The sequence below is a fragment of the Amblyomma maculatum genome, chromosome 10 (genome assembly GCF_055883805.1).
Source record: "Amblyomma maculatum isolate TAMU_Amacu chromosome 10, ASM5588380v1, whole genome shotgun sequence".
NCBI classification, from domain to species: domain Eukaryota; kingdom Metazoa; phylum Arthropoda; class Arachnida; order Ixodida; family Ixodidae; genus Amblyomma; species Amblyomma maculatum.
Window position 1 is genome coordinate 107,707,324 of NC_139353.1, and position 72,089 is coordinate 107,779,412.

Consider the following 72,089-nt stretch of genomic DNA (forward strand, 5'->3'; position numbering starts at 1 on the left):
GCGGAGCAAGAAAATTCTGGAACCATATAAGCTGGCTAGGGAAAAAAATCAAAGAAAGCAAGATCGGCAACAAGATAACGAGGGAAATTGTTTAAAGGGAGACAACGCAGTGAACTACATTACATCTGTTATTACCCCAGGTAGCACAAAGTGGGCTATGAAGGGTGGGCCCCGGTGGGCCCGATGTAGGCAATGCAGGACAGCCCCGGTGGGCTCAATGTGGGTGCTGCAAGAGGGGCCGATGTTGGCCCGAAGGGGGCGGTCGACAAAGCCCCAATGGGCCCCACTAGGGGCTGATGCAGGCAGCCCTTGCGGGCCTACCAACATTTTTCCGGCATTGTTAAAAGGGCACATCCCGCCAACTCCCCGCGAAGGTCCTACTTTGGACCGATTTGGGCAGCCGCTCTGGAGGAATATTTTTTTTTTAATTTCAGTTAGCCCCTCAGATAATGACATAGGACCAATGCGGGTTCTATAGCGCTAGCCGCACTTGGGCTTGCCCACATTATTCTCATAGGGGTCCGATGGAGGAAATTGATGGAAAGGCCTAGTCCAAGTTTTCCCAATCAATATTTATGCACATAATTAAGTAAATATTTTATACATGTCTGCACTTTTTAAACATCCACAATATTACATTTTACAATAATTCATAACATTCATCTAGCTGAAATGACTTCATGTACTTCTTGTTCAGGCTATGGAGATGTGTATTCTGAACAGTAATATTCTTCTGGGAGTTGCAGACTGTCCAAATCAACCACATAAGAGGCAACAGTTAGCAATCAGTTTGTTTTAGTATTTGGAGCGCAATTTGCATGAGCGCGAGAAGAAAAGTATGTAAATTTCTAATCGACTAAACATGGCAATAGCTGTTATGCATATCATCTATAATAGTAATTTATGGCAACATCTAATGCAAATAAAGGTTGGAAACAATGATTACGCAATTGAACGTACGCCCTCTAGCCCCATTACGGCCGATGTGGGACCTACAGCGGCTTTGTGTGGGCAGCCACAATTGGGCTGGGTGTTGGTTTTGAACCTAAAGCCCACATGCTGTTGCACGTGCCTTGAAGTTCCCCACAAGGAACCAATTTTGGTATCATGCGGGCCCTCCCGCCTTTCAGCCCCCTTACGGCACATGTGGGATATAAAGCAGTTTTATGTGGGCAGCCCCAATTGGGCTGGACGTTGTTTTTGAACCTAGAGCCCACCTGCTGTTGCACTGGCCTTCAAGGTACCCACAAAGGACCGATTTTGGTACCATGCGGGCACGCCCGCCTTCCAGCCGCATTACAGCCTATGTGGGACCTAAAGCGGTTTATCTAAGGCTGCCTCATTTGGGCTTCACGAGGGCTTGCCCAATTTGAGCCCTTATTCATATTTCACCTGCCCTCAAGTAACCAACAAGGGGCCGATTGGGGCAGCATGAGGGTATGTCCGTTTTCTTGCCCCACTACGGCCGATGTTGGTCCCACAAAGATTTAATGGGGGCGGTTTCATTTCGGATACATGAGGGCTTTCCCATAAAATGCCCACATTTAGGTTGGATTGCCCTCAAGTATCGGGCAAGGGACCCTTGTGCTCTGGATGCAGGAATGTGCTCTGCATTAGCCCAAGAAACGCCGCTATTGGACCCGTGCAGAAGGAACAGGGGCAAGCCCAAATGGGGCTTGCCCACGTTTGCCCCATCGGGGACCGATGCAGGTTTTATGATGGTTGCCCCAGCCCCACTTGCCTGTATCGGACCTACTGGGGCCACAGATTCTGTGCTACCTGGGACATTACATCTGTTACATCTGTTTAAAAGCGATGATAGGGTAATCTCCGCAAATCAGGAAGCAACCCAAGGTAGCAGAATACAAAGCAGCTTAGAACTGACCAATCTAAACTGGAAAAAGACAGAAAAAAATATTCCTAAAAATACATCTACAGGAATAGATGGAATTCCGATCAAGCTGATTAATGAACTTGGTCCAAAAAGTAACGAAATGTTGCTAAAGGCTCTGGGAACAGTCATAACGAATAAGCAAATTCTGGACCGCTGGCGGCAGAGTAAGATGAATTTGATTTATAAAGGGAAACGAGAAAGGATGCACATGAAATCCTACAGGCCGATTACCATAACATCTGTTATGTACAAGTTGGCCATGCAGGCGGTGAAATAAAAGGTGCAATCATGGGTAGAAAGTAACAAGACTCTCGGAGAACTTCAGAACGGCTTTAGAAAGGGTAGGCGCTTAGATGATAGCTTGCTCATGCTTACCCAATGCATCGGAATATCTAGAGTAGAAAACAGACCTTTGTATTCGGCCTTCCTGGACATAAACGGGGCGTACGACAACGTAAACAGGGAACTCCTGTGGAACATATTAAAGAAGAAGGTATCGGTTAGGAGATAATAGAGTTCATTTAGGAAACATACCGGGATAACACAGTAGAATTTCCATGCGAAGGGATAAGAAGTACGGTGATGTAAAAGTATGCAAAGGATTAAGACAAGGGTGTCCTCTATCACCGCTGCTGTTCATACTTTATATGATAAACCTGGAACGGAGGATACAAGACAGTAACCTAGGTTTTAACCTGTCATATCGATTAGGTGGAAAGGCGGTAGAGCAGCGCCTCCCGATTTTATGTATGCAGACGATATTGTGCTGCTAGCTGAGAGTCTGGAAGAACTCTAGTTAAGTATTGTGGAGACAAAGGGAACGCTCTAGGCTTCAGTTTTAGAGCAGTTAGGTTGGTTCTGATGATTTTCAACGGCTAAACTGATCAGGGAATTAAAATACAAGGCCATGAAATACCCAGAGTAGCAGAATATAAATATCTGGGGGTATGGGTAAACGAAGGATTGGCATACATTGGAAAGCATGAGCAATCACTTAAGGCCAAAGGACGAAGGAATGCCGGAATAATGAAGCATAGGGCATTGTGGAGATAGAAAAGGTATGAGGTTTTCAGGGGTATTTGGAAAGGAATTATGGTGCCCGGACTTACTTTCGGAATTACGGTTTTGCACCTAAATTCAGAGGTACACTCGACGTTAAAAATAAATCAGAGAGCCGTTGGACGATTAGCACTAGGTGCCCACGGCAAAACCACAAATGAGGCGGTACAGGGAGATATGGACTGGGCATCTTTCGAAGTACGGGAAGCTCAGAGTAAAATATTATATGAGGAACGCCTGAGGAAATTGGACAGTAACAGATGGGCAGCTAAAGTATTTAAATACCTGTACTTAAAAAGCGTTGACGCACAAAGGAAAAGAACTAGGAAACTAACTAGTAAGTATGCTAGTAACAAGGAGGGAGAAATAAATAGCATTAAGCAACAGGTGAAAACACTGAAGGTAAAAATTGGATAAATTCAATGGAAAAGATACAGATTGTGGGATTATACCGAAAGTGGAAAATGCAGATTAGGAAGGAAGATTTCTTTGATAACTCAAGAGGCAGTGCCCTACCTTATGAAGCTAGATCAGGGTGCCTTAGAACACCAGCTACAAAAAGAAATTTACAATGGAGATGATGCGTGTGCTGTATGTGGTAACTCCAGTGAAACAATTGACCATATTATACTCGAATGTAATGGTATCCATCCGGAAGTTGACGCAGGTGCAATCACTGTTCCTGAAGCTCTGGGGTTTAGAGACACCAGTGGCTGGGTGAATAAACCGGCGGTGGAAACTAGCAAAAAACGACTGGATGATTGGTGGCTTAAAAGCAGAGTATTTACATAATGCTAGTAATTCAGAAACAAAATTTTAATAAATTCAATGATGGTTCAGTTAACCAATCTAAATCGATAATTAAGATATAGGTAGAAAATGAGCATGATAGCTACTGCTGCCACCCCGTTTCAAAGGGGTGCTCCTACATTCCATCCATCCATCCATCCATCCATCCATCCATCCATCCATCCATCTATCCAACGAGTGACGGTATAAAAGAGGCGCGCTGCTCCTCGTGTTGTAGGGGGGCTGGGGCTGAAGGTCAACGCCGCATGCGGTAGGGGCTAGCCAACCACCGAAAATTTATCTGTTGTATAGCCGTCATTGAACCCGCCACCACTTAGGCGCACGGTGGACGATGGCTTTTGAGGCGCGCGTCTTTCCCTCCCTCTTCGTTTTCTTTCTTCCCTACTTTCTCACTTCTGTCCGCACGAGGCATCGGAGGTGGCTCAGCTACAGAGCCAGTGCAGGCCCGTGCATTTCACTTCCTTCTTTCTACAGCCACAACAACAACGTTAGACGGGTTTCGGGGGGATGGAGGAGGGTAGCTGATTCTCGCCCTGATAAGGCTTGGACAGGTAGGTCACCGCCGGTTGCGGTGGGGGCTAGCCTGCCACCGTATTTTTATCTGCTGTAGGCCGTCAATGCACCAGCCACCGCTTCGGTGGTGGACGACGGCTATTGAGGCGTGGGTCTTTATCTCCATCTTCTTTTTTTTTTCTTCTCTATTTTCTCTCCTTTCCGCACGAGGCAGCCGAGGTGTCTCAGCTACAGAGCCAGTAGCAGGCCCTTGCAATTTTTTTTTCTTCTTCCTACAGCCACAACAGAAACTGATTGATTTATAGGAAAGGAAGCGCGCGTTAACTGTCTCACTTGTTTCCTGTGGACACCTCAACCGCACCGTAAGGGAAGGAAGGAAGGTGGGAATTAAATCGGAAAGAGAGAAAGAGGAGCCGTAGTGGAGGGCTAAGGAGTATTTTCCACCACCTGGGGACCTTTAACGTGCGCAGACATCGCACAGATCTTTAACGTGCGCTGACACCACAACAGCAACATCTATAGACAGACGTTATGGAAAAGGAGAAAGAAAAAAGGAGGCGGCGCCAGGTCGCCGCCTTGCCTTCGCAACCTACCCGGCATAACCAAAACTAAGCCCCAGCAATTGTTTTCTTTGCTACAAGCCAATTTGAAACGCTGCTGATTCCTGATTTATTGCGATATGCGAGTAATAGTGCTGCAGTACTAAACTGTTATCCTTGAAAAGAAATTGGTCATGACGCATAACAAGAAATCGAAGTTGTTCGAAATATTAGCGACAGAATGCGTGATACCTGCCGATTACAGCCAACGGAGTCTGAGAGATATTAATATTAGGTCATTCAAAGTCTCCACAGCGCGGGGAGAACGCACGAGGCAGCGGAGGTGAGCGGATGCGGTTCGCAACAGCTCAGCCAATTTCTGGCTCTTCTGCCCAGCTAATCTTTCCTGTGACACGTCAAAACGATCAACGGATCCAGGAAGGTATACGGACCCTAACCGCTGCCATCTTTTGGATGTGCCCCGCGATCTTCGAGAATCATCCAGTGAAAACGCCTCTGACAGCCACGCCGCCGCACTAGGCCTCGTCTCATCGAGGCGAGCCTGTCCGGCGCGCCGCGTTCCTCAGTACCCAACAACTATGGAGGAACCAGTGGATGCAGAGATACACAACCCACAAGACTATCAGCCTGGTGAGTGGGAAACTGTCCTACGTGCTTATCGAGCTCAAACCTCAGATTCAAATGCGGCCTCAAAACACCCATCAACGGCCTCAGTTCACGTCAATTCTAACGGAAGCAACCCCGGCGCGCCGTCGGACGCTGCACCTGGAACCTCTCGAGCCCCGCTCCAGGAGACGCCGCACTTACTACGCATGACGCGCGTGGTTGTGCACAAAAGTAAACAACTTGCCGCGCTGCCGGCAGGCACGATCCGAGTCGTATTTCGGCCGAGAGGCGGGCTCTCCCTGGAAAAGCTTCCAGCTCCAAGCATCTTGCAGGCACTGCATGCAACTCCGAGCTGCTCAGTGATGGGTGAACTGCACATCAGAGTTCATCCCACAAACAATACCTTCACGGTAGCGACGGTGGCGGAGGCAACAGCTCTCGCCTTAGTGAGCATGCAGGTAATCACTATAGACGGCAAGAAATTCCCGGTAGCCGCGTATATCGCGGCACCTCCAGCGGCAGTCAAGGGTGTTATTTCTCGTGCATACTGGAACGAAGCACCAGATGAAATACTAAAGGACTTGCAGTATCGCAACCCGGAGGCCAATATCATAGCGGCTCGACGCATGGGGAAAACATCGTCAATTCTAATAACATTTGCTTCTGGTCCGGTACCCCACACCATCAAGTACATGTGTGTTGTACATCGATGCACCAAATACAAGGGCAGCCCTGAAGCTTGTACAAACTGCCGGAAACCTGGTCACAGGTACGATGTGTGCCCTCTCCCAAGAAGCGGACTCTGCCCCCGATGTGGAGAGAATCACGACAGGCAAGAAGACACTTGCACGCCGAAATGCATTCTTTGTGGTGGGAACCACCTTACCGGCACAGGCTCATGCAAAGCCAGGACCCCCCAGCCTCGACGACGGACAGCGCCGAAACCCAAAACAGCAGTCCCCACGGCAAAGGACTTTCCACCCCTAGTGCCTCGTCAGGATCGCCAGCCAGCCTGGACCAAAGCCAGCAGTACACCCCAAACATCACTGCGGGAGGAAGAGATAGCACTCCAGCGGGAAGAGGTAAGGCATTTAAGGGCAGCCGTTAGCTCTATTCTTTCCACATCCAACCAACCCCCTCAATCGCCAACACCCCAATCGTTCACACCCCCTCCCCCAAAAAAATGGCGACCAGAAGACGTTCCAGACATTCACTCCAAATTCAAAGACTTTGCCCAAAACCTAGAAGCCAAGATTCTGGCTCAGACTCAAACGTACAATGAAACCGCCATGGCTAGGCTTACAGAAACAATTATCAGACAAGTAACCACAGCCATTATGCAACAGATTCCAAAAATGATTGCTGGAATGTCTTCGCACAGCCCAGCTGACAACCCCACACCAACTTCCATCCTTCGCCCTTCTACCCTCCAGAATGGCCCTGTAGACAGGAGGCAGTAACCCCCGACTACGCATTCTGCAATGGAACTGCAGGGGGTTTCGCCGCAAACGAGACTCCCTGCAGCAACTACTCTCTGCTTCCTCCACACATCCTATATATTAGCGTTCCAGGATGCTGGAACAAATGTATCGCTGCCAGGATACGCTCTGTACCCTCTGACATCACTCCCAACCCTAGGGTTACTACGTATGTTCAACACTTAATTCCATACACTTGTCACGAAATACACTCCCCGGTGGCTCACACATATTTAGAATTAATCCCGTCTGCTCAGAAATCCTATCCCCTATTCATCCTTAACTGTTACCTCCTTCCGAGACAGCCGATCTCCGAATTAATTGCTCTCATTAAAGCTGCGTCCACAGTGGCAAAAAAGAACCCCCTCATTATTATAGACGGCTTTAACTGCGCACATGTGGACTGGGGCTACAAGCGCACCAACAAGAGAGGAGCGGAATTACACAACACCCTTCAGATGCGGGGCCTCTCTATATATAATGACCTCAGCACACCTACAAGAATCGGCAATAGTGTCACTACCGATACTAGCCCAGACCTTACATTCGGCCGAAACCTTCCAAAACTGGTATGGAGCAACTCGAATGAGACCCTGGGCAGTGACCATTATATAATAACTATAGAGCTTGACTTCGCCAAAAAAGCTAAAATCTACCGTGTCCGGCAAACTAGCTGGGATAATCTGCGTAAGCACAGAAAGGCCAGAAAAATAAAGACCCCCTTTAACCTCCACACATGGATGACACAGCTAAAGGAGGATGTCCAGGCTTTCACGCAAACTTGAGACACCACCCCCGAGACTCCCATTGCAGATAGTAGGTTAATGCACCTTCTCGAAGCACAGAGGAGTATCCTTGCACGCTGGAAAAAACATAAGCATAATCGAAAGCTTAAACTTAAACTGGCGCAAATTCAAAAGCAAGTAGAGGAGCACAGCGCCGCCCTCAGTAAACATAACTGGCACCAAATATGCGATGGGTTGCGAAGTAATATCTCCTCCTCCAGGGCCTGACATCTTCTTCGACACATGGTAGACCCCACACAAACTAAAAAGGAAACTCGGCTTACCCTCAAAAGGCTTATCCATAAACATCGATGTAGTCAGCAATCGCTCTTAGCCCAACTGCAATCAACTTATACTACTGTGGGCCAAGCAATATCCTATCCAGACTACATAGGCCCTGATCAACCCTCCCTAGATGCCGCCATTATGGAGATCGAAGTTAGATCAGCCCTCTTTAAGCTACGCAACTCAATCCCTGGAGACGACAAAATCACTAATGTCATGCTCAGAAACCTAGATGACCGTTCTATTTCCCAGCTCACTGAATACTTTAACGATTGCTGGGAAGCGGGGCAGCTGCCGGATGAATGGAAGCACGGTAAAATAATTTTCATTCCTAAACCAAACAAGCCCATAAATGCCCAAAATCTCCGTCCCATCTCCCTGAAATCATGTCTGGGGAAACTCTTTGAGCATGTCATCCTCACCCGTCTTACGCAACACATGGAATCCCATGGACTGTATCCCCATAGCATGCTAGGTTTTCGAGCTCATTTATCGGCGCAGGACGCCCTACTACAGATTTCAAATGCTATCCTCAATGATATGCCACACCACACCAGAGCAATACTGGCAGTAGACCTCACCAAAGCATTTGATAAGGTCACGCACAGTGCTATCCTGCAAGGCATTCAAGAGCTGCAACTAGGGCCTAAGGCCTATAGCTATATCAGGACCTTCCTGAACGGACGCACCGCCTGCCTGCATATAGATGATATACAGACCCCCTCTTTCACACTCGGTAACATTGGCACCCCGCAAGGCGCAGTGTTGTCGCCATTCCTTTTTAATATTACCATGATCCCGCTGGCAAAGGCTTTAAGCTGTATCCCACACTTGGGACACACCATTAACGCGGATGATATCACGGTTTGGACCACATACGGCTCGGATGGAGACAGAATCTACACTTCAAGAAGCGGCCACAGCTATATCTACCCACACGGAAAACATTGGCCTTGAATGCTCACCGACAAAGTCAGCACTCTTTCTACTCCGGCCGCGGCGTGTTCCTACCACCCCCATAACAATTTCATCATCATCATCAGCCTGATTATACCCACTGCAGGGCAAAGGCCTCTCCCATATTTCTCCACATAACCCGGTTCTGTGCTAGCTGCTTCCACTTGACCCCTGCGAACATCTTAATCTCATCCGCCCACCTAACTTTCTGCCGCCCCCTGCTACGCTTTCCTTCCCTCGGAATCCAGTTTGTTACCCTCAGCGACCATCGGGTATCCTCTCTTCGAACAGCATGTCCTGCCCATGTCCATTTCTTCTTCTTAATTTCCACTAGAATGTCAGTAACTTGAGTTATTTATCTGACCCACTCTGCACGCTTTCTATCTCTTAATGTTACCCCTACCATTTTTCGTTCCATAGCCCTCTGGGTTGTCCTCAACTTAAGTAAAACTCTCTTGGTTAGCCTCCACGTTTCAGCCCCATAGGTGAGTACAGGTAAGATGCAACTGTTGTATACTTTCCTCTTGAGCGATATCGGTAAGCTGCTAGTCATAATCTGCGAGTGCTTGCCAAATGCGCTCCATCCCAATCTTAATCTTCGTGTTATTTCCTTTTCATGGCCCGGATCTGCTGTTACTACCTGTCCTAAGTAGACATATTCGCCTACTACTTCCAGTATTTCGCTACCTAATGTAAACTGCTGTTCCTTCCCGAGGCTGTTGAACATTACCTTAGTCCTCTGCATATTGATTTTCAAGCCTACCTTTCTACTTTTACTGTCTAGGTCATCAATAATTATTTGCAGTTCATCCCCCGAGTTGCTTAGCAAGGCAATGTCATCAGCAAATCGCATATTACTGAGGTATTCTCCATCTACCCTTATCCCTAACTGCTCCCATTCCAAGTCTCTGAATACTTCCTCTAAACAAGCAGTGAATAGTACTGGGGAGATTCTGTCTCCTTGCCTAACACCTTTCTTTATGGGAATTTTGTTACTTTCTTTATGCAGAACTATGCTTGCTGTGCAGCAACTATATATATCTTCCAGCACTTTCACGTATGGCTCGTCTACCCCCTGATTTCGCAATGCCTGCATCACCGCCGAGGTTTCAACTGAGTCAAATGCTTTTTCGTAATCAATGAATGCTATGTATAAGGGCTGGTTATATTCCGAGCATTTTTCTATCACCAGAGTGATGGTATGGATATGATCGATAGTAGAGTACCGTTTCCAAAACCCTGCTTGATCCTTTGCTTGATTGCAGTCTAAGGTTGTCCTGATTCTATTAGTGATTACCTTTGTGAATACCTTATACGTAACAGACAGTAAGCTGATTGGTCTGTAATTTTTTAGGTCCTTAGAGTCCCCTTTCTTGTGAATGAGGATAATGTTTGCATTCTTCCATGGTTCCGGTGCCGTCGATGACACCAGGCACTGCGTATACAGGGTGGCCAGTTTTTCTAGCACGATATCCCCCCGTCCTTCAGTAAATCTGTAGTTATCTGATCCTCTCCAGCTGATTTCCCCCTTTTCATAGTTTCTAGTGCTTTCTTGACCTCGTCCTTCGTCACTGGAGGAACGTCTGAAAATTTTTTCCTGCCGCCAATCTCATTACGGTCCTGACTACTTTGGCTACTGTAGAGATCTGTATAGAACTCCTCGGCTACTTTGGCTATCTTGTCCATATTAGTGATGACGTTGCCCGCCTTGTCCCTTATTGCATACATCTGGTTTTTGCCTATGCCCAATTTCCTCTTTACCGCTTTAAGGCTTCCCCTTAAGGTTAGAGGCTTTAAGGTTAAAGGAACTAGACGGCATGAAATGGGATGTCATAGGGCTTAGTGAGGTTAGGAGGCCGAATGAGGCATATACTCTACTGAAGGATGGGCATGTACTGTGTTTTCGAGGTTTACCAGAGAGGCGACAACTAGGAGTAGGTTTCCTTGTCAATAAGCATATAGCGGGTAATATAGATGAATTCTATAGTATTAATGAGAGGGTTGCAGGCATCGTGATTAGGCTTAATAAGCGGTATAAACTGAAGGTTGTACAGGCCTATGCACCTACATGTAGTTATGATGACCAGACAGTTGAAAGCTTCTATGAAGATGTAGAATCGGCAATACGAAAAGTAAAGACGCAGTATAGTGTACTAACGGGCGTCTTCAATGCCAAAGTAGGGAAAAACAGGCAGGAGACAAGGCAGTAGGCGACTATGGCATTGGTTCTAGGAATAGCAGGGGGGAGTTACTAGTTGAGTTTGCAGAGCGCAATAACTTACGAATCATGAATACCTTCGTCAGCAAACGGAAGAACCCTTAAATAGACATGGAAAAGCCCTAACGGAGAGACTAAAAATGAAATCGACTTCATAATGTGTTCAACCCCCGCCATTGTGCAGGATGTAGAGGTAATCGGGAAAGTGCGGTGCAGTGACCAAAGGATGGTGAGGTCGCGAATTAGCCTAAATCTGAAGAAGGAACGCAACAGATTAGTAAGAATGAAACCCATCAACGAATTAGCGGTGAGGGGGAGGGAAGAAGAGTTCAGGATCTCGCTACAGAATAGGTATTCAGCTCTAACTGAGGATGGCGACATTACCCTAGAGGCAAGGAACAATAATTTCAGAGATATCATTACTGAGTGCTCGGTAGAAGTAGGCGGTAGGATAGTTAGAGAGGATACCGGTAAGCTGTCTAAGGAGACCAAAGATTTGATTAAGAAACGCCAGAGTATGAAAGCTTCCAATCCAACGGACCAGATCGAATTGGCCGAGATATCAAAGCTAATCAATAAGCGCAAGGTGGCGGATATAAGGAAGTATAACATGGAGAAAACAGAGCATGCTGTAAAGAACGGGGGAAGACATAACAATTTATCTCCACGATACTCCCATACCACAAACCCCCAAACTCCGCATTCTTGGTCTGAACTTACAGGACACGGGGAAAAACGACCTTACCCTGAAGGCACTAAAACAGTCTACTTACTCCGTCATCCATCTTTTGAGAAGGGTTTCACACTCACGAGCCGGCCTAGATGAAGCTGACAATTTAAAGGAACTACATGCCTTTGTGCTCAGTCGCATTTTTTACACCTCTCATTAACTGAACCTCTCCTGTGTAGACAAAGATAAAATCAACGCCTTACTTAAATCGCATGGCTACCAAAGCAGCGCTCAACCTACCGAAGACCACTAGCACAGACAGGCTCTTAAAAGTAGGAATGCACAACAATATGCAAGAACTTATAGACGCACATCGGTACACACAGTACCTTCGGTTGGCTGGCACGCAAACAGGACGAACATACTGGATACTTTCGGCATTCGCATACCCGCACATGCTGAAGAGTTAAACCCTCTCCCTCAGGCCGTGCATTCAGCGCTTATCCTCAAACCTCTTCCTAAGAACGTCCACCCAGAACACCATCAATCCCGCCGCGTCGCGCGAGCCAAAGCTCTCCATATACACTATGGGACTGCAGAGGATGTCCGCTGGGTGGACGCCGCATGTGGTTCAGACCGTTCGGTAGCTGTGGCCTACAATCCAGCAGCCCCCCCCCCACTCACTCACTTCATAGACCCTCCCTGTAACTCGGAAGAAGCAGAGGAAGTGGCTATAGCCTTAGCAATCGCCCAAACAGATGCGGCTTACATACTTAGCGACTCCAAAACAGCCATACTTAACTTTGCCCGCGGACGCGTCCATCCTCCCGCGTGGCAAATATTGAGAATGTGCACCCTGAATTCTGACAGGCGTATTGAGCTTATATGGGTGCCGGCTCACTCTGGCAATCCCGGAAATGAGGCCGCCGATAACATAGCTCGAGGACTTATTAGCCGGGCAAATGGCGACCCATGCCGGGATTTCTCGAGGGATCGTGCACATACATTTTCTGAGCTCACACAGCAAACACGCCTTGCCCGACGACTCTACCCCCCTCCCCACTCCCAGCTGTCTCACTGCCAACAAATACTCTGGAGGCGTCTTCAAACCCGAACGCTTCTCACCCCTCAACGGCTATCCTACTACCGACTCGTTTCCCCTGAGTGCACTCTCTGTAGAGAGTTGCACGCCACCTTGGACCACATTCTTTTCGGCTGCCCTGCCGATCCTCCCCCGCAGGGACAGCCCGCCATCGGCTCATGGGAGAAATGGGAGGCCCTCCTTACGTCGCAGGACCTGGACATACAACTTCGCTGTGTGGACCGGGGTGCCAGTGCCATGGCCCTACGTGACCTGGACACATGCGCGTAATGTGAGGGCCGTGCGGTGGCCCTGGGCCCTTGAAAGGTCCAAACTCGCTCGTTTAATAAAGTTTTTTCCTCCTCCTCCTCCTCCACAGCGCGACAAATTGGTGACTAATATTTCTTTCGTTCTGCAAGCTGCGCTTGTGTGAAATACTTGGTGTGATTTTTCATTTGATTGCTTGCTTCAAGCTCTAATAGTGTTTCATATTTGCGACTTTATTTACGGGAGATGTTTCTAGTTTATGCTGGTAAATCGAAAGTGTATTTTCATTTTTTTTTTCATAATTGGCAATTAAAAGAACTTGTAGACGTGCTAGATGGTTTTCAGCTTCAGACGGCATCCTTAGCGAAAAAAAAAAACACACGCACACGAGAGAAACCCGTGTCCTTCCTTTTCTGTAGTGTGCGTGTGTTTATTTTTCGCTAAGAATGCAGTTTGAAGCATAATTGGCAATGCTATATAGAAATTAAGCTCTTATCTTGTCAAACAATAGGGAGTAGGCTAAGCTTCATCTGGAGAGAACACAAATGAAAAGCTCTAAAGTATTTTAAAACTGCATTTTATTTCCGGAAGACTGGAAGACGACCATCCAGACCAAACCCTTTCCCCGATACATGACGCCGGGCAAGGATGACGAGAGGCGCACCGCGCGGGCCAAAGCCATAGTCCGGCAGGTGGAAGAGAACCCCAGGGTACTCTACGCGGACGCCTCGCTCCGAAAACACAGTGACCGTGCAGCGGTGGTGATTACGTTAAAAGACAGGCTGATCGTGAGCGCGTCCATAAAGACAACCGACCCCGCAGTTGCCGAAGAAGCGGCCGTGGCCCTCGCACTCGCACAGCCGGGCGTGGACACCGTGGTCACCGATCGATTCAAAGACAGCCTACAGAAGCTTCCTCAGAGTGGTAATCCACTCAGCGGCCCGAGCCATTCTATCCAAGTGCAAGCTTCCGGGAAGAGCCATAGAGCTCGTGTGGGTCCCGGCTCACTCGCAGGTAGCAGGCAACACCACCGCAGGCTACCCTGCCCGTGAAATGTCGATCCGGGGCAGGCACGAGCCGGAAGAGCTGCCGCATCCGGTTATCAGCTTTCGGGAGATAACCCGTATGTACCGAGAGGAAAGGAGCAGACTGCCAGAACCGCACCCCAATCTCCCACCTGCGTCGAGCGCAGGCGGAATCGCTTGCCCATCCCGTACTGATGAGCCGCATGTACCCTGCGGAACACGATATTCTCTGTCCTTTTTGCAAAAAAAGAAAAAGGTACCCTGCCGCACGTTTTGGCAGAATTCACAAAACTCAAGACCCCCCCTCCTCCCCTTCCCGCTGATACCCCAATCGCCAACCCCTTGAGCGGTGGGAAACCTTGTTATCCAGCCCCGCCCTATCCATCCAGCTCTCACTGACAGACAGGGGCCATGAGCTGCTGGGAACATATGGGTCCCGGAAATCGGGAACCACCCCATCTGGTGCAAGCATGCACCTTTGAAATTATTTCGGGCACAATAAATGTTGATTCCTCCTCCCACGTTTGAAGCAAAAGCTTCAGTGTGCCATCAGTCACCTATGGTTAACCTATCAGTCCGATTTACCTTCGAAACTGTGGTATGACCTTGACCCGATGAAGTGAGGTGTCAACATTTCCGGTTGTCACAGAAAGGTATAAGGCACCGCCTTTGCCCAGAACAAAAGAAAATATTATGAATAAAATTGTGGTAGTTTAAGCATGGCTTGAAACTAGTGATGGACAAACGCTCTGCGTGTTGGAGCGACAGCCTTCAGCACCCGTTTTTCAATCTGCGGTTTCTTCATAGGGTCCACTGGAGAGAAAGAGAAAAAATTGCAGGAGGCGGCAGAATGCATTATATATTTCGCAAGAAACAGCGGCGTGGAATACTAACAGGAGATTTGGAATTTATCCGAATACGCTCAAGAGGATTTAAACCTGAAAAAACGCTAATATTGAACGGACAACCAATAAAGAAAATGAACAAACTCCGGGTCCTAAGAATGTGGCTTGCAAACTGCGGGAAAAAAAAACGACGCGATCAAAACAATAACCAAAGCACCAAACCAAATATGCGGAATAATCCGCAGGTTAACGAATAAAAGAGACGGTCTAAAGGAGGCCGACGCAATAAGGATAGTCACTTCCTTGGTGATACCACAATTGATGTCCAAACTAACGCGATTGATGCACAAACAAAACCGAGAGAAAATCAATCAAATTGACGGCCAAGTTAGCAAAGCATATAAGATCCCGCAAGGACTCCCCCCCCCCCCCCCCTCTCCTCACCAGAGCATCGACGCTAAAGCTCATAGAAATAGGAGTATTCAACACATATTGTCTTGTAGTGGTGACGAGGTCGACGACACAATTGAAGGGTCGATGATTGCACTAAAGAAACTGGTTATTTGGACTGACTTGCGCCCGCAAACGAACTAAGTAACTCGGTGGCGGCGATAGAAACAAACGTGCTCGTCGATCGTCGAACAAAGACCGCCCGTCACACTCGGCAACGCTCAATTTAAAGGCTGCACAGAACAATCTAGATAACGTCGCAAACAGCTACCAGCACGGGCTGGCACATTGTGGAAAGACACCCGAGTGGCCGGAACCTTCGAGACAGATCTCGGTGCATCTTGCGCTACAACAAAACTGATAAAGGTGTGACTGGCGACATCGAGCATTAACAGACAAAGACTACGGAACTGATACGCGGTCCAGAATTAGAGTTATAAGCCTGTATGCCGGCGGCTGTTAAAAAACAACAAATACTGTTTTGAAGGCTACGCGGCACAACGAAGCGGCCACATTCTTTTAAAAGTCATGCTAGCACAATCCAAGGTAGGAAGACATCTACTATGAATGCTTAGCCACCAAGACGCAATACGAGAAAATAAAAATTTGACTGACATACAGCAAAAGATTAGGAAAACATTCGTGGTTAGCACTATACCAAAAAAATCAGCCCCCTGCACAATACAGGGAGGAGGGAGGCTAGGGCAAGAGCTCTAGGCTGAAGCCTGGCAAAGAAATCAAACATCCTCTACGTCCTCGACTGTGCCTCGGCTAAGACAGCAGGTTCAATCCATCCTCTATTTGCACAAAATTTCGACATAACCTGAAGACGACTGGCAACAGGAATGATGTAACTGTGCTCTTTTCCGCGCGTACTAAGCTGTCAAGCGTCTGTATCGTTCTGGCCAAGAAACGTGAGCGATGTGAAAAGAAGCATAGCACTACGTTCATCGAATGCTCCTCCAATGTGTGTACAGCCTGCTTCTCACTTGTGGGTGCACGTGCATCGGACAGATGGCTAGATGCGTCGATCACCGAATAATTGAACATAAGTGGTATGTGGAAAGCTACAAAACTGGCAACCTCTATGACCATATTGTCTGTCATAAATGCAAACCTGTGTATGAGGGCACTATAAGTCTCGCACGTGGCAAAACGAAAGTGCAGAGAGAGATCAACGAAACCTTTTAATAAAAAAGTGGTGAAGAATGTATTAGCTCAACCTCTTTAACACTCCTATGTAACGAGCTAGCCTTTTAGGAGATGTGTGATCTGCTGTTTCACTTGCTGTTACACTTCAGCGTGTTTGTTGTTGATTTTTATGACTGACGTGGCTTTTGCCTAGGAAGTCGATTTTATTCACTAAGTGTTTAAAAAGTCTTTTGCCTGTTTTATTGGTTTTAGTATGCGGCAGCATGTTATACTTTGATTTTAGGCCTGGATTGGCTTTGCCATAGAAACGTTTTTGTTACGTTGTTACGTATGCTTGTCTATTTGTGTGTGTGTGTTGGTTGGTTGCGCACGCGCAATCTTGCATGTGTGTGCGCCCGCGCGCGCGCGCGTGTGTGTGTGTCTGCATTTGCTGGTTTGATCTTGCCTTCATCATTCGGCTTCTTAGTACTGCAAGCAGCATTTGGCCTCAGTGATAATTTGAGATTTAGGCAGTTTTTGTCCTGTTTGGTAGTGGATCTTGGCTGACTGCGTGAACACGTATTTAATTTAGGATCGCTGTGATATGATTTCACTTTCCTATAGATGCAGGTACTGTTTCCCAAATAAAATCAGCTGAAAGTTCGCGCTCTGTCCGGTCGTCACGCCTCTTTGTTTTTCTACATTGTGCGCAAGTTTCTTTCCTTTTGTTAATATTTACATGGCGCATTCCTCGTCATCGCTATGGGCCTTAGCGAGCACTTGGGCTGCTCGAGACGAAGTAGCCGAAGGTTTGGTATTGAGCCGCTGGCTTGTCCAGATCGCTGCCGCTGTGTCACTTCTGTTCGCGGACTTCTGCTAAGACCTGGCTTCGTGACACCTGGTTGAGGTGCTGGGTAACGCAACCCATGCTCCAGAACCCCCCAGGTAGCCAAGACTCCAGCCCCAAGGGATCTCCTAGCATCGTGATTACGTCAAAACATCAGGGTAGCTGAAAGCTTCCAGGTCTTGAGCCGGAGTTTTCCCCTCTGCAATTCCACCGGGCTGTGAGGACATCACTGCCTGCTCCTACACCACCTTCGTCGACCAAGCAATCACCCTTGATCACGCAGGCAGATACTTCTGCGCCGTCCTTCGTGTTGTAGCAGCCGCGAGAGCTACCGAGCTTCCAAGGATCCCCAGGTGACGACCCGGAGGACTGGTTGGAGAAATTTTAGCGCGTAGTTCAGTAAAATCACTGGACCGCCATCCGGAAGCTGCAACATGTATTTTTGTTTTTCTTTGGACGGTGCAGCTCGCACCTAGTTTGAAAATCACGGCTCCACTCAGACAACGTGGAGTGCTTTAAGAGACCAGTTCCTAAAAGCTTTTACCAGCATTCTCTGAAAGGAACGCGCCGAGCTGCTCCTGCAGGCAAGAGTTCAGCTCTCCAACCAGAGCGTCCTTGTTTATTTCGAGGACATCACGAAGTTATTCCGTCGGGCTGATCATAACTTGTCAGAAGAGAAAACAATCAGTCATTTGATGAGCAAAACGATTCCGCTTTTTGAGCGAAATCTTGCTATCGCCAGGGGAGTTGTTCGCCTAGAAGACAGCAAGGCAGACGTCCTACTGACGAATTTTGGAGGCGAGCACCAGCATTTAGGCGTTGGGACTCTAGTGGCTCACATTTGGGGTATCACGCATATTCGAAACGCCTCTGGGCGTGCGACGCTGTCATTGACCGAGGTGGAGAGGCCTAACGCCGATTTACACTTCAATATTAACCTTACGCTCTCCCAACAGCAGCATCGCCAAGTAAACGAGCTCCTCCAGCGCTATCGGGCACTGTCTGTGCTGGAGTGTTGCGACGCCTTGCATGAGAGTGTTGCCATGCTCCAGCTTGACCTAGAGAAAGCTTTCGACAAGGTGCCGCATGATGTCTTGTTATCAATTTTAGAGCATGCAAATGTGGGTTCAGTTATTTGCAAAGGAGTCGCAATGGCGTACATAGGGTGCACGACGCGCCTGATAGTAAGTAAGAAGGTGGGTGAGCGCATCCAAGTGCAACGCTCTGTGCGTCAAGGCTGCTCCCTGTCACCATTGCTTTCCCGCTTGTACGAACGATTTTGTCTGAGCATTATCGAGACCAGCAGTATCCGAGGTTTTCGTTTGCATGCAGCAGAGGTCCGCATACTTGCGTACGCCGATGACATTGGCGTCTTCTGTACCGACTAAGAAAGCATTCACAGCGTTGTCAAATTGGTGAACGACTTTTGTTCGGTTAGTGGTAGGGCGGTGAACTGTAATAAGTGTCTGGGATTCTGGCATGGAGAGTGGCACACAACCCCTGCAAATTTCGTGAACATGCCTTGGGTAACAACCCCAATGAAGTATTTAGGAGTGCCACTGGAAAACTACCGATGCAGTGAGTCATATTGGAACCAGCAGGTTTTAGAAGTACTTGAGAAGGTCGACAGACTTAAAGGATTCGGTTGGTCTATGTTTGCACGTGCTACGATTTGTAACTTATTTCTTGTCACTAAGATATGGTACGTGTTACAAGTACTGTATTGTTCTCGTGTGAATGTGCCGAGATTTCACCGTGTGTTCGCCATGTTTGTGTGGGGAAGTACTTGGGAACACACCCGCCGAAACAGCTTGTTTCATCGCGTCCGCTCGAGAGGAGTTGGTTTGGCGCATTTGTATTTGCGCCAAGTGGTTAACCGTTTTATGTTCTTTCGTGAAACAGCGGACCCATTTTTACGAACTGTGTGTCAGGTTAGATTGAGCAGAGTTCTACCAAATTTTGTTGTAACTTCGGCGAGCATGCAAGGGAGGATTTTCGTAATCCTTAAAGAAGTGTATACGTCATGTCGTGTATTGCAAGCCCGTTTTTCGTTTAAATATTTATCACCTGTGACGTGAAAGAAATTTTACAACGACTTTTGCGATGTCTTTCTCCCCATCCCCTTATAGAGATCGTTGTACTGTGCAGGTCCATGGAAGTCAGTCCTTAAGCGAGTTAAATATATGGCTGTACCAGGGGGAACAAAAACTTTCTTTTTCAAACTCCATAGCAATACACTAGAAGTTGAGACTTATTTAGAAATGAAAGTTGTTTTTTTTTGTACCTTGGGGAAATCACTGCTTCATATGCCGCAAACCGGAAACTATCGAACACGTTTTCTTAGACTGTTGGGAACCCTTTTTCTTGTGGGACATTCTACAACAAACAATTAAAAAAAGACCTACCCGTGGATGCATTCGGAATTCGATTTTTACCTATTGCAGATGATGATGGGCTACCGCTGGACATGATCATGTTATTGGGCCTGCACAGTATCTGGCGACCCAGATTGGCTTTCAGGCATGCAGACGTTGATGCGAGGAAAATACGGCACTATTTTCTCGAAGCCGTTGCGAGTGTTGTTGAAGTTTTCAAGATACAAGACGAAGTGCCTGAGTGGCTTCCGAGAATGGAAGTGTTGCTGCAAATGACTGATTTGTAATGGGTCACGCAGCCCAAATCGCGTGGTTTTAACCCATGTAGTGTATTTGTCGCGTAATATTCGCTCTCTGTGTGTGCACATCTGTATGATGTTCTATATGTATAAACTCACAATAAATTAGGCAACAAAGAAATTGGTGGTTGTACTGTATGCACCAACGACACAAAAGAACGGCGCGACTTTTTGAGCAGTTGGTGCCTTTCCTTGAATGCAGTCGTGCGCTTATATTTTTGGGAGATTTCAACTGTGCTGTAGACTCTAAAGATCGTTCGAATAGAAATGTTGGAAAAGACCAAAGTGCCGAATTGCTGAAGTGTGTCCTCAATGAGTGCAGCTTAGAGGACGTATCAGTCCTGGTGAATGGTGAAAAACGTTGCATTTCGCACATTTTCAAGGTAGTAGTCACGCGCGACTTGACAGAATATATGTGTCGGCGGAGTTTTCGCCTACCTGTGAACAGCATGAAGTGAAGCAAGTGTCATTTAGCGACCATTGCTTAGTTACGGTCACGCTGGGCGGAACGAAGCAGTGTAAATCAAAAATGAACTGGGACATATGGAAAATAAACTCCAGGCTTACTGAAGACAAACAATTTTTAAGAAAAGTTAAGGAAAGCATTGAGATTTTTTATGAGAGCGAAACAGGCTGTATTGAACCCTGGAAACGATTTAAACAGGAGGTTAAAATGAATGCAATTGAGCGCTCTTCCATTATTAAGTATGAGGAAAAGAAAGAAGAAAAGCAACCGCAAGAGCTCTTAAAATATTTAGGGCGTGAAGAAGAACGAATGACGGGTATGTTCATGCATGATATAAAAGGCATCAAAGTTAGGCTAGAAGCTTTGGATGCCCAGAAGTACAGAGGCACTGCGATAAGAGCGCGCGCGGAAAAATGGCTCGGCGGCGAGACGCCAACAAAACGCGCCCTCGCTGATGAAAAGCGATATGCGCGCGCGATGAATACGGTTATTGAATACAAGGGGCAGAGGCATGATGAGCAAGACGGAATTACGAGCTTCTTTGTGGAACATTACCGTGAGCTGTTTTCGAGCAAAGCACCAAGTGAAGAAGGGTTTAGAGATAACTTTTTGCCTCTGATGCCAATATTAGGCAAAGAAGTTACTGAAGAGTTAGAGAACGAAATAAGTGTGGAAGAAATAGAAAAGGCCATTGATGAATTGAATGTCGGAAAGTCCCCGGGTCCAGATGGTTTGAGTGCGGCCTTTTACAAGAGCCTTAAAAGTGAGTTATCTATCATGCCCTATAGGCTTTTCAAGGAGTGCTTTGATGTGTGTTATCTGCCACCGTCGTTTAGCAACGCGCATACGCTCTTGGTTCCCAAGACTGATGAGCCAGCCATGCTTTTAAAAGTTACAAGCTATAGACTGATCACGTTAACAAATGTTGATTATAAAATTCTGATGAAGGTGTTATAAGAGATTGCAATACATTATAAAAGAAATTGTTGGACCTCATCAAACATGTGGAATAAAGACCAGAAGCATATTTAATAATATTCATGCAGCGCGTAGTGTGTTCGAGTGCTGCGATGCTCTAAACAGGAGAGTAGCCATGGTTCAAGTTGATTTCGAAAAAGCCTTTGATCGTGCGTCTCATGAAATATTGTACTGTTTGTTGGAACATATTAGTGTTGGTGCCGTTGTATTCAAAGGAGTTAAAATGGCTTATGCATGCTGTTCTACACGCCTTATGATTAAAGTGTTAAAAGATTCTTTAAAGATTAAAGAATTGATGTAAGAGCATCTGTGCGGCAGGAATGTCCACTGTCTCTTCTCCTAGCTATATATTTGGAACCATTGTGTAGAATGGTAATTGCTAACGAATACATCCGTGGTTTTAAGCTGGGAGTTTGTGAATTGAAAATATTGGCATACGCTGATGATGTGGCGCTTTTTTGTGAAGATCGCGAAAGCGTTTCGGAAGCTTTGAAAGTAACACAAAGGTATTGCTGGCAGACTGGTAGTGCTGTTAATTTAAAAAAATGTCTCGGAGTCTGGCACGGGGAAAGGGAAGAGGAACCGGAAATTTTCTGTGGAGTAAGATGGGCTACAAAGCCCGGAGTTTATTTGGGAGTCCCATTGGAAAAATACGGGGAAAATACGAATTACTGGAATAAAAAGCGGAAGAAATACGGGAAAGGACGAAAGGATGGATGGGACGTAACCTCTCTATTTTTGCCCGGGCGACTGTATGCAATACCTTTTTGGTGGCAAGAATAATGTATTTACTTCAAGCATTGTATTGTGCTCGAAGCAATATACAAAGGTTCCATCGTGTATTTGCGGTCTTCATTTGGTCGTCCAACTGGGAACGAATTAGCAGAGATAATCTCTTTCGGCGAGTTAAAGACGGAGGGTTGTCTCTAATGCATCTATATGTGCAGCAGATGGTTTTAAGGTTTTGTTTCCTACGTGACCAAAAAGATGCATTCCTGAGAACCTTTGTGCAAATCATGCTATCCAGTACAATTCCAAAGTTTATAGTCTCTTCATGCTCTGCTCGGGGATACACTGTGTCACGCTTCCTGCGAGAAGTGGTGTGGTCGCTCTAGTTTTTGCGCGTGAGGTACTCTGTAGAGTATTTAGCGACGGTACCACCCAAGCGACTGTACAAGGATCTTATTTCACAATTGTTCCCAGCTCCATTGTACAGAACCTTATACTGTGAAGGCCCAGGGAAAGATGTGCTCAAACGAGTGAAAAACATGACTGTTGCACCGGGCGTAAAAACATTTTTACGCCCGGTGCGTAAAAAGTTTTTTAAAACAAAATTTCATACAGGAACCCTCCCAGTCAAAACATGGATGGAAGAAAACGGCCTTTTTGTACCTTGGGGCTCAAACTGTCTACTATGTAGGAAACCTGAAACAGTTGAGCACGTGTTCGTGGATTGTTGGGATGCGGTGTTTTACTGGGATGTGTTACAAAGGACACTTAAAAAGACCTGCCATTGACGCCACGTGTAATTCGGTACTTGACGACTGTTAATGATGATTTTCAGTATGACCTCATCATGCTATTGGGCCTTCACAGTATTTGGAGGAGTAGGATGGCTTATAGACACTGTGATGTCAATGCACGATCTGTATGTGATTATTTTGTTGAACAAGTGTATAAACTAAAATAAATTTTGAAATAGCAAGACGCTGATGAGGAGGTCTTGAGTCTGATGGGCGAACTTGTGGTAATGAAAGTCCACTAGACACTGTTGTCAGCCAAGGGGAATGGCAACCAAGATCTTTTACTGATATATTTGCACCAATTCATGCAATAAAGAAAACAAAAATTGGTAGTGCATGATTCCGCGTCCGTACACTGCGGTGGCCGGAAGTAGAATCATAAGCTCCGTCGGAGCGGCGATAGCGGCCGTTGCTGGCCGCGGAAACAGGTTTAGCGCCGAAGAAGATAAGGACTACGAGATCGTTTTGCCTACCCTGCCCACCGGACGTGTTGTGTTAAACACGATGTTTTTGCACGGCGACGTGCGTATGAGGCCCTACAGGGTCGAGGACTTCAGGGATGCCCTCGCTAACGTCGGTGCGCTCCCCGACGTCGTGGCGTTGGGGGCGTACCAAATCAACCATGTGTGGGCGGTAACCATGAACAGCACGGAAGCCGCGAAGAAGCTGGCCGCCTTAAAGGAGCTGGAAGTCAAGGGACGCCGCTGCCTCATATTCGACCCTGAAGACCAGCAGGTGAAGCTACGCCTGCACTGGATGCTACACGGTGTCCAAGACGAGGACATCCGGACTGCTTTCGCGGCGTTCGGAAACGTGACCGAGGTGACGCGGGAGCGTTGGCGCGTCGTTGGAATGAAGGAAAAGGGATCCACCACGAGAACAGTGCTGCTCAAGTTGAAGCCAGGTATGAAGGTGGACGACCTGCCCCACCAGCTTCGCGTCGCCGGCGAGTTGGCTCTCGTGGTGGTTCCCGGGCGGCCGATGCAGTGCCTGCGGTGTCACGGCACAGGCCACGTTCGCCGTGACTGCAAGGTGCCCAGGTGCTCCAAGTGCAGGCGCTATGGACACGCGGACGCGGACTGCGTCCGCACCTACGCGTCAGCGACCGGGCTCGGTGCGAAGGACGACAACAGGGAGCTGATGGACGTCGCCGAGGCTGAGGAAGCAGCAAAGGGTGCCGACGTGCTGGCCAAGGTTCCCGTGTCGCAGGGCACCTCGGTGACTCCGAGTGGCGACGCCCCCCTTGCCGATAAGCCAGAGCTCGCGCCGGCTACGGTGAATTTGCCACAGCCAAGCGAGGAGACCTCAGCGGACGCGGAGAGCCTGCCGGCTCCCAAGGACGCAGAAGCAAAAGAAGTGAGCGAGGTTCACCGGCACAACTGCGGTGGTCGGACGACCACGGCCGCTACCCCTGGGAAACGCCCACATGCCGACACCAGCACCGGCAGAGACAAGGAGGCAACGCCCACTTCCGGGGAACCACCAGCAAAGGCGCCTACAACAAGGAGGGCCACGTTGAAGCTTCGCTCAAACCTTGCGAGCGAGAGGCGGGCCGGCGACACGGCGCCTCTCGAGCACGGCCAGAAGCTCGAGGGGGACGGAGGCGTCTAGCCTTGTGCTAGGCGCGAGAGGTAAGCACCGTGCTTTCGGTCTCTTCTTCTTATTTAAAAAATGGCTCCTGCATCACCGTTGAAGGTCGCCACGCTAAATGTTAGAGGTCTGGCAGGAAAGAGAAAACAAGGCCAGGTGTACCGACTTTTAACGGAGCATGATATTGATGTATTAGCTGTGCAGGAGACGAAAGTTGACGGTGAGGAAGAGACCGAGAGCATGGTGCAACGTTTCACGCCTAGGTTTTTTGCTGTGGTTAGCCACGCTGTAGGCACATCGGCTGGCTGTGTTCTTTTTGTGAAGAAGTTGCCGGGGCTTGAAGTGCTTGGTCATTTTTCTTGTGAGTCGGGCCGGTGTGCACTTCTAGATTTTTCGCTGAATAGCACGGATTGGCGGATTGTCTGTCTCTACGCGCCTAATGTAGCAGATGAAAGGGCGCAGTTTTTCCAAGGCATCCAGCAGTGGCTCTGCACCGATAGACAACTGATCGTCCTAGGTGATTTTAATTGCGTCCTTAGTGCGCGAGACAAGACAAGCCGGCGGCCATACCGAGACGCAAGCACTGAAGTGCTATCGCGAATTGTTGAGGAGTGTAACCTCGAGGATGTGGCAGAGTGTCTCGAGGGAGCCCGCACCGTAAAGCTCACGCATTTCCAGGGTTCGAGCCATGCAAGGCTGGACCGCATTTATGCATCCCTCGACATCTTACCTGAATGCAATAGTTATGAAGTAGAGCCGGTATCGTTTTCAGACCATTGTTTAGTTAAATGTTCTTTTGGATGGGTAAAGAGAGGGAATTCTTTTTCGTGGGAAATGTGGAAATTCAATAATAAACTCTTGCAGGATGAACATTTTACCCGCATAGTAAAAGAAGAAATTGAAAAAATAAACCCAAGTAAAAATATGCACCTTTGGCAACAGTGGGAGCTGTGTAAAGAAACTATAAAAATTAAAGCAATAGAGAGGGCAACCTGTATACGGTTTGAGGAAAAGCAGAAAGAGACGGAGTTAAGGACACTGCTCCGTACGTTGCTTAAACAGGAAGCTCGAGCGCCGGGGAAATGGATTGAAGATATACGGAAAAGAAAGCAACAACTAGAATTGATAGACGAAGATCGTTATCGAGGTGCGTTAGTGAGGGCAAGGGCAGAAGACACAGCTGCAGGGGAGGCGCCATCAAAACGAGCGCTGGGATTAGAAAAAGCAAACGCTCAACGGAACCACATCGACCAAATACATTGGGGCGGTATCTTGGCGGCGGACAACGACCACATCAAAGCAGCGTTCAACGCCCATTACCAAACTCTCTTCGCATCCCACACGGTAGACGCTAACACTTTTAAGAATAAGTTTCTGGCGACAATACCGCGTCTGGACGATGAAGTGAAAGAGAGATTAGAACTAAAGATAACTGAAACAGAAGTGGAGCACGCTATCGACAGTTTAAATGCCGGTAAATCGCCGGGACCGGATGGGTTGAGCGCAGGTTTTTACAAAGAATTTAAGTACGAAATCACACCTATTTTGAACGCAATTTATAACGATGCCTACACATTAAATGCCCTGCCTCCGTCATATGGGTCATCCCACACCGTACTCATTCCTAAAACTGATGAAATAGACAAATTACGCCTGGTAACATCTTACAGACCCATAGCACTTACAAACGTTGAATATAAAATTTTTATGAAGGTTTTGGCCCGAAGGTTGCAAACGGTTATTAAGGATATAGTAGGACCACACCAAACGTGTGGGATAAAAGGGAGGTCAATAGTGACCAACATTCAAAAGGCGCGAAGTGTCCTTGAGTGTTGTGATGACTGGGATGGTCGGGTCGCCATACTTCAGATCGACCTCGAAAAAGCATTCGACTGCGTCGATCACGAAATTTTGTTTTCCCTTTTAGAACATGTGAATGTTGGTTCAGTTATATGTAAGGGTGTGGCCCTGGCGTACCGTAACTGCACGACGAGAGTGATTATTAATAAGAGTCTGGGAGCCCCCATTCGACTGCAGCGTTCGGTGCGACAGGGCTGTCCCCTCAGTCCTCTTTTGTTTTGCATTTATATTGAAACATTGTGCATGAAACTTATGAATAATGTCAACATTAGTGCGTTTAGGTTACAAGCAGCCGAAGTGAAGCTGCTCGCGTATGCAGACGACATCGTTATTTTTACGGTTGACCAGGAGAGTATCACCGAGGCTGTCAAATGTATCCGTGAGTTCTCTCAAGTTACCGGTAGCGGGGTGAACTGGGCCAAGTGCCTTGGGCTCTGGCATGGACAGTGGCCGTCGAAACCAGATCGCTTTGCCAATGTTACGTGGACAGACACACCGACCAAGTACTTGGGCGTCGAGCTGGGTGCCTACCGCGAAAGCGAGCATTATTGGAAAGGGCAAATGACCGAACTACGGGAGAGAGCCGAGAAGTGGAAAGGCGCAAACATGTCGATTTTTGCCAGAGCTACTGTATGCAATCTTTTTTTTATCAGCAAACTTTGGTACGCAATGCAAGTTTTGAGTTGTTCGCGCGTAAACGTACAGAAGTTACACAGGATTTTCGCCGTTTTTGTTTGGGCAGGTAAATGGGAACGCTGCAGCAGGACGAATTTGTTCCGTCGGGTAAAAGACGGCGGTTTGGGACTCGGCCATCTGTTTTTACGGCAGGTGGTCAACCGGTTTTTGTTTTTTCGGGATGCTTCGGACCCTTTCTTACGCACCGTCTGCCAAGTTAGGCTACGGCGCCTACTGCCGGAGTTTGTTGTCTCCACCGAAGAAGCTACGGGTAGGATTTTTGGTTATTACAGGGAGGTCGTCGCTAGTGTAAGACTTCTTTCAGTGCGTTTTTCTAATGAATATTTGTCCACTGTAAAACGAAAAAAGCTGTATCGCGATTTATGTGACATTGTTTTGCCACAACCCTTGTACAGAACCTTATACAGTGGAGGTCCGGGCAGAGATGTCTTGAAGAGAGTAAAGAAAATGCAGGTGTCGCCAGGAGCTAAGACATTTTTCTTTAAATTACACACCGGAACATTATCAGTAAAGAAGTTTTTGGAGGAGAGGGATTTTTTTTTTACCGTGGGGGGCGCACTGTTTAATCTGTAAGCAGCCGGAAACAATAGACCATGTATTTTTGCATTGTTGGGAAGGGGTTTATTTCTGGGATGTTTTGCAACGTACGATAAAGAAAGAATTTCCACTAGACTCCCACGGCATCCGGTATTTAAGCATTGATAATGAAGATGGCGTTCCGTATGATTTAATCATGCTCATGGGCCTCCACTCTATATGGCGCTCCAGAATGGCGGGCTATCACTGCGACAGGGATGCTCGACCCGCTAGAATATACTTTCGAGAAAGTGTGAATTGGTTTATTGCCATACAGAAAGTGGCTGCTGAACCTCCCGAATGGCTCTCAAGGGTAGAGCCTTTGCTGTCGTTGCGGGAGTTTTAATGTACTGAGACGAAGCCAGCCTGACATTGGTTGATGATGACCTTCCAATATGTACTTTGTTTTGTGTTATTCGTGTTGTGTTCTTGTGAAATGGTATGAACCAAAGCCAGGAAATAAAGAAAAAAAAAATTGGTAGTGCAGTGGATTAACACCACTCATCTCTGCACTGAGGCCACTTAAACATCCGTTCGACTCCTGTGTTGGAAACCTTTTTCTTAATATTTTTTTTTTGCAATTGCCTTCACAGTAATTATATCCTGCCTTCAGTGAGTGTATGTTACATTTAGGTTCCTACGGGATATGGTTTGGCAATCCGCATCCGGGATCGCCCGACCGCTAAACCTGAAGGGTATATACTTGGGCTAGTTGGTAGATGATGAAAGGGAAAAAAATCTAGCACACCAACACAAGGACAGAGAGGGCAGTGTGTGTCGGCTTTCTCTATCCTTGCCTTGATGCGCTAGATTTTGTTCCCTTCGACTAAACCTGGTAGCCATCTCTCGCAGCTGGTATGACATCATAGCGAGCAGGGCGCCTCTAGCGGGAGAACCACCGGGCGGCGTGGCACGATCCGGGATCGCCCGAAGGCACGACTTAGTAGCCCATCTCTCACTGCGGGTATGACGTAATAGGTAATGCATGGTTGACGCTTAAAGGTCAAATGTGGCATGGTCCGGGATTATGCGAAAGGCCGTTCATGGGCGTAATATTGCTTTCGCAATAAAAATGACAGGGTCTCTGAGATGTCGCTTAGAGATCCTAATAGCAAAATCCTATCCTTCCTTTCCTATCCTTTGCCACTCATCTTTTCCTTTTATCGGCATTCGTTGCTGTGCTATATATAATTGTAAATCGTTTACAGATTGGGCGAAGCGCATTATTCGTCGCACTTTCGCCGGCACACCATAGCTCTTGTCGCGTGGCATTCCTTGCCACCTACGCGTTAAAATTTGGGATTGCAGATGGCAGGAATGCGACATGGAGAAGATATCTCGCACACAGATCCAACGCTACCAAATAGGAGGCTTCGACAGACCTCGCGCGCGGGATTTCATTTCATGACCGTAAAAAAATATAAACATAGCTTATCTCTGCTATGCCTGGATATACGTAGCAAAAATCAGTAACTACTTTGGGATCAGAAGTTAATTTCACCAGTTTGCTGCACCGTTCGCCAGTAGCTAAACTGGTTGGTTGGTTTGTGGGGTTTAACGTCCCAAAGCAACTCAGGCTATGAGAGACGCCGTAGTGGAGGACTCCGGAAATTTCGACCACCTGGGGTTCTTAACGTGCACTGACATCGCACAGCACACGGGCGCCTTGCTTTTCGCCTCCATCGAAAAGATGCCGCCGAGGCCGGGATTCGATCCCGCGTCCTTGGGAACAGTAGTCGACCAACCAAGTAGCTAAACTATCCTTGGCTGCCATGTCGAGCGCGTCTAAGTTCAACGGCGTTCAATAATGCGTTTACAGGAAAGGAAAGGTGCAGCATTTGTCACTCGCGGAAGGAAAGAAGCGCCGCCCTGAGGTGTTGGAGCGCACACGTTCCCGCTTGGTCCTTACAGCTGACGGCAGATGGGGGACGTCACATCCTTGACGTCACCCTAATTGAGTGATTTAACTTTTTTAGTCTGTGGTACTTTCAAATTGCGTGCCAATCGCAGTATCTGTCACGGAATCCCGCTATCATTCTCACAGTAGACAAGCGGAATTATGAAAAGCGTTTCATCACCCGAGGCGTGGCACAGCGGTAAAGTGCCTTCCGGATTCAAGGGATGGAGGTTTGATTCCCGGATGATTGATTGATTTACAGGAAGGGAAAGGCGCGGTAACTCTATCACTTGTATTTTGTGGACACCTCAACCGCGTCATAGGGGAAGGAGACTAAGCCACTGCCAATTATGTTTAATGATCAGGAGTCGCACACCTCTTAAGCATTGCTAGGCAACGCCGGCAGGGCTTAGCAATGGGGCTGCGCAACTGATGATGATGATGGTGACAACAACTTTATTTTCCACCAGATTAGGAGGCCCCTAATTTCCGCCCCCGGCACGCAGGCGTAAGGGACGGGAGCAGAGACCTCCGCGATCAGAAGCAGGCTGCGCAACTGTTCTTAGCGGTGACGTCAATCGGTCCCGGAATACGGTATACGCGAAGCTCAGCTCCGACCCTCGTAGTGAAGCTTTTCGCTTCAAAACCTTTCTCCTTAAAAAGGCGATGTCTGAATATAATTTTTCTGAGATACTTCAAGTGCGCACAAAAAGAAGCAGGACAGATACTGTGCTCATCCTTTCCTGATTCTGCACTGCTTCCTAACTTACTGTGCTAGAGCCCACATGTAATCTGTGATCATTAACGCATAGAATTTATTCCGGAACCAATTGCAACCAGTTTTAGCAAAACACAGGCAATATCGAGTGATTGGATATAACATTGTTTATCATAGGCGGTTTGTTTTAAAACGCCGTGGCTGATATCAACCGGTGTAAAGCAGCCATTATTAAAGGCAACTCTGATATTAAGACTACACGAGACAAACAGGTCCATTATCGCAGCTTTTAGGAATGGCACGGCCGATATCTGAAGAACGCGCAAAAACAGGTCCATTTATGCGATCTAAAAACGGTCATTTATTTTTTTTTTGCCATGACTAGGCCACCATTTGGCGAACATCTGAAACTTAATTCATGCATATGTGTTGTGGATTGGCATAAGCTTTGTCGGGAAAGCGGCGGTAACGTTGGGCGTTTGTAGGTCAACCGTCTGCCGATATATTTCCCATATTGGTACTTGTCCTATGCGGCAGAATGGTTAGCATTTGGCTGACATCTAAGGATTCATTGTCAATCTTACATGCATTGGTGTAGTGGTCGGGCTAACGTGGGCGTAGGGTGGGGTGTGGCAACGCATTGATCCGTAGGTGAAATCAAACCTGCTTCGGTAACTTGGACAGTGCCTTGTCTGACGGTTAAAATATTTTATATCGCATCGCGCCAAACTTGTTTTAGAGAACCTGCACTGTCCAGTTTAAATCGTACACCGGTGCCACCTGGCATCTATTAGTCTGAACAGGTTTAAACCGAACAAGGATTATGTCTAGTCGAAATGACCATTTCAGCTATAGATCTCAATAGAGAAGGACCGCTGCATTATCTAGCTCATTTACTAGATAGACAATGTCCGAATTAGCTCTAACCAGCCGAATTCGTCTTAATGGAACTGATTCCGGATAGCCATTTTATTAACTCAAGCCATACCTTTCGGTGAAAGACACCCGGAAGAACAATGCCGCATCATGCCAGCGCGCTACATAAGCATAAAAACATTCACAGTATGCGTAATTACATTTTACTGCATTTGGTTTACGCGTTGTGTCACAAAATCCTCGAAGCTGTAAAGACATAGAAGTGTTGTCCTAACAAATACATAGGCATGCCACATTTGCGCGTTCTCTCACGCAATCGCTGGCGATGTAACTTCAATCTGCATCTGAAGAAGGGCTTTGAGCAAAGGAAGGTGCGTCATAACTTTTGGCTGGACGCCACAAAAGGGTACACCTCACTCGGTCGGGTTAAGGTCATAGACTTTCGTATGTGCAAAAACCGTATACAGTTACGTGGGCATTGGGTGATGCACTGCATTTTAACGCGATAGCGTGCAGGAGCTCGTGTCGCAGAAAAGCCGGTGTCGTCGGCGTCGGCGGCGTTGGCCGTGAGCGATAAATCCCGGCATGCACTTCATAAATAAAAAGCAACTTCCAAGATGGGCTGGGTGAGAATCGAACCAGGGTCTCCGGAGTGTGAGACGGAGACGCTACCACTCAGCCACGAGTTTTTTTTTCTTTATTCGGTCATCACCAACACAAAACAAAGCCAACAAAAACGCGCTACAAACAGAATGCCCACAGCAGAGCGGTTACCACAAGCATGACACTTAATACAGAAGCCGGCAGGCTCATACGAGTTGCCTTTGTCAAGTTAAAATTCCTTCAGCTCGCATAGTGGTTCGACTCTTGAAATCCAGTCTGGCACAGTGGTCTTCAATTTGTGCATTTCAACCAATGCGTGTATACTCTCGCGAAAGTAGAGCCTTGCAGGGCGGGCGTCAGTGTCACAGTGAAAACCCGCCATTCTGGACCGCCATAGACTGTGCAGGCCTATTCGCGTACGCTGATGATTTGGCAGTGTTTTGTGCGAACAAAGAAAGTATTTGCGCCACAGTTAGAGTTGTGAAAGATTTTAGTGCGACCACAGGAAGTCCAGTAAACTGGGGAAAGTGTCTTGGCTTCTGGCACGGGGCGTGGACATCAACGCCTGAGTTTTTGTCAACGTTACATGGGTTACAACACCCGTGAAGTATTTGGGCGTACCTCTAGAATTCTATGAAGGCAGCAAGCCATTTTGGCGCGCCCAAGTTCAGGAAATACGGGAGAAGGTTGACAAGTGGAAAGGAGTGCCGCTGTCTATCTTTGCACGAGCCACTGTGTGTAATTTATTTTTTGTTGCCAAGGTGTGGTACGTCATGCAAGCACTTCATTGTTTTAGGTTGAGTGTTCAAAAGCTACACCGAATCTTTGCTGTGTTTGTATGGGCATCAAGCTGGGAAATATGTAGTCGGGATAACCTGTTCCGGCCAATTAAAGACGGAGGTCTCGCGCTTGCTCACTTATTTGTGCGGCAGCTTGTAAACAGATTTATTTTCTTTCGCGACGTTACCGACCCCTTTTTGCGCACTGTGTGCCAAATGAGGCTCGCGTTGGCGTTGCCCAATTTCGTTGTTGCTACGGAAAGCATGCCAGGGCGTCTTTCGAGTTTTTTCAAAGAGGTTGTCAGCAGTGTTCGAATTCTGTCAGCTCGCTTCTCGACAGAATACTTAAGTTCAGTGAAAAGAAGAACCTGTATAAAGCTGTTTGTGACGACTTCTTCTCTGTTTCTGTGTACAGAGCCTTATATAGCGGCACTCAGCCACGAGTTCGATGCTTGAAAGCGGTACAAAAGCGCTTCAAGTGAATGCGATGTTGGCTTAGAAACGTGCCGTAGAACGTTATACTGCGGTGTATATCGGTAATTATGAGCATGTTACTTACAGAAGTCGCAGTTACACGAGTAGCGAAGTACGTTTCCGCTACATTTCTTCTGCGCTCTGCGCACATGCAGAGCCATCTTGCGGCAAACACAGAAGAACCTCTCCTCGCAATGTGCGGCGCTGCCCCGACACATGGCGCGCCACTCGAACCTGACGTTTCGCCGTGCACCCTCACGGGTTGTAGAATCAAGCGTCTTTCCTTTCTTTAGATCAGTATCTTCGCTCACCCGCTTCTCCCCTTCGGGCCACGCGGGGACCGGTGCGAGGATGCCCCAATACCCTTGCGTTTAATAAGTTTTCTCGCTCTCTCCCCTTCCAACATCCAGCGTGCGTCACTCGAACAGTGGTGTTTAGGCGACGCGGCTCCCCTTTCCGCTCACAGCGCGATTGCTAGGTGCAGCGTCTGATGCCGGACGCCTCTGACGTGATCGCTGCGCCGTAGCGCTTCTGCTGGGAAAGCGTCCCCTGCGATGTGTGCCGAGCTTCTTCCGAGGAATCATGCTTCTGCGTGGTGCTCCCAAGCGAGATAGAGGGCGATCCCATCAAGGCGTCAGCCCTATGATCGCGTCCGCCTTCATGGCGCGTCGCTGCCCTGCTTTCTCCCTCCGAGACACCGAGTTCTTTGGTTCATTCTGCTTAATAATAAATAAATAATTAGTTCACAGGAAGGGAAAGGCACAGTATCTGTCACACTTGTGTCTGTGGACACCTGAACCGCGCCGTAAGGGAAGAGAGGAAGGTGGGAGTTAAAGTGGAAAGAGAGAAAGAGGAGCCGTAGTGGAGGGCTACGGAGTAATTTCGACCACCTGGGGATCTTTAACGTGCTCGAAATTACTCCGTAGCCCTCCACTACGGCTCCTCTTTCTCTCTTTCCACTTTAACTCCCACCTTCCTCTCTTTCCTTACGGCGCGATTCAGGCTTGCTCAGGCGCACGTTTCGTTGCCGCGCCGCACGCTGCGTTGCTCGGCGCTCACCGCGTGATTCGTGAGTGCAAAGTCCGACGCGGGGCGCCTCATCAGTGATTGCTGCGCCGTAGCGCATTGTCTTACACTCCTTGGCAGGTCGACGGGTGTTGTATTGCAGGGCCTTGCGCGCTCGCTCTTGAGACGCGTGTGATGGAAGCGGCGCCGTCTACCAGTGCCGGTAGCGCTACAGTGTCTTGCTCATCAGTGTCTTCCTCGCCGGCGAGCACTGATAGACCATATCCGTCAACTGGTGGTGCGAACGAGGTGCAAATAACGCTATCGCGTTCCACTCTAGAAGGCGAAGCTTAAGCGTCCTCCAAATTTTGAATCCTTTATTTCAATAAAATTTGAAGGTGAGAATGCAGATTTGAAAACGTATAGAGCTTCCTCTACAGTCCAATCTTCAGGTGTAGTTTGACGATATCACTAAATTGTTGTTGACAAAATAGGCGTCTAATTTAAATGTAGCATTTGACAGTTCTTATTAATAATAGAAACTTATTTTCCTATTTAACAGCATAAATTTTAAACATGTCTTACAATTACTCCAAAAATAACAAACGGATTTAATGGTTGATGCAACCAATCAAATGAAAAATCCACGCAATTATTTAACTGAACCGCTTATTGCAGAATAAAATTAAATATTACAATCGCTCAGATGTTGTTGGTGCATTGGAGCGTTTGCTATAGGGGCATTTATGGCCTGATGTCAGGATGTCTGGCTTTGTTGGCTGCAGTGAACTACTATATTCATGGTGCCTCCTCTGTCGTTCCTCTATGGTTATTGCTCCCCTTGCTAGTATCGCACCTTTCGTTGTTCTCCCATGTATGTACTACAGTGCGTGTGTGTGTATATACAAGTACTTATGTATGGAAGACAATACATTCCCTCTACTCTTCATGTTTATTGCCCTTCAAAATTATATATATCATCATTACGCATTGCCAAATTTTATTATGTATAAATACTGATTTTCGGCGTATTTGTTTGTTAGGATGTATTTTATGTGCATTTTCCTTTGTTGTTAATCATGTGCATTTCCTGTTTTGGTTATTTGACGCCGCTCATCTCAATGTCTAATAAAACATTTGCTGAACAAGCACAAGCTCTCTACGCATGCGCGCATAATGCACTGCGGGATGTTTGCGACCGGTATGCATTTTGGTAGTTTATCGGCCAGTGCGACGGTTGGAGCCATGCGGCCGGTTGCTTCGCTCGTCACTTTACTGCGGCGCTGTTATCTCCGCGTGCCGATGCGCCGCCGTGGGGGGCTTCAAACAAAAAGCCAGAAAACGTGGGATTTCTTAGATTCCCCGAGGAATCACCGCACGCAGCTACAAGGGCAAGATGGGTGCAGGCGATTTTCCGTGTGATTGTTGATGGAACTTCGTGGCAGCGAACAGCCAACTCGCGTGTCTGCATCGACTGCTTTGTGACACGTAAGATATCCGTTTCTGCTTACTTGCACTTCCGAGAAGCAGCTGTAGTGCGAAACAGGCTGCGACGCCTCGGCTGTTCGTTTGCTGATGTGTAGCAGAAGTTTCTACATGAAGAAATGAGCGGAAACTGCTCGGGCCTGTCTCCTAGCACCATGGGGATGGGAAACCTGTCGGGCTAGTTGGTTCAACAGACCCAAACAACGGCGCGAATGAGGCAGGGAGGGCGTAGAAGCATACAAACGCTGCGTTTGTATGAGTGTTTGCCTATTCGCCGTCCGTGTCTGCAAGGTTCGTGCTGCTCTTTCTTTGCATCTATATTATCACCGCCGCATGTTAATAGAAGGGAGCCGAAAAGAGAGGGTAAAAGAGGACGAAAGGTAAATGGTAGAAGGCATGTTCGCCCTCGGGATTGTGCGCGCGTCGCTCCATTGCGTTCGCCGAAACGATAGGGAAGCGCACCTGTAGTTTGCTCCCACTACACCAGCGCCGCCTCCTTCCTCTGGCGGACATTTCTGAACTGCTGGTCGGGGACGTCGCCGGGCGAGCGCATTGAACCACCCACGTCCCGACTGGTACGGACGCTGCTCGCGCTGTTGGCACCCTCTCCTTCATTGTATGCACGCGCCGTCTCACTCGCAGGTGCGCAAAAGAGATGTTGCTGGTCGCTGCGAGTCTGGCAGGCATTTCACAGCGTTGAGAGAGGGAAAAACGTTATTGTGTCCAGGGGTGCGGAATGGCCCCTCTTGGTTCATTTTATTAAAAGCACACAACAGCACCATGCTTGCAGTGTCACAGAATGCCAGCCGTGCAAGTGCATTCGCCACTGCTTTTAAGCGGCTGCTTTGGAGAGCATAGCCATGAATGCTAAAGAAGATGGTCATGATGAAACTTCTTTTTCGCACAATTTACGAGTACAGAGAAAGAGGAGACGCCCCCATAATTTTTTGCCATGAACGGCTTCCAACTAGACTAGACTTTTATCTAATTGAAAAAGTATGACATTATTTATTGCAGAAACAATTATTTACCAAACTTTTGCACGGAATCATAGAATTTAGTTAATCATTTCTCCATTATCGTTATTTACTGACGAGTGTTCATGAGGCCGAATGCAGTTTCGAAAAAAAATTTTGAAAAGTCAAAATGTTTGTCATCCATATCAGTGAGCATTCGCTTATGATCGATGGCTCTGCAGATAGGTTGTCTTGAGGGTACGCGTGTGCTGTCATAGCATGAAATAAATAAGCAACCGCTTTTCTCTATGGCACTTAATTACCAAGCTTACATTTTTCTTTTAACCATAAGCGAGCAGTTGGTAGGCATATTCGGTGGATGGTCTCGTCTTTCCCTTCAGCCTCGCATATCGCCTTCAGGACTCTTAATTTGAGTTAAAATAAAGGTAAATTTCATTATTATTAGCAAAAAAGTATCAAAATGCAATTTATTAAGTCAGCTAAGTTTCGTGCACCACACTGAGCCATCGAATAAAATTTTGCATTGTGAAGACGACTATATAAAAAAGAGATTTACTTTCCGCGTTGTAAACTGTTTTGCCGCTTAATTACTTGCGGCACTAAAAGCGCCGTTAACACAATGGCGTTTTCGTCAATTTGCCTCACGGAGGGGACATGATCCAGATGTTTTTTTTCCGCGTTTGCACAGAAAACTTTTCCTGATTCTCTGAAGAATGCGCCTGCGTAAACGTTCAAGCATTAAGGGGAAAGCACGCGACTGCACAAACAGATATGCAGCAGCCCAGCACGTGCAGAACTGGCCCCTTTCAAGAGCCACTCGCGCCGCTGTTCAATGGGAGTGGGAACCGGCCTGACCGGTCAATTATCTGGACGCCGCCGAAGAGGGCGCTTTTCACTGGCGCTTGAAGCGCCCCCCTGCGAAGCTGCAGTCCCCTATAGCTTCAGAACACCGGATACTTTCTGCGTAGGAGCAACTCCCATGCTAATGCAGTCGCCTCTACCACTTTTTTTGCAGTGGATTGTGCCCATTTCAGGACATCGCAGTATAGTAGACTATATACTAGTGGTCGGCTTACTCAGCGAAACTCTCATGCGTTCGCTAGCAAGCCTGCCCCCACAGCGCGGTATCAGGTTGTAGATCGTGCGCCTCAATAACAACTATGGCCACGCCGGGTTGGCACAGTAGTTACGGTGCTCGACTACTGTTCCCAAGGGCACGGGATCGAATCGCGGCCCCGGCGGTGGCTTTTCGATGGAGGCGAAAAGCAAGGCGCGCCGTGCGCTGTGCGATGTCAGTGCACGTTAAAGACGCCAGGTGGTCGAAATTTCAGGAGTTCGCCACTACGGCATCTCTCATAGGCGCCGAAGATGGCTGGCTGACAGGCGGTTCTTTTCGCTTCTCTTGCTACTTCGCTTTTATAAGAATTTCCGGGTGTCTTGGTACCCATGTTACTCGGAGGAGCCCGGTAAGACCTGGGAGAATCTCCGAGTGGCCTCCTTCCTGGCGGGCCGTGCCCTTGGATCGCTTTTTTCCCCGTTCTGGTCTCTGGCTGCTGGCTGGTTAGGCCTACCGGCTGCCTGTTTGGCCATGGCCGACGAGGCTGTTCCAGGCAGCCCACCGTCTCTGTGCGATGCGTTCTCATGTCGGGCGGCTCATAACACCGCCGCGGACCAGACGTCGTACCACCCCGACGTCCTTGCACCTCCTGGTGCGCTTCGTGAGTCCCACCCTGCCTCCACCTCCGCCAGTCTCCATTTGGAACCCGACATCTCTGAGCATTCGGGGCTCCTGGGCCTTCCGCCGCGGACAACTCCGCACTCGGAGTCGCCGCAATCTAACCGCTTGGAGCTTGGTACAGACACGGACGCCATGAGGGTCCATGAGCAGATCGTTGCGGCAATTCTGGACAAAGATAACAGGATTGCTCACGGAACTAGGGCCGTCCTTTTGCCTCGGGTCTGTACCCTGTACTGACACACTGCGCACTTCATTGCGTGTGAGGTCGCTGAGCTGAATCATTCAGAAACGCTCCGGACCTCTTTGGCAACTTTCCAACACTCCGAGAGGAGGCGAGCACCTCATTATGGCGCTAGATCTAAAAGGCGCGTTTGATAACGTGTCTCACGAGGCAATCCTTTCCGAATGCATTAATCTAAACTGCGGCGAACGCACCTTCCGATACGTCAAGAATTTTTTGTCCAACCGAATGGCAACAATAGGAATGGGTGACATGAGATCGAATCTTCAAGACATTCCAAACAAGTCACGCCACAGGGATCGGTCATCTCTTCAACATCGCCATGATTAGAATCGCAAGGGCTCTGCAACTGGTTCCGAACATTGGATACACCTTCTATGCTGACGACAACCACCGGCTCTCTAGGTCAAAAAGAAGAAACACTTGAAGCAGCAGCAACCTGCGTGGAAACAGAGGCCTTTCTATGCGGACCCCAATGCTCCCTAGATAAATCTGAAGTCATCCGCATACGTGGGTACCACTATACATGACCAGGCAATCTTAGCATCCTCCTGCATAGGGTCCCAAATCCGGGAAGTGCCACTTATACGAATCCTGGGTCTCTGGCTCCAAAGTGATAGAAAAGTAGACCACGTGCTCCACCTCCTCAAGAATACAACACAGCAGATCTCTAAAATGATCCGCCGGGTGGCCAGGAGGAGGAGGAAGATGAGAAGGAAAGGCAGGGAGGTTAACCGGTAAAGGAACTGGTTTGATGCCTTGCACTGGGGGAGAGGGGTAGGTAGGTACAAAAGTTGTTGGTGAGAGAGGGATGGGTGATGACAGTAGTCACATCACAGACATGTCACATCACATCACATAACAGTCACATCACGTAACATAAAGAATTATAGCCTTTCGTTCAGTCCTGTGCTTTTCATAAAGAGGATCAGTGCCTGGGAGGCCTTCACCGCAGATGATCGCCGTGGCCAGGGACCTAGGATCTTAATTTCAGGTAGTGGGCGTCCATCTAGACGCTCCAGCGCATGGCATAAACACTGTCTTTCCTCGCTGTATATGGGGCACTCACAAAGAATGTGGCCTATAGTCTCGTCGCACCCGCAGTTTGTACATGCAGGGCTATTTGCCATACCTATCACAAAAGAATAAGAGTTTGTAAATGCTACACCAACCCACAGGCGGCACAGCAAAGTTTCTTCACATCGGAGTAGGCCAGGTGGAAGCCGGAGCTTCAGGTCAGGGTCCAGGGATTTTAAGCGGCAGTTCGCAAACTGGTCAGAATTCCACAAGGAGAGCGTCTGTTCCCGCGCAAGTGCGCGAAGCCTGCCCGCTGCGTCTGCCCTGGAAAATGGAATCAGTACACAATCGCCGTCTTGGTGGGCTCTTCGTGCGACCTCGTCCACCCGGAGATTGCCCGCTATGCCGCTGTGTCCTGGAAGCCATTGGTAGATGATGTCATGTCCTCCATTTATGGCATAGTGATGAAGTTATCGTATTTCCGCGGCGAGTTGCTCATGGGCTCCACGGCGAAGAGCCGCTTTTAAGGCTTGTAGAGCTGCTGTTGAATCTGTGAAAATTACATTCCCCTTCTCCCACTCTGTCTGCTCAAGAAACGGCAACTTACCACCGCCTGCAAACTAATACCTTTCTTACACCATTTCTCCTAAACCTCTGGTACCCCTCCCTTTACTCCCCTGACTGCCCATATTGCGGTGACAGGGCAAAGCTTTACCACACGATTTGGGTGTGTCAAGTTACCCCTTGTCTGAGTCTTCTCCCCCACCCCTTCATGGAAGATTGGGAGGCCGACCTGCAGGATCCAAGCCCGGAGCGCCAGCAATAGCTGGCTCGCCGCGCTGTTACTGCCGCCAGGGCCAACGGGACCCTGGACTGAGGGTCCCCCCCTCCCCCCCCCCCATTGCTGACTAAACAAATAAAGATGTTTTGTCCTCCTATTATACGAAGAATAAAAGGGTATCACATACTTGACAAATCATTCCCCATCAATATGCTGGATATCTCTCTGAGCACAGAATATCTTCTAGCCGTCTTGACAACATGTCTATAGCGGTCACAGATATCGTGAGCTACCAAAGACATCTACAAGACGTCTCTTAATTCTAGTAGAAAATATCGGCCAGATGTCTGGAAGCTGTCTTTTGAAGGATTTCTATGTCGTCAGCTACACAAGACAGTTAAAAGCCGGCTTACGCAAAATGTCTTTTAGTGTTATGCTTCAGAAGTCTACCATACTTCCTCACAAGAAGTTTCAGAGTCACATATGCATCTGTAGTGGAATTGTCCACAATTTTACTGGACGGCACTGTTCTGCATGATATAAGTATACATTGTTCAAAGTTGTAATAGCAATGTTCCAGCTTGCAAAATGCTGCATCCAAAGTGTATGCGCTTATGGATTAAGCATGTAACCTGGGCTGTTTCCAGCATGCAGGACCAATATGGTACCAAGCAATGCGGCATAAGCGATGGGTATCTGTACCGGATGCCGCTGACATCTTGCTTTCTGCATCGGTTAATTGGTGCAGCCCGTAGCCACACCAGTGTTCGGCCTCGCTGGACGCACTCCGCTCGGTCGGAAGACTCCAAACACCGAGTGTTCATTACGGCATAGTACGCTAGCGATGTATCCGCGCGGGATAAAAGCGAGTAGTTCGCACAGAGGAACGATTTGCTGCGCCCGCCGACGGAACGCCAGCAATGCACGCTCCGCCATTCCCAAACTTTACGTGCTGTGGCCTTTTTGCGCCCCTCCTCATTACAGCAAGATAGAAAATAGAACGCCAAAATATTTACGCAAGACGCAAGCTGTATTTACCGTTCTGAAACAAATACGTCGTAAGTAACCGTTTAATTTAAATTGTATAGCTTGTTTTATGAATTATACCTCAGATTTAATTGTTTTAAAACTTATCGTATAAATGCGCTGCTCCTCGTTGCCGACGCCGTCGGCCATTTCGTTGTCTCGTCGTGTCTGCAAGTTGGAACGTTGCTTTGTGACTGTGTTGAAAATGTATCCCGCACAACGGCTGCTACTTCTGGCTGCAAGCCAAGCTTCGCTAGGTGAATAAGAAATTGGTTCTTCTAAATGAGTCACTTAATGAAGCAAAGTGATTCAGCGTTTTTTTTTCTCGACAAAATTACTGCAAGGACCACTGTTTGCTTCCGCGGACGCAGGCTGTAGGACGAGCAAGATAGCGCGCACGGACCATTTAGTCACTACGAAAGACGGTGTTTTAGGGTGCATGTATAGTTTTGTGCATGCAGGAAGGTTTCGCGCTTGTAGCATAGAGAAAGAGATTGGTAAAGAGCGGACACCCCCTTAGGGGCCAGCGGCCCATTTGACTGTAGCGCACCAAGCGGCCGGCGGCAACTACTTCTGGTCTTGCTGAAAGGTGGGCGATTTGAATGCTAGTATGCGCTGCGCCCTTCCCTGCCCTTTTGGCGCGTTATTTTGGTTTCATATGGTCTGATAGTGTTTCTATTTATTTCCAGCATGCATAACAACATATGAAAAATAGATTCCCAGTTCTCCGAACTGGCCATCAACGTAGCTGCGCCACAGCCTTTGCAGAACAGTATTGCAGAAAAGATGCCAAGTGCTTTGTGAAATGAACATTTATTTTGCTGCATATAAAACACATAATAGATGCAACAGATGTAGACGGATGCATTGACAAAACTTTGCGCACATTAGGCAATGTGCACAGTAAAGGAAAATAAAAATACACAAGGCGAGAAATAGCACTTCGGTAGAGACAAAAAATAGCATAACGTTGATTTCCGAATTATGGCAAATGATATGTAACAAAACAGGCATTATAAATAAACTACACAGTCCCAGTCGCGGCTACCTTGTTCAGGGCAGAGAGGAGTACTGACACTTGGGGGAAGGCCACACCGTTCACTCGTCGCATCTGCCGTGCTTCGGCTGCTGTCCGTGGGTCCATGCAGTGCTGTTGGAAAAGGAACGAACATGATGCAGAAGGTTGCAATGAAATGTAAGGCCACTGCACCGCGCACACACCTGTGCTTGTGGGTGCGTACTGAACACTTGGTGAGCAGCAGTTATGGTTCAGAACAGAAAAGCTGTCATTCGTAAATTGACAAAAAAGGTACTCTTGCAACGTAGAGGTCAGGCAATACAGGCTAGCCGAACCTTTCTGAAAATGCATTTCTACTGTGAATGAAACAACAGCCACTAAACTAACAATAATCCTCAAAGCACTGAACAGTTGAAGCAATGAAGCTTGCCGCATAATAACACATTTCTCACTTTTTGGTTGTCCCGTTAAATGCAACGCGACAGCTCGCAAAACCGCGGCCTGGCCTCACCGCGGCCTACGAGCACGCCATGTTGGCTTGCCCTTATTAGGTACAGGCTGGCGCCTGGGTATCGCACCGCTTCCAGCAGTTATTAGGTTTGGGTCGCGCGCCTGAGTATCGTACCGCTGCCACCATTTATTACATGCGGCTGGCGGCCCCTCGGTAGCGTTGGCCTGGCGGGTCGTGGCTCAGCGGACGGCATCAACGATCCCAGCAAAGTCTTCTAACGAAACAACCTTTACTGAAACATCTTGAAGGAACGGGCAGAGAAGCTGACCTGGAGAGAATACAGACACGCTTACACAGCTGGTGTCTAGCGTCGTCACAGCGAGGCCTTCCAAAGTAGTCTCTGTCGCAGCGGAGTCTGCCGCTGCTTTTTATAGGCTGGCCTGTTCGCAGAGAAAGACAGAGAGCCCTGCATGTTCAGACAAGGCGATGACTCAATCGCAGGTGGCGCGACCACATCTCCTCCACCTCCTGCAGACGGGCGAGCGCGATGCTCTCCCTCGAGTGCTGGGCTTGGCCAGCGTTTGCACACACACGCACGCACACACATTTGGCGCGTGGCAAGATCACACCGAGACTTGATCGCGGGAGGAAGCGTTGGGCGGCCGATTGACGGCGCCGAAATGGCCGAACCGCTCGCTATTCTGCCGGTTGCTATGCAGTGGCCGCATCAGCTGTCCCACTTGTCGGTGGCGAAACGTAACAGACTTCCCCGCCGGGGAAGGGAGATCCCGAAGGGCAGGGGACTGGATCCGCTGTCCGGAGAGATCGGGATGTTGCTGCTAGCCGGGGTCGTCCGACTCTGCTTCTCTTGAGCCAGTCAGCCTGAAGACGTCCTTGGCAAGTCCGGGTTTCCAAGGCAATCTGCAGCTTGTCTCCAGGAGAGTTTTCTGACAACCCACAACGTCACAACCACGCTAAAAACTCTAACGTTCAGCCAGCAAGCACGGCACAAACTTCACTAAGTTATGCCAGACTATTCCCCTCTTATGCCTCCATCTATATTAAAGGGTAGCTCAGCAGCACTTGGAACGCGTCCACAAATATGAAAATCGCATTTTCAAAAAAATATATAACATCAATTTCAAACAAAGACAATGAATATAAATGTTCAAAATCCTCAGCCTCAGTTTTCACTTGTTGGTGTTTTTCTTCCTGACACAAAACATTACTGCATGGAAAGACCACCTGCCAACCTCAGATAAGACCCACCAACCCACCATGGAGCACAGCACCCGAATAGCTGCCAGCTGTTTTGAGGTCCCATCCCAAAACAGTGAAGATGCTGGTCCACCCGCAACACCGGATTTCCCAACCATTGAGGAAGCAGAGCATCTGATCAACCAAGGACGGACATCTGGGTTGAAATGCCGCCGTGCCACTCATAACCTACCACCAAGTGGTTCAGGCTACACTACACTCACGAAAACGCCCCTTCGCCAAGCTCTGCTGCCAACTCCAAGATCACATCTCACTGCGCCTCCAGCCGCCGCCAAACCATCCAGAACAACAGGAAATCCCACACCGAATAACCCCACCTGCCCATCATCAAACCGCCCGTCCCTACTACCGACGCCTGCTGTGCAAGGCGGTACATCCCCGATCTCCACTCCGACTAGGCCCCAATCCCGGATGGATCCACTCTCAACTGCAACACTTGGATCCCAGCAAGCTTCATCCACCATGCAGGACATCGGAAATGACGTCAACACGCCCATTCCAAGAGACCCAACGGGACACCAACAGCCTCCTTCCAATGAAAACGACCGTCCAGAGAGCGCCGCTACACCGAAACAAAGTGTTGCAGCACGAGACACCACACTCCGGCACCCAAGCTCTACACCGAACTGCCCGCCCCTACTGCCGACGCCCATGGGGAAGGACGACACGTCGCCGGTTGCCACGCCGAAAACCCCGGGACCACGGATGGCTCCAATGTCGGCACCAATGGAGCCGGCACTTGGATCCCAGCAAGCATCAGTCACCATGCAGTGCTTCGGGGATGAAGCCACCACGCCAAAAAAAAAAAGGTATGACCTCAGACGACGCTGTGGCTCAGCCCAACGGCTGAAGCAATACTGACAGGCCGACCAGGCTCACGCGCCCACCAATTCTCCTTCTGGCGATGACATACACTCTCGAAATTTTTTAAAGTTAAGAAAAATAATAGACAAAAGAATCAGGCACGAGCTCCACGTAAAATCCCTTCGAATATATCTGAAATCGGAAACTGTACCGAGAGGACTTACTCTATCTCTAACCCCATCGATGAATAACCTTTCGGAATCCCATCGACTAGCATGGACCAAAGAACTACTCGGGGCATCTTTTAAACTTTTGAAAATAACAATTGAGCACTTCGAACAAACGTTGACATCATTAAACTTCGAGGAGAGGCGGGCGCGTCACAACATGTTGCTTTCAACATCACAGGCAACCGAGCTTGAGGTCTTCCAGTCTTGCAAAATTGAGCAAATTTGGACAAAGAAACTTAAAAAGTTCTCCCGGGATAACATAATTGTTGATGCAAACATAGACCCTACAAAAGAAATACAACCAGGGAGCCACATACACCCATCCAACGAGAACCTCAAAACCGTAACCGAACACCTAACCACATTAGACCAAACACCCGAGGAACCACACCTTCCAGAAATTATGATTAACCTCTCAAACTCTCAACTCACCTCCGATGAAAAGTCCCTTTTGTCACGCGGCCTAAAATTCTGTCCAAGTAATAGAAAGTATAATGAATTTCAATTATTCAAAGATCTGGATAACTTTTCTCGAAATCTTAGACTACGTGAATACTTTTTCGATAAACCAAACTCTAGTAATCCGCACTTCCCCCGACCTCAGGAACCGTGGACGCCCAAACCTGGTAAGGAAAAATATCTTGACATGTATATAAAAGCAGTACAAGGGGATATTCTTCAGGCCTTTGGGACACGCAGATCTGGCCCACCTAACCTCAAAAGGAAAGAACGTAATGCATTAGGCTCACTCGGCAAACGAACTGACATTGTTATTAAACCCGCCGACAAAGGTGGAGGTATAGTCATTTTAGACAAAGACGATTATATTCAGGAGGGCAACCGTCAACTCAATAACCCAAAATTCTATAAGAAACTCTAATCGAACCCCACCGCTGAACACCGGAGCATCATAGGAAAAACTCTGACTAAACTAACCGATGAAGGTGAATTACCCCTACGTGTAAGTAAGGCACTGACGCCAAAAAATGCCTCAGCGGGGCGCTTCTATATGCTCCCGAAAATACACAAAGAGAATTATCCAGGGCGACCTATTGTTTCCGGTATCGGCACACTCACAGAGCCAATTTCGAGATTATATCGATTCCCTAATCAAACACATACCTCCCGAAACATCCATCTTACATACGCGACACCAATCATTTCCTGAGAGAATTATCCAATATTACCTTCCATCATGGCGCTTTTCTAGTCACCCTTGACGTGGTGTCACTTTACACTAACATCCCACATGACGACGGAATCCAGGCCATGATCGGAGCATACGAGAAATATAAAATTTTAGACTCTCCTAGTCCAAGTACCATCGAGACACTAGCCAATCTGGTCCTTAAACTTAACACTTTTGAATTCAACAACTCATACTATCTTCAAACTAGTGGTACAGCTATGGGCACCAAAATGGCTCCAAATTACGCAAACATATTTATGAGCAAAATTGAGTCCGACTTTCTGTCCTCATGTGCAATCAAACCAATTTTTTACAAACGCTTTCTGGATGACATATTCATGATTTGGACCGAAACAGAGGACGAACTCGTAAAGTTTATCGCCTCATTCAACAACATACACCCTAGCATCTCCTTCACACACACCTACTCAACTAGTAAAATCAACTTCTTAGATGTTCTGGTTCGAGTTGAAGGGGGCGCATTAATCACTAGCGTTTACAAAAAACCCACAGGCAGACAACAATACCTTCACTTCAAAAGCTGCCATCCACGCCACTGCAAGACTTCAATCCCATACTCGCAAGCTATCAGATTCAAACGTATTTGCTCAAAATCCATAGATTTTCAAGAAAATGCTAATCGCATGCGAGTAACACTAGAGAAACAACACTACCCGCCTTCTATCATCGAAGATGCCATAAAAAAGGCTGAAATAAGTAATCGTCATCACACCCTTGCGGAATCACAGCCAACACCACCACAACACTGTAATCTCACTCTAACCTTCGCAGACAATATCCCAAATATTAACAAAATCCTTAAAAAAACATTTCAATATCATAGAACAAAGTCAACGACTTTCCAAAATATTCTCGACTGCTCCTCAGGTAACATACAGAAGACCAAAGAATTTACAAAACCACGTTGTCCACTCAACTGTCAATAAACCGAGACCTTTGGGTTGCACGTCATGCGGAAAAAGCCGATGTCAAATCTGTAAACACATGCAATCCACAGCACTAGCTAAAAGCACCCACTCAAATTTCAAACATTTTATACGAGAAGATTTAAATTGCGATTCTAGCAATGTTGTTTACATGCTCGAGTGTGGTGACTGTGGTATGCAGTACATTGGCCAAACAGATAATTCCTTCCGATTGAGATTTAATAACCACCGCTCGCACGCTCAAACCCTTCCCAACCTCCCCCTTTCGAAGCACCTTCGCAAGGAGGGACATGAGTTCGATAATCTTAAAGTCACAATATTACAGAGTGGCTTCAAAAACACTCGTGAGCGCGAACAACGAGAATCATATTTCATTTTTAAATTTAATACTCTACAACAGGGCTTAAACGAAAACCACGGGGTCCTGTCCTCTCTTCCGATGTCACGAACACAGGAAATGTGCACACCTGGCCAAGTCGTCTGAGGTCATCACCTTTTTTGAATACCAAAGTGTTGGTGTGTTCTGGTCTTGTCAGAGCCACTTACCTCCTACCGCCCTCCCCCCTTTTCTTTAGCTTGCTTCCGACACCTTTTTTTTTTTTTCTAAGCTAACACCTTTCCTTATCCACCTCCATCCCCCCCCTTTTTTCTTTTTTTCTTTCTTTTTATTATTTATTCTTTTTTTTTCCCTTCTCCCACTCTTCGGCCGTCCTGTCCAGGAAGAGTGAAAATAGCCCGCATTCTTTCGCAGCAGAGACTATGCATCCAGGCACCTGTGTCAGCGCAGTTCGACAGGCCTGTCCAGCACCTGCGATGCACCTGCGATGGCACACCTGGACATCATCCTTCCCTACTGTATCTGTCTCTTTCCTCTGTCTCCCACGTTTTGTTTTTTTACCCAGGTGTGGTCTATGTCCAAATGCTTAAAAAGCCGCAACACTATCCAAGAAGATTCACTCTTGAGAAAGATCGGTCTCCGATCGAAACGTCGAGTCCTAATAAAATGTTTCTTTAAATGAAGCGTACCCTTCGCTCTCTCTCTCTCTCTCTCTATATATATATATATATATATATATATATATATATATATATATATATATATATATATATATATATATATATATATATATGTCAGGAAGAAAAACACCAACAAGTGAAAACTGAGGCTTCTTCTGACGTCATGGGCGCCGACTTAAGTCATCGGTGTTACCGTTGAGATCACCTTTTTCACTAAAGCTTCGGCTGTCCGTTTCACGGAACAACCTTACCCTTCTGTTTTTATGCAAAGAAACACATGAGCATGAATCATTCGCTTTTCTAAACAACCTATCCCTGTACTTACGTTTGTCGCACCAGTCACGCATTTGCTCGGCACGGGTGCATTTGTACCTTTGGGATAGTCGCTGTCTCTTTCGCGATAGCTTACACTTGCTCCATTCTTTCTCGCGCCTACCTTTCCGTTTTTTTTCTACAGCAGCACTGGAACACAGGCTTCCTGCTTTCTTTTGGCAATAGTTTGAGTTTGCTCTTCTTACGATGGCGGCAATCTTTCTCGCGCCTGCCTTTCCGCGTTTTTCGGTGGCAGCACATGAATACTCTAGTTCTACTTTCTTTCGGCGCAAGCTCTGGCAAGCTCGCGGTAACCAGAGCTAGTAGGGTACCGGTGTCGTCTGAGTGGTCAAAGTGCAGTGCCGCGTCTGCACCGCGGCCAGCAGCGCATAACTCACTTTCATTCAAATCCGAACAACAACTGCTCACGCCAGCCCTCAAGCTAAGCATTTTCTCTGGCGGCTCTCCACTCACGTTACCAGGGTCCTCCGATGAGCCGCATCGCTAACCGGCGCACAATCAAGCTCCTTCGACAGCTGGGGCGCTTCGGATTGCGTGAGGGCCATATGTGCCAGGTCCGCGTTCGCACTGGGGTTGCTTTTCTCGTGAACACAACCTAACGTGATATCGGGGCACGAACGATTCTGACTGTGCTCTGGTCGTTCGTTGTCGCCTTCTCAAATCTCGCTCTCTACAGCTGACGCGCACTACTCGTCGGTCTGCCCTAGCTAATCACAACTCGCGGGCTGCGTAGTTTTCCTGATCGCACTTCGTTTTTCTGCGTGCCCTGCTCTACGACACAGCTGATTTCGGAAACAGAAATGTTCTGATTTTCTAGCTCATTTCCATCTCCGTTGCGCTATACAGAAGCTTCTGCTTTCGACTCGAGAGGCGGTTCAGTTACTACCAGTTCTCCACTCTCATTTGACGGAACTGTATCTCCTACAGCTACTTGGGTCGGCGTGCAGTTCACCTCGCTTAACGACGTCACTTCGGACTTATCGTCGTTGGAGCCGGCGCTAACCTTCTCAGCTAGTGGCTCGACCAAGGTAACAAGATACTCTTCTGTTCGAGGCTCGGTCGGCTCGCTACTGTGGTCAGGATGCTCGGCCGCTTTCCCATGCTGTGGTTCACTCCCCGGTACCTTTGGCGTTTCAGGCTCACTAGTATCTACGGCGTACGTGGTCTTAATCTCCGCGCGCTGTGCCTTCGACCCTTTTCTATTGCTTGGCGACCTCTCCGGAACTATCGCCTTTGCAGCAAGCTCCCGAGATCTAGATCTGGTCAAGGCCTGTACGTTACCCTCTCCAAACACAAGCCCATTTTCGTGCAAGAGGTGATCGGACTTGTTTGAAAATAGGTACGGGTACTGAGAAGGCAGCACAGATAACATCGCCGCTTCTGTCTCAAGGGTCAGAAAGGTCCCTCAATAAGCACTTTGGCTATTGGCAAACGCACGCTGCGATCTTCCGCGGCCTGTTTGATCCACGCGCACTCACCCGTAAACATCTCTGGTTCTACGTAAGAGGGGTGAACCACACCCATGGTAGCTGCAGAATCGCGAAGCACTCGACACTGTTTCCCATTCACGAGGAGGTCTCGAGTGAATGGTACGAGATGCTTCATGTTCTCGTCACTTCTGCATAATGACTAAAACACGATCTTTAGGTTTGTCTCTGGACACTGCGCCGAAAAATGAACAGGCTTCTGGCACGTATAACAGACGCGCGATTGCCTTGCCTCGAACCTCTTTTTCCGTTCGGCTTCGGTTACCACCGTCGCTTTATCGTGTGCCGGACTGCTTTCACTCACATCCGCACCACGTTTATTCTCCTTAGATTTAAAGGGCTTGAACGTCGGCCTCTTAAACTTAGAGCCGAATTCCCACAGTTGACCGTCCTTAGCTCCACGAGCCCGACGCGTCACAAACTCTTCAGCTAGCTCGGCGGCTCTATCCACCGTACTAACCTCTGGCCTATCCATGACACAGTACCGCACATTCTCTGGTAACAGACTGTAAAACAGTTGCAGGCCGAAACACTGCAGAACCTTATCGTGGTTACCATACGCTTTTTCTTCTTTGAGCCACTCACACATGTTTGACATGAGCTTGTAGGCAAACTCCGTGTACGACTCACTTCTGCTTTTCTCATATTCACGAAACTTCCGACGGAATGCTTCTGCTGACAGCCTGTACTTTTTTAGCAGACTCGCCTTCACTTTGTCGTAATCCTCTGCTTACTCTTTTGTCAAGCGAGCGATTATGTCTGCCGCCTCACGGGGTAACAAAGTGAGCAACCGCTATGGCCACGTTTCCCGAGAAAACCCTTGCTTCTCGCACGTTCGCTCGAAGCTAACCAGAAACAAACTAATGTCCTCTCCAAGCTTAAACGGCGGCATCAGGTCACTAATTTTGAACGATTCCCGTTCTCCTGCACCGTGAGCCCGACTTGCACTACCAGCGCATCCCGTGTCTACTTCGAGACGTTTCATTTCCTAAGCGAGTTGACGGTCACGTTCACGTTTCCCTTTCTCTAGCCTTTCCTTACGTTCACGTTCCTCTTTCTCGTGACGTTCGTCAATGATCTCAAGGCATTCCGAAAGCTCGTAATCTTCAGCTTTCAATCCAAGAATAGCCTTGAACACTTCTGGTTTTCTGAGTCTCTCTGACAAGTTCAGACCCAACTCCTACGCAAGCTCCAGCAATTTCGGTTTCAGCAACAACTTCACATTCAAATCCATGGCTGTTCCGAGTGCTGCCTTCACTACTGCCCACTACTGCCTTGCTGCAATTAATCCAGCAACAACGACAACACAATTACCAGCTGTGTTCTCTACTTAACAAAAGCCTGGCAAAACTCAGTAGAAGAAAGTCCCGCACTCACCAAACCTCGCAGCCAAGAATCCAAAGCAGTCGTTCCGCTGCAGGCAACCAGTCATCACAAAGAGCTCGTTGCAAGGCTCCCGGCTTTCCGTTGAGCTGCCTGTTGCACGGGTCACGCCTAGGACATCTCCGCTCTTCCCACCAGATGTGGCACCTCGGTAAGGCCTGGCTCATCTCACCGACCACAGTCACGGCTTGGTCGTCCTCGTCGCTCCGCTGTTCACCAGTTGTTGGACGACGGTACCGCCTTGCTCGTCTCACTCGTCCCTCCGACCACGGTTACGGCTTGGTCGTCCCGCCGCTGCGTACCAGTTATTAAGTTTGGGCTTGCGCCTGGGCATCATACCGCTGCCAGCAGTTATTGGTTTGGGTCGCGCGCCTGAGTATCGTACCGCTGCCACCAGTTATGACATGCGGCTCGCGGCCCTTCGGTAGCAGTGGCCTGGCGGCTCCGTGGCTCGGCGGACGGCATCAACGGTCCCAGCAAAGACGAGGCGTGTTCTAATGAAATAACCTTTACTAAAACATCATTAAGGGACGGGTAGAGAAGCTAACCCGGAGAGAATACAGTCACGCTCACACAGCTGGTGTCTACCGTCGACACAGCGACGCCTTCCAAAGTAGTCTCTGTCACAGCGGAGTCTGCCTCTGCTTTTTATAGGCTGGCCAGTTCACAGGGAAAGGGAGAGAGCCCTGCATGTTCAGACAAGGCGATGACTCAATCGCAGGTGGCGCGACCACATCTCCTCCACCCCCTGCAGACGGGCGAGGGTGACGCACTCTCCCTCGAGCGCCGGGCTTGGCCAGCGTTTGCACACACTCTTGGCGTGTGGCAAGATCACGCCAAGACTTGCCCGCGGGAGGAAGCGTTGGGCGGCCGATGGACGGAACCGAAATGGCCGAACCGCTCGCTGTTCTGCCTGTTGCTGTGCGGTGGCCGCGTTAGTTGTCCCACTTGTCGATGGCGAAACGTAACACCCTTCATATGCGACTTTGTAGAGCGCAAACCACCGTGCTGAGATATATTGCCCAAACTGCCTCGCAGTTTGACAAGACGGAAACATTTCTCACCTTGCGGTTGCCCTGTTAAACGCGACACCACGCAAAACTAGCCGTTCGCAAATTCGCCTCACGCCATGTCGCGTCACCACGGCGGCCAGCTAGCGCCTTGTCATGCCTGTTAGCTTGCCATTCACGCGCGACGTTGTGAAGCGCCGTCGCCGCCTTCCTGAGCTAACGTGCTTGAAATACTGCACAGTTTGACAAAGTCAAGAATGCAACATTTCTCATCTTGCCGTCGCCCTGTTAAACGTGACACTTAGGAAAACTAGCCGTTCGGCAAACCGCGTCAGGCCTGGCCGCACCGGCCGGCTAATACGCGTTGTTGGCGCAATGTGTGCCTTGGTGCCTTCACATGCCACTTTGTCCAGCGTGCTGAGATAAACCGTTCGAAATGCAGCTCAGTTTCGCAGGAAAGATATTAAACCTCGCCGCGGTTGAAAACCGCCGGAGTGTCACGAATTGCGCCTGAACAGACGGCGCGTCTGTTCACGAGCTGCGAAACTTAATTGGCACCGGCCGGCGTGGTCATGGTAAACTGCTTCAAATTCAGCGTAGTTCAGCAAAAAACGTTGCTCACCTTGCCGTCGTTCCAAACCGCAGTCGTTCCGCGTAGCAGCCCACGAGAGATAGAGATATGCGGTCTGTGCCGCACAGACGCGGCGAGGCACGAGCAGACAAACGCTCGCTCTCTTCGACAACATTCTGTCGTCTGCTCCGGCGGGCTACCAAGGTATATGTACAATGGTAGCGAAGGCTCCACAGACGCCCATACGTACAAAACATGGCGGCTCATGGGCTCGAGCGACCAATGAAAATTGGGGGGCCATGACGTCAAATGACGTCACGCTTACGTTCACTTTGGCGCGAATTATAAACCAGTTTTCTTTTTTTTTAAACCGCCGCGTTGCATAGACGAGCCTGCATCTTTTGAAGGTCGTTGCCTTTCAGCGCACGCCAACCTTTGCCATCTAAAAGAACCCGAATTTCTGTTGTTTACTTATAAGCAGTTGCTCCAGCACAATGAAAGTGGTTGGCAAAGGTGGCGGCATAGAAAGGCAGCAACACTTCCAAATAGAGACCACGCATGCAAATTCATAATACAAATACTGCTGCAAGTCATGCAAGTACTTTGGCCATTTACTTTGTCCCTCAGCAGAGTAAGGTGCGGTCAAGAAACACTGGTGCAACGAGGCAGTCGTGCCCAGTTCGCAACAGAGCGTACCGAGTGAACAATTATGGTTTTCATATTTATGGTTTATTGAAGCAACCAATAAAATACAGCAACAAATCACAACAATAAAAATACATATCGCAGACAGCACGAACAGTAGCGCTGTTTAGGCGGGCTAATCATCTCAATGATCACAGCCGAGGCATGAAAAAGGCTTGAAGTCCCTGCCACAAAACATCACCAGATAAGAAACATGCATGTACAGACAACAAAGCTATGACAGCTGCAATTGAAATAAAAATGTAATGAATTAGTAGGTGCATCAAAACATACGTGGAGCATAGAGCACTGGGATCACTCTTCACATTTAAATACTTCGGCATAAAGTATACAGCAGTTTTCAAGGCAATTTCAAGGTTACACCAGTGCAGAGAGCTTTAGAATCAACAAACGTGCTTAACACAGGAGCATTAGAGCATACATTGAGTCTGAGTGCAACCTCCAGATCTGCTCACCGGTGAAAGTCAGCCGGGAAGCGATAAGACACCGACGGTTGAGTCCACGCTGTCGCAATTAACGTGCCACAGAGCATCGGTTCCTCACTTTTTGCGGGTACATCTTGCGATAAAACGCTAAGAGCAATACACTGCTGCAAAAGGATTTCGCACTGCCCGCACGACGAAGGGGACGAAACCAAAAAACACGGCTGCAGGGGGATATCAAATCTCACCATACGGCGACAGAACAGCGACCAGCAAGGATGTCGAAATCTTCGCAAAAGGGACACTTTATGACTTGCGAACTAAATTTATACGCTTTCCCGGGCGCACCAAGGCCCGCTCCACGGCAGACGAGCAGCAGACAGCGATAAGAAACCGTTTCGTGCTTAGTCAGCTTCGTTATCTCCGTTGCCTTGGTTACCTCTGGCAGCGCCTCCTGACCGATGCAGCATCACGGGCTGGTGGGGCGATAAGAGTGTTGCGAAATTAAAAAAAAATATGAATGTATTTATAAAATACCTTACCTCATTCACAAGCGAAGTTATCAAAATGTCTATTCTTTTTATGTTGATTGATACTTTTTAATTTGTAGTAGTATAATTTCTTAATCTGAGTGGTTGGCCCCCCGACCTGTGGCTATGCTGCGGTACCGCTGAACCGCTTTTGGGCCCAGCCTTCGCCACCATTCTACTTCCGCCATGGGGCTACTGCCGCAGCGGGTGCAGTCGCGCGCGTGTCCGCGCTGGTGCCGCCATCCATAAATCGGCGGCCGCGCAACAAGTCGAGCGTCATTTCCTGGGGCCGGTTTTTGCCGAATGTCCGCTCTTTACCAATCTCTTTCTCTATGCTTGTAGTTCGACTCGCCACATATCACGAACTGCCACTGACGGCAGAACCTAGCAATGTATTTCTTCAAAATGAGCTTGGCAATCCGCCGTCTTTCGTTACTGCCGCTGGATCTAACACTTTCCCAGAAACACAACTGGGCACGACGGTCTGCATGCTTACTGTGGCCTTCACTCTGCAGCAAGTACAAAAAATACGCACAGTCGATCGAGTGGAAGCCGTGCATTAATTCTGGCAGCCTGCAGAGCACTATGCGCCAAGTTATGCCGCGGTTGCGAAAAAAAAAACAACGATCTGAATAAGCCGCCTAGAGGCGAGGGTGAGGCGCATTCTGGCCACAGCGACTCTCCCAGCTGCTAGCAAAATGCTCTAGGTCTGTTCACAGGCACAAGTTGTAACACATGGTGATATGGGAACGGCGCACCTACATTCTGCAGGGATTTAATTTTAATAGTTCATAAAATGTTTACAGCCACGCATTACATTGCCACAACAACACCTAGTCTGTAGATATGCAGTGAATACGTGATTTGACATTTTCATATAATCAGGAAGGAAAGTTTAGTTCTCTTAGCCCCTGAACTGCATGCTGTGATACATTATACTATGTGGTGTGCTGGTGCTCTATTTGCTGTGGTCCTCAGGTTTTTGTTTTTATTGACGGAAAATATTTTACGAAATTAGGCTTCGGTTGAATTAGTAGAGAAGGAGGTCAAAATCAAAGCTTTCAGGGGGCCTCCTATAACAAATATCCTAGTATAAATACACAAACATTATGTTCGTTTCATTCACTTTCCTACTCCAGGGCTAATAGACTCTCCCTGTCCAGAACTGGGAAAAGAATGAAGGTGTATTGAATCGTAACTGATTTTTAAGGCATATAGAATGTAGCCGTGACAACAACAAAGCTGTGACTCCACGGAAATTTTTTGATAGCATATGGACTCCTCCCGAAGTGAAGGTGTTTCGCAGCAAAGATGAAATGACTTCATTAAACTTATTGCCCTATTTCACATTGTGCTGTTGTGTCTATGTTGGTGCTCTTGTTTTTTTTGTGTTTGTGTTTGTGCGAGTTCTCGTTTAAACAAAACACTTACTCAATAGCTCAAGCAGGGAGCTATTCCTTCCTTTTTTTCTCGCTTGGGGAACGCTCACTGTATAAAATACTGCTTTTACTTGTTTTCGGAAAAACTGGTGATGCATCCACACACAGATACATAGATGCATACATATATACATATATCATACATTAATACATAATGCATAGCTTTTTTCATCTCTACAATTGTCGAATGAAACCCTTGACAAACGCAGAAGCAGAAATATCATCCAGCATAGAGGATGACTCCCAACAAAAAAGAAAAGATTGCATACATCAGAAAAATGGTGGCCCTTTTCAGTTGTGTCTTTTGGTGAAGACAAGGAAATGTTTTAGCCTTTCAGCTGATCAAGGAGTTCTTAATATACATATATTATACTCAGCACTATGTTGTGCTGCTAGTGCATGTTTCGGATAAACATATTTCTATTGTCTACTCAGTACTCTCAAACCTAGGTGACGTATTTCGAGGTTAAATTCTTATCCCAAACTGAAATAATCGCCACTGTTTTGTAGTCAGTGGTTTAGATCATTAAACTTCACAAGAAATCACTAAAGGATTTGAACACCTTGCAGGCTGACACCACCTCCAAGGCAGAAAACATCTATCCTTTTCCTGTCTGTGCTGCAAACAAAACTGAGCGATGAGAGCCCGGCTGACATTAGGCAGTCGTGGGCTACTGGATGAGTCGTGGGCACAGGGATGATTTGACTGTGCCACAAACTTGCAGAGTTACCAACAATGGGACGTTTTTCTTCTGTTTACAAGCTCATATATCTAAATCGTGCTTTTGATTTTAATCCTGGCAGGTGTGACATGCAAAGCTTTCAACAACAATGGAACTTCGATTTGCCGACATCACAGAGAAGTGGTTGGTGATGCCCTAGTGACTAAGACCACGTCCACAGCTAAATGCGCTGTGCAGCCACCATGAACAGTGCCACAATAACAAGCAGCTAGGATCAAGGCAACGTTTGTCCTCTGTTACAACTCAAGATTGCAGCGGTGTATTTTCTCAAAGGTAAGCCTCCAACTATTGGCAGAAAGGAACCTCTGAATCAAGTGAGCCATAAAGGAATTCCCCCTTTCATTGCAGTAGGTGACAAAAATTTGGTAGTGCAGCTGGTGTTCTGTCCCGACAAAGAAAAAGCTGCCCAGCCTAGTGAGCTAACGACAAGGGCTGGAGCGGGAGCAGTGTTGACCTGATTGGTATAAAAGCCTCCTTTGAGGGGTATTTGCCCCCTTCATTCTTAATTTGTAACTGTCTGCAGTGGATGTGATAGAACTGTAGCCTTGGCAGTTTTTTCCCTGCCCTCTGGGGGTTCTACAGAATAACAGATGCACAACCCTTGCCAGCTCCCTCTTTTTACAATGCTTTCATGCCAGAATGTATGGGAGTGGTATTCAGAACTTGATTGGATTTTTTCAATGTCTTCTATCTATGAACATTAACAGTCTATTTTGCGTACCACAGTCGCACACAAGACAGAGAACACCACCAGCACTTATCGCCATTTTTGGCGGAAAGCAGCCGATTTACATATCCTACTCAGGTGATGCACACGGGTACAAGGCAACAAGGAAAGAGCACAAATTTTATCAAACTATGTGTAAGAGAAATATTTGTCCAGCCTCATAAAAAAAAACAATTTGCTGACACAGATGAAACCTGCTTTTTTATATGAACCGCTACAAGAGTTTCATAAGCCATTTCCCACAATATTTACAATTGGTGCGAGCCCTACAGTACAATTCACTCACCTTCATTTTTAATGTCTTTTGCAAGTTCTCTAAGTTGGCCATTCACGCTGAGTCCTGCCTGTCCAAAGTAGGAGTTTTCTACATGACAGTAAAATTTCATAGATGGAAATGCTGGCCATGTCTTCTCTGACAACCGACCTGTTTGCTTTAGTAGATTATGTGATGAATTAGCTGAGCAAGCTTTCAGGAGGCAGAGAATACCACCAATATAAAACTTTGGTTGGGCCTAGTTGGTTCCTGATTTTCTACGGAACTGAAGAGCGCAAACAGAATAGCGCCTGTCCTTGTGTTCTCTTCTTCTTCTCTGTGGATTGTCCTCTCTTTGCGCTCTTCAGTTCCTTACACCACCAATATATTAAACATGCTCGAGCTGTGTCAGCGACACTTCAGTTTTCCTTTGAGGCTGAACAGATTCCTCTCTCTCTCTCTCTCTCTCTCTCTCTCTCTCTCTCTCTCTCTCTCTGATTCTGATTCTCTCTGATTCTCTGATTCCTGCTTAGATAAGATCGGTGCTGTTTTCCTGTTACCTTGTACATGTGCACATCAGCAGCGAAAGCTGTGTGTCGACTGCGTTCCCCTGAATTTTACTTGTAGTGTCACACCAACGCTCGGTGACTGTCGACGGTGACAAAAGCGACGAGCGTATGTCCAAAGGCGCGTGCTACAAAGAAGACGGCAGACAAAGACGAAGACGCAAGAGACTTACGCGCTGGTTAAACGGTCGACCGGAACACCGACCTGAGCTTCAACGTACCCTTACATTTGGTGGAGGCTGCTCTTCGTTTCCTCCTCTGAAGCCGGAGCTTGACAGCGGCACACTCGCTCCGCCATCCGCTATGCCTGAGGCAACAAGCCAGACCACCACTCCACGCTCGACTGATCCCACCGCTTCCCCTACCATCCTGTGCTCTGGTGGGCTTCGCCAGCGTGAGCCCAGCTTTTTCAGTGGTGCCGACGACCAAGATGTAGACGACTGGCTATCCTCCTACGAACGCGTAAGCGCCTACAACAAGTGGGACGACACCACGAAGTCGGCCAACGTCCTCTTTTACCTGACCGATGTAGCAAATTTATGGTTCCGCAACCACGAACCCGACCTAGCAACACAGGCCTTCATACCATAAAGAATATTCATTTATTGCAGCATCACCAGACCGTTTTGTGATGGATGGATGCAGTGCTGTGCTTTTGGAGCTGAAATGTCCGTCATCAAAAGCTGGCTAAGAAGTTCTCGATGCATGCAGTGACAAAACATTCTATGCTGAAGTTATTGAAGGAGAAGTGTGCCTAAAGTGTTCACATGCGTACTTTTACCAGATGCAGGGGCAAATTGGCGTCACTCGCAAATCATGGTGTGACTGTGCTGCGGATTGGCCACCTTGAACATTTCTCTGTAGCACCTCTGTAGCATTTCCTGTGAAATGCACTCCATAGCATTTCACAGGATTTATTACGACAGTCGAGTATGGGAAGAAATTCTTCATGGACTTCTTTATTAACTCGAAAGCGTTACTTCGCTATGTTCACAGATTTCTGTCCGCAGGGCGCGTCAGCAAAATCGTGTCTGCAGCAGTTCCGAGTAATCGAGAAGTGGTAGAGGTTAATGAGTGTTGTTATTCGATAGAGACTGACTTAATGTTGTTGCAGAAAAATAATTTGGACAATAACTTAATTAGGTAATTAACTACAGGCAAAAATGTAAAAATTGTCTGCAGCGAAAATGGTCTCATTAGCGAATGGCTTGGCGCCACATTTGTATCTATCAAATACTAAAATAGTTAATTAAATCAATAAAATAGGGTGAACTCATCATCATCATCAGCGTGACTATACCACTGCAGGGCGAAGGCATCTACCATATTTTCCAATTAACCCGGTTCGGTCTAGTGAATGGTTCTGTCATTACTGATAAGTCAGAAATCGCTAACAGGCGTAATTTTTATTTTCAAACTGCGCTTAGCGCTTGAACCTCCTTGCCCCATAATTCTAAAAGTGAACTTTGTTCCCCATCGTTTAACATGCCAGATATTACCTGGTCCCAACATGGTGTTTTTTCTCTCCTCCATAATTTAGATACAAAAATGCTATTTCTAATGAGTTCCTAAGGCGGTACGCGGAATGAGTCACTAAATATTTTATTATATTGATACAAGCTATAGTCGACGACGAAGCGGAGACAATCAGTGGCTATTTGGCGTAGACGACGAAGTGGTTGCTGGTTTGCGTAGACGACGAAGTTGGTTGCCTGGAACCGCGCTCAGACCGCTGCTCGGACCACTCTCGAACTTCGGCAGTCTTCTAGGCTCAGGGCGTTGCCTGGACGTTTGGCGCAATACCCATTACAGTCTGGTGGAGGTGCTGGGTGCGCTTTCCCACGTTTACACGCTTCACGACGGATCTGACTCCGGTCCACCAGCAACGCAGTCGCCGCCTCCGCGGACAGTCGCCTGAGGTTGGGCCCCTTTCCACCCCTACGAGGATCACGCTGCCGCAACTCCCGAGCAACCTCGACATGGCCACTGATCCCAGGCTCTCAGAACCGATCCTTTGCCACCCGCCGCAAACACCACCATCTTTTTCACGGCGACGTCTTCGAAGACGCTGAGTATTGGCTGGCGACCTTCGAACGAGTGGCTCGGTACAACGGCTGGAGTGACGAGCGAAAGCTCAATAATGTTTACTTCGCCCTAGACGAGTCTGCGCGTACGTGGTTCGAAAACCACGAGGGCGCCCTTACCACCTGGCAAGCATTTTGCCGTGAACTTCTGACCACCTTCCGCAACGCCGACCGCCGCGAGAAAGCTGAAGTTGCACTTAAGTCCAGAAATCAGCGGCCAAATGATAGTGTGCGCATGTTCTGGTAAGACATGACCCGTCTTTTCCAGCGCGCAGACCCCAATATGAAAGAGGAGAAGAAGCTTCGCAACCTCATGCATGGAGTTAATTAAGCAGGAGCTGTTTGCGGGCCTCGCTCGCAGTCCACCGCGTACTGTTGCTGAATTCCTCGCGGAGGCAACGACAATGGAAACGACACTCCAACAACGGGACCGGCAGTACAACCGAGATGTCAGCAGCCTGGCCCCAGATGTTTTTTCGTCGTGCCATGGAGGCGGTGCGGACGCCTTACGTGACCTCATTTGGTCGGTTGTTCGAGAGGAACTCCAACGTTTCCGTCTGCCTCAGAGTGCGCCAGTCACTGACCGACGTCGTCAGAGATGAAGTACGCCAGGCTGCTCGTGAATTCCCGCTTACCAACGTACTGCAGCGCGTTGATGAAATGCCCACGCACACATCCGCTGTCCGTCAGGCAGCTGCCTACGATCCTGTCGCTACCATGCCTCCACGGGTCGACGACAAACGAACGTAGACGTTCGTTGCACGTCAAGCAGCTGCCTGTGGTCCTATTGACCCGACACCGGTGGTTAGCCACATCAGTCCGTATGACGCAACGGCTCAAGCTGTGGTGCCTGTTCTACGCCCTCGCAAGTTGGACGTGTGGCGTACGCGGGACCAAAGGCCAATGTGCTACCACTGCGGGGAGGCCGGTCACCTTTGCCGTGCATGCCCGTATCGCCGAGTCGGACTTCGCGGCTTCGGACCCGATGCGCCCTGTCCACGGAACGGTGAACGGCTGCTCGAAATTGAAGCTCGTCTGTCGGCCCGTCAGAGTCCTGGGAGATACAGGCGCTATGACTCAGGCTCGTCATCTCCGCTGCGGTACCGTTCCCCAAGCCTTCGCAGAGATGCCAGCAATACTGAGCGGCGTTCTCCCAGTCGACACCGGGAAAACTAATTCCAGCGGTCTCCGGAGGCAGGGCCGCTGCTGTCGGAAAAATTGAAGATCTTCCGCCTCCGTTACACCGATACGCTGATTTATCAGTGGGGCAGGGTAGCGACAGCATCCGACGCGCTACTTCTGATTTGTGCGTGACACTTGACGGAACTGACACGATCGATTTACTTGACACTGGTGCATGCTATTCAGTGATGAGCCACGCCCTCGCCCAGGAATTGAGCAAAGTGGTGACGCCATGGTTGGGCCCTAGCATTCGCACGGCTGTAGATCACCTCATTAGCCCGGCCGCAAGATGCACAGCCCGAATTGGCATCCGCGGTTTCGTCTACATCGGGGAATTCGTTGTCTTGCGCGAATGTTTGAGAGATTTGATTACGGGGCTCGACTTTCTGCAGGCAAACGGTGCTGTGATCGACCTACACGAGGCACGAGTCACATTCTCGACTAAACGGGCAGTGGCACGCTTCGACACCCGCGATCCCTGTAGCCATGCTCTGCGTATTGTGGAGGATGATGTCACGGTGCCACCACGGTGCAGTGTCGTAATGGGCGTGCAGAATCACCTATTTCAAGACTTTGAGGGCATGGCGGAGGGTCATATCTCGCTGCTGCTTGAGAGGGCTCTCATTGTTGCCCGAGGTCTCGTCCACCTACGGGATGGCTGCACTACCGTTATGCTCACCAACTTTTCGAACGAATTTCAGCACTTCGTCAAAGGCACGGTGATCTCCTTCCTCCAAGGCGTCGCGGAGTGTCCACATTTGTGCACCGTGGAAGAAGCCCTTCAAGAAAATACTGGATCTCGCCACTTTCTGCCACCTGCCGAAATAAACACCGAGTTATCGCCGGCTCAGAAGGGTCTGCTTTCGGCTGTCTTGGCAGATTTTGCAGACTGCTTCGCAACGTCTTCCAAAGTGGGCCGAACTCCGGTCGCCAAGCACCGTATAATAACAGATGAGACCACGCGCCCCGTATGCCAACGCCATACCGCGTTTCTCCAACGGAACGAGCAGCGATTCAGAGACAGGTCACCGAAATGCTTTCCGACGATGTCATTCAGCCATCTACAAGCTCGTGGTTTTCGCCGGTTATTCTAGTCAGAAAGAAGGACAATACTCTGCGGTTCTGTGTCGATTACAGAAAACTTAATCTCGTCACTAAAAAGGACGTTTACATACTTCTCCGCATAGACGCACTCGATCGACTGTGAGATGCCCGGTACTTCTCGTCACTAGACCTAAAAAGTGGGTACTGGCAAATAGAAGTGGATGAGAGAGACCGGGAGAAGATGGCTTGCGTGACACCCGATGACTTGTATGAGTTTAAGGTGCTGCCGTTTGGCCTATGTTCGGCACCGGCCATGTTCCAACGTATGATGGACACCGTTCTGTCCGGTTTGAAGTGGCAGGCGTGTTTGGTTTACCTGGACGATGTCATATTATCGACCACCATCGACCAACACCTAGAAAAGTTACGCCTTGTGTTAAAAGCTCTCCGAGACGCCAACCTGACAATCAAACCGGAGAAATGTCACTTCAACTTTGAAGAACTTCGCTTCCTTGGCCACGTGGTCAGCTCAAAAGGTGTTCGCCCGGACCCTGAAAAGACAGTTTCCGTTTCTGGTTTTCCGCACCCTACTGACAAGAAAGCTGTTCGATGGTTCTTAGGTTTGTGCTCCTATTACAGACGCTTTGTACGAGACTTTTCGCACATCGCAGAACCGCTAACCACGCTGACTCGAGATGACACGCCGTTCCTGCGGGGAAGTGAACAAGAGTCCGCTTTCCTTGAGCTTCGCAGCCGCCTACAGAATCCCCCGATACTAGGCCATTTTGACGAAAACGCCGCAACTGACGTTCACTCTGATGCCAGCAACGTTGAGGTTGGTGCAGTACTAATTCAGTGGCAAGAAGATGCAGAACGGGTCATCGCTTACGCAAGCCGAACACTTACCCGCTCCGAAACCCACTATTCAACAACTGAGAAAGAATGTCTGGCGGTAATATGGGCCTTCACCAAGTTTCAACCATACCTTTACGGCCGACCTTTCCGCGTTATGAGCGACCACCATACTGGCTCGCGAGCCTCAGAGACCCCTCAGGACGATTGGCTAGATGGAGCCTTAGATTACAAGAGTATGACGTAACAGTCGTATGCAAATCAGGACGGAAGCATCAGCATGCTGACTGTCTCTCGCGCTCGCCCATCGCCATATTTCCGGAAGAAGCGGCCGATGATTTTCCCTTTCTGGGGGCTATTATTACAACCCAAATGGCGCAGCTGCAGAGAATGAACCCAGAGTTAGCGTCACTCGTCGACTATATGCAGGGCGTCGACGCCCGTATTCCCCGTGTTTTTCATCGTGGGCTTCAAACGTTTACTCTGCGTGGTAACGTGCTCTACAAGCGAAATTTTGCTAACAGTGAAGAGACGTTTCTCCTTGTTGTGCCCTCCGAGTTGCGCCGAGATGTATTGAGTGCTTGTCATGATGAACCCACCACCGGCCACCTGGGGGTGAGCCGTACACTTGCACGAATTCGTCAAAAGTATTATGGCCCAGGTTACTCCCTTCGGTGCGGGCCTATGTACGCTCATGTCGTGACCGCCCACGTCGGAAGTCTCCGACATTGAAACCCGCTGGATTTCTTCAGCCTATTCTTCACCCCTTTCCATCAAGTGGGCATGGATCTTCTCTTTCCTTTTCCGAAGTCCTCGTCTGGCAACCGTTGGGTAGTCGTCGCGACAGACTACCTAACACGGTACGCAGAGACGGCGTCCCTTGTTAAAGGTACTGCAGCCGATGTTGCTCAATTTTTCGTTCATAACATTGTCCTACGTCATATCGCCGCCGACGTGGTAATCACTGACCGTGGAACAGCTTTTACGGCTCGCCAAATCCGGTTGGTCATGACTCTGACTCACACTAGCCATCGACGTGCGACGGCGTATCACCCTCAGACCAACGGGCTGGTGGAGCGCCTCAATCCCACCCTCACCGGCATGATTTCTATGTATGTGGGCGCAGAACATCGCACCTGGGATGCGATTTTGCCGTATATAACTTTCGCGTACAATACCGCCACTCAAGAGACGACGTGACTGACCCCGTTCCAACTTGTCTTCGGTCGTCAAGGGAGCACGGCGTTGGATGCCATGATGCCAGTTGGTCCTTCTTGCGGCTTTGACGCCGAACTTGACGCCGACATCTTTGTTCAGCGTGCTGTGGAAGCGCGGCAACTAGCACGCCTCAGAATCCATCGACAACAGGCGAATGACGCTGCTCGGTATAACCTCAGCCGAAGAATCGTCACTTACGAGCCGGACGACTTCGTCTGGGTGTGGACACCTGTTCGTCATCGCGGCCTATCTGAAAAGTTACTACGCCGATACTTCGGCCCTTACGAGATTGTTCGCCGTATCAGTGACGTCACCTACGCCGTTGTTCCCGCAGCTTCAGCTCCATCCCGAAGGCCACAGCGTCTTGAAGTCGTGCACGTGGTTCGGCTGAAGCCCTATCATGATCGTGCATGACTGAACTTGTCGTCAACGCCGCTGGGTCCTTGTGACACTTTGGTGCACCCTTTCGCTAATTTCATCCTAGTAGCACCGCGTCGCATCGTGTCGATGCTACAGAGGAGGGGGCAGTGATACAAGCTACAGTCGACGACGAAGTGGAGACAATCAGTGGCTAGTTGTCGTAGACGATGAAGTGGTTGCTGGTTGGCGTGAATGACGAAGTTGGCTGCCTGTAACCGCGTTCAGACCACTGCTCGGACCACTCTCGGACTTCGGCAGTTTTCTAGGCTCAGGGCGTTGCCTGGACGTTTGGCGCAATACCCGTTGCAATATTCAACGCATCTGTGAAGCAACATTTCTTACCAAATGACTTGCTGCAGGCTAGGGTAGTCATCATCATCATTAGCAGCCTGACTATTACCAGTGCAGGGCGAACGCCTCTCCCATATTTCTCCAATTAACCCGGTTCTGTGCTAGCTGCATCCACTTGACCCCTGCGAACTTGCTAACCTCATCCGCTCAGCTAACGTTCTGCCTCATCCGCCCACCTAATTTTCCTTCCCTTGGGATCCAGTTTGTTACCATAAGCGACCATCCATTATCCTCTCTTCGCACGACATGTCCTGCCCATGTCCATTTCTTGATTTCCACTAGAATGTCAGTAACTTGAATTACTTCTTTGACCCACTCTCCACACTTCCTATCTCTGAATGTTACCCCTACCATTTTTCGTTCCATAGGTGGCGTCGCGAAACCGGAAATACAGCCGAGAAAGGCGATAGGAAGGAATTGGTGCGCAATTTGAAATTACCAAAGACTAGAACGAATAAACCAGAAGTGAATTATTGCGACGTAGATAATGCGATGTCACGCAACCGAAAGTAGAGCCGGGAAAGGGCACAGGAACGGATTGGCGCGCAATTAGCGAAATCGTGTCCACAGCAGTTGTGAGTAGTTGAGAAGTTGTAGAGGTAATGAGTGGTGTCAATCGATAGAGGGGGACGTAACTTATTGTCCGAAGTAATATTTAAGTCAATAAACTTATTAAGTAATTAATCAGAGGCAAAACACGCAAAATCGTGTCCGCAGTAGTAGTGAGTAATTGAAAAGTGGTAGAGATTAATGAGCTGTGTCAATCTATAGAGGGTGATGTAATGTGTTGGAGAAAATAATTATATAAATAAGTTATGTATATATTTAGAGGCAAAAAATGAAAAAGTAAATGCGAAAATGGTCTCCTTAGATAGCTTGGCGCCACACTTCCGAGTTGTTCGCCGAGTTGCTTAGTTCTTTTGTGGGCGAAAATCAGCCCAATTAAGAGTTTCTTCAGTGCAATCATCGACCCTTCATTTGTGTTGTCCACCTTGTCACCCCTACGGGACATCTGGTGGAGGTGCTGCCTTTGATCCTTCAAGCCGTGTTCCTGTCGCCCTGGAAGACCAGCCTACAGGTCACCCAGCCTGCCGCCGACTTCAAGGCCTACAACCCGAACACGGTCTGCTGCCTGACCCCATTCGACCTCGGAAGGCATCGACGCTGACAATGGCCCAGCCTACTGCAGCACCGATTGTTTTCGACCAACCCCGTGAGCCCCCCGTGCTTCCACAGACGACCGGATGAAGATGCTGGAGACTGGACGGACCTTTTCGACCGTGTGGCAGAATTCAACGGCTGGAACGACGCCGCGAAACTCAGGCAGGTCTACTTTGCTCTTCAAGGACATGCCCGAGTTTGGTTCGAAAATCATGAGGCAGCTATGGAGGATTGGGAGATTTTCAAGGAAGCGTTTTTGACTGCCTTTTCAAGCATCGTCCGAAAGGAAAGAGCCCTGGCCCTCCTTCAGTCAAGACTTCAACTTCCTAACGAGCCTGTCATGGCGTACGTTGAGGAGATGAAGCGCCTCTTTCGCCGCGCCGACCCTAACATGACCGAAGGTGAGAGAGTCACATTTTTAATGCGAGGCGTTAAAGAATCGCTTTTTGCAAGTCTTGCCCGAAATCCGCCAAAATCCGTGGCGGAATTTGAAACGGAGGCGTCTACTATCGAGAAGACGTTGGCCACCCGGATGCGCCACTACGAGCGACCACTTCAGCCGGACTGCTCAACCCACTACCCCAGCACATCTGCAAGCGGAGGGAATCTTCGGGACCTCATTAGGGAGATCGTGCGAGAGAAGCTCCGCCGATTGATGCCATCCACGCAACAACCCCAGGTGGCGACGCTTGCGGACGTCGTCCGTGAAGAAGTACAGCAGGCGCTGGGCGTCCCTCAAGCGACGGCTGCGACTGTTCCAGCGCAAGAGGCAACAGCAATGAACTACGCGGGTGCGTTACGTCGCCCTGCGCCCTGACGTGATGACTTTCCGAGCCCTCGCCGCTACCGTCCTGTTCCTGAAAACCGCCCCTTGGCCCCCGCCCGCCAAGCCTACCATGACCCCCAAGCACCAGAAAGTGCGACGCCTGGAGGACAGCAAACAACCGACCACTCTGCTTCCATTGTGGTGAGGCAGGACACATACTCCGTCACTGCCCGTACCGACGAATCGGTCTCCGCGGATTTGCAGTCGACGCTTCACGACCACGCCCAGGTGAACGACCACAAGAAATTAACAACTATCTGCGTAGCGGTGAGAATGCGCCACCAAGCCGTGGTTCAGATCTCCATCGCCGTACAGGGCCCGCTTTGCGTCGCCAGGCCGTACCTATGATGAGAGTATGCGCGGAAGGTCCCCAAGCCCGCGCAGGGGAAACTAAACAGGGCAACCTTTGGAGGTGAGGTTGCTCAACGGCGAAAAGACGAACATCCTCCGCCGCCGACGACCACTAACGACGACGCAGCCATTTCATCGCCGCTCCACACGACGACATCGACGACAACAGGACCAGAGTGCAAGCCGACAGCGCCGCCCAGCGAAGCAACAACGGTATGCCCCGGCCATGACCTGAAGAAACGACGCAGCCGAGATCGGACACCGAGGCCCACGTGCAGTGCGAGGACGCGAACAAGCGACCTTGAAGTTGATGTCGACGGTCGCAGAGTCACTGCCCTAGTAGACACCAGAGCTGACTATTCAGTCATTAGTGGACCGTTAGCCTCTCAGCTCAAAAACGTTACCACCGCTTGGGATGGCCCGCTGATTCGGCTCCGTAGCTGGCAACCTGATTACTCCATAGGGACGATGCACTGCAAGAATAACAGTAAATGGGCGTATCTACCCAGCACCTCCACCAGATGTCACGTAGGGGTGACAAGGTCGACAACACAAATGAAGGGTCGATGATTGCACTGAAGAAACTCGTTATTGGGCTGACATGCGCCCGCAAAAGAACTAAGCAACTCGGCGGCGGCGATAGCAACAAACGTGCTCGTCGGTCGTCGGACAAGGAATGCCCGTCACACTCGTCAACGCTCAATTTAAAGGCTGCACAGAACAATCTAGACAACGTCGCAAACAGCTACCAGCACGGGCTGGAACATTGTGGAAAGACACCCGAGTGGCCGGAACCTTCGAGACAGATCTCGGTGCATCTTGTGCTACAACAAAACTGATAAAGGTTTGATTGGCGACATCGAGCATTAACAAACAAAGATTACGGAACTAATATGCGGTCCAGAATCAGAGTGATAAGCCTGTATGCCGGCGGCTGTTAAAAAACAACAAATACTGTTTTGAAGGTTTCACGGCAATATGTCAAATACTAAAATAGTTAATTAAATCAGTCAGTTAAGGTGACATCAAATATGTCACGCCACACAACCGGAAATAGAGCCTAAAAAGGGCATAGCAAGAGATTGGCGTGCAATTTGAAATTACTAAGAAAAAATTTAATAAATAAAACGTGAATTATTGTGACGTAGAGGATGTGATATCACGCAGCCGGAAGTAGAGCCGAGAAAGAGCATATGAAGAGATTGACGGCCCATTTGAAAGTACCATAGACTAAAATAGCTAAATAAGTGAATTAAGCAACTAGAAGCACCCAACAGCAGCATCCGTGCTTTCGCTTCACTCCAGTGCAGATTCTGTAGTGCTCTTTAATTATGTTTACAAAGCGGCAGTTATACCAGAGTTTATTACACGCCGCATAAAGCGCCTCGGATTTTTTACTCAACTGGTGCTGGCTATGTACTATTTCACGAGTTCAAGAAAAGGTTTTATGTTGTGGCTGAACAGGACCAGCCACTTAATATGAATCTTAGGAAGGTCAACTAAATATGTCTGCTTCCTTCATCGCACAGTGGTCAAAACAAGCAAAAGTGTATTGAATTTTACTGACTACCTGTACTTTCAAACATGCCATTTGCCACAGACATGACATTAGAAAAACCGCATAATCATATTTTTGGATATGAAGCATCTGCAAGCTGCTGCTTTATTGCAAATCTTAACATATAAATGACTGGCCTCAATTTGTAGGGTTAACATATAGACGAGATATCAGTGGTTTTCTCATTAATATGCTATCCATTTTTTAGGAACACAAACATTGAATGACCAGCAAATTAAAAAGTCAAGCTGATATATCCTAGCAAACAGTCTACTAGTGTTCTACTCGGTGTCTAACTGTTCTACATCCCTTTTAGTATTCAGCAATGGCCCTCGAAATTTTGACAGCCGCGAACATATAGCAAAAATCTGCTCTTCTATACACACTGAACACAATGTCATCTTTCAGATGTCTATAATCAGTCTTGTCAAGATAATCAACCACTCTTGACGACATCTGAAGTGAACATACAGACATCTTGTGAACGTTTGAAAAATGTCTTACCAAGACGCCTAATAAATGCCTTTAGGGGTATTTCCAAATAGCTTTCAGACATTTTGTAAATGTCTCCTAACGGTGCACCTATTTATGCTACAAGATGTTTTTTAAGAAAATTTCGTCGCTCCCTCAGAGACAACTTTTAGAGGCATAGAGGGTTTTTCACACTTCTTATAGTCGTCAAATTCTTATTTACAAAGTTGCTAGTTTAATCTATGTACCGGTTTGAAATATCTCCATGTAGGAATCTTGTAGATACTTAAAAGGCTATACTGTTAGAGATCTAAAAATCTAAATCTAAAATCTAAATCTAAGATCTGAAAATGGACAGTTTGAACCTTGTTAAACTGTCGATTCATGATTACTGCGAGATGTGGCCTACATGCCGGCTTGAAATGCATTATGCACATAATCACGGTGCGCTTTCACACATTCAATGACTAGAAATAAATAGGGATGGGTATGCACAAGGGTACAAAGCTGGTCGAGTGGTTACATAAACTCACTGCATAATGCTTATACAAAATAAAACAAAATAACAAATTCAAGTGGGAAGCTTTAGTATACAGAAAAAGATATTTTCACAACGGACCATCATCACCAGTGTTGCATTTCATACTATATGTGCATGCATGCGAACAACTGATTGCTGGTTATACATACATCTTGTGGAAACTATATAGCCACTTAGCATTAGGCACGACATCGAATCCATTCAAACATTTACGCTGTAACAAAGAAGCCAAGGCTATGCTTAACTGCTGCTGTTCGTGTTAGCATGACTAGAATGCATTAAAAATGCAATGGCTGCATCTATGTCACAGTTACATTTTACTATCCTAATTATAAAGCACTGTAAAGAAAAGGAAGCAGGTAAGGGTCGCACACCTCTCTACAAGAAACACTAGAAGGCACCATAGGCAAAGAAAAAGAAAGGAGCAAAATGTTTGCGTCCCTGTAATTGTACTACACACCAACCACTATATTCCATCTTAAAGGCTGTTTGCAGCACAAAAAGAGAAGGGCTGCACGTTTCAGCCATGACGGCACACACCACCCTTACCCGTCGTAGTGCAGCAAACAGCTTGTGAGGAGTAATGATGGCACAGCAAAAAAAAATACAAATCGGTCTTCCACACGGTGCTGTTTTTCACATTCTGCTGGTATGAAAAAAAGCAAGTTAACTGCTGAGCTTGTTGGTTTTCAGACATATAAAAGTTATTTTGCACAACAAAGGCGCACACACGAAAGAATACACCACGTTCATTTACTAAAATTGTTTATTCAGGGGAAAGCAGTCGACACACAGCTTTCGCTGCTGATGTGCACATGGAAAAGGCAACAGGAACACAGCACCAATCTTATCCAAGCAGGTATCAGAGAAATATCTGTTCAACATCAAAGAAAAACTTAAGTGTCGCTGACACAGCTCGAGCATATTTAATATATTTTTCCGCGACCAAATAAAAGCAGTATTTTATACAGTGAGCGTTCCCCAGTGTGAAAAAAAAGGAATGCTAGCTCACTGCTTGAGCTATTGAGTAAGTGTTTTGTTTAAATGAGAACTCGCACAAACACACAAAAAACAAGAGCACCAACATAGACACAACAGCACAATGTTAAAAAGGGCAATAAGTTAAATGAAGGCATTTCATCTTTGAGAGCGAAACACCTTCACTTCGGGAGGAGTCCATATATTTCAAAAACTTTCCGTGGAGTCACAGCTTTGTTGTTGTCACGGCTACATTCTATATGCCGTAAAGGTCAGTTAAGATTCAGTACACCCTCTTTTCTTGTCCCAGTTTTGGACAGGAAGAGTCTATTGGCCCTGAAGTAAGAAAGTGAAAGAAATTTTCATATTGTTTGTGTATTTATGCTATTATTTTTATTATAGGAGGCCCCCTGAAAGCTTTGCTTTCGACCTCCTTCTGTACTAATTCAACCGAATCTTTATTTTTTGAAAAACGTTTCCATCAATGG

General features: G+C 48.1%; 1 protein-coding gene across 1 annotated transcript; it reads left to right on the forward strand.

Annotated features, from left to right (window-relative positions):
- Positions 1–23,458: 23,458 nt before the first annotated feature.
- Positions 23,459–38,633, forward strand: LOC146177208 (uncharacterized). The gene is made up of 2 exons (XM_084581490.1): positions 23,459–24,340; positions 38,082–38,633. The coding sequence occupies exons 1-2, from the start codon at positions 23,459–23,461 to the stop codon at positions 38,631–38,633; spliced, it is 1,434 nt and encodes a 477-aa protein (XP_084437616.1).
- Positions 38,634–72,089: the final 33,456 nt, after the last annotated feature.

Bases quoted from the DNA above. Each gene is read 5' to 3' on its own strand.
- LOC146177208 (XM_084581490.1), top strand. From the start codon at position 23,459: ATGATTCCGCGTCCGTACACTGCGGTGGCCGGAAGTAGAATCATAAGC. The intron at 24,341-38,081 runs GTGACTCCGAGT...CGCTTTTATAAG, and splicing joins CCGTGTCGCAGGGCACCTCG to AATTTCCGGGTGTCTTGGTA.